This window comes from Mytilus galloprovincialis, chromosome 8, assembly GCF_965363235.1.
Source record: "Mytilus galloprovincialis chromosome 8, xbMytGall1.hap1.1, whole genome shotgun sequence".
Lineage (NCBI taxonomy): Eukaryota > Metazoa > Mollusca > Bivalvia > Mytilida > Mytilidae > Mytilus > Mytilus galloprovincialis.
Window position 1 is genome coordinate 64,661,925 of NC_134845.1, and position 72,089 is coordinate 64,734,013.

Here is a 72,089-nt window from a genome sequence, read left to right on the forward strand (position 1 = left end):
TCTTTGTGATATAACAAATTGTCAGAGTAGTAAAGTCAAATTTAGTGATAGCATTAAGCTTTGCTTCATGATACACCTCTTTCTTTAATGATATGATTATCGTTATCATAATCAGTTTTGGAGTTCCATAAATGTTTTATTCCAAATTGTACTTGTTTATTATGGAGTGATCGATATTATTCTTATGCAGTGCTATCGTAAAAAAAATATGCCAATTGATTCGCAGATGCGGATCGATCGAGGATTTGAAAAGGGACATAAGCAGAGACTTATTAAACGTCTAGTATGCATTAAGCATGTATGTCGGGTATCCACGAGGGGACCCCAGTATCCGTGACCCCCACCCCTCACCCCACCTCTAGTAAACTGAGCAAAACTAACCTCCAATTTCTTGAACTGTGATGAATGTTTCATAATCGAAACTGGAAAACTATCCCGTCTATGTTTAACTTGTCTTTCCTCCTTTTGATGTCCACTGTCTGTCATCTTCGTTGCACGTACATAGAGAGAAATACCAAGTGATCATATTATACAAAATTACAGATCAGTGTCATATAAACTGGTCCGCCGTTCCATCTATACAATGTAATTTCGCACCGTCAGTGTAGCGATAAGTGAACACAACAGGGGTCCAGTTTAAGTGTCCTGCGTCTTGTCATTAATTATCTTGTGTTTCCATTTGAAGACTTCTCGGCATGTGGTAACACTATGGGCCTACAATCAACGTACGCGTGCATTACATAAAATTGATAAGGCTTTTAAGCCGCGTTTGTTGTAATTAGTAATAATTATTTTACAACTTCTGATAGATATGCGGCACTTGTTTGCTAACATACATTAAACAAATCGAAGGTTGTAAATTATTTGAATCTGTGTCATTTCATAGAGGTTTTTAATGTATGGTCATTTTATATCTTTCAAATAAAATAATATGCTAAACAAAAATGGACAACTACAAAATTATAATGGTCTGGATGGATGGTCCATCGATTTTGTATTCTTTTAATTTTTAAAACATTTTTTCTATTCTTTATAATTTTGCTCATTATTCTCTATTTGATCATCCTTTTATTTTCTATTCTTTATATTTTTTTTGTATATGCTATATGTATTGTCCTTTATTCTGCGTTTCCCAGTCGCGTGATTTGATATTCTGTCAACTCTAACAAGACCCTCAAGTATTATTACCGATAAAATAGGCGTTTGAGAATGTGTATCATTTTGTCTTATTCTTTCTTTTATTTGTTTTAAAAGATTGGAAAGTAGGTATATATATATGTATGGGTGTTGCTGAATTTATGGACACTTAAGGGTGACTTGGGAATAGAATTATCTTCATCCGCCAAAATAGAAAAAAATGTAAAACCCGTATAAAAAGTTTACCGAACTTCATCCTGGTCTACCCTTAATTTATTACAGGTATTCCCCATGCATGGTAATACGTATGTATTGTTTTAAAATAGCTTTTCGTTCCGTGCATGCATGCATGAACTATTTGACACTGCACGTTCTCAGTCTGCAACCACCAATCTGTCAATCAATCGATTTTATAGAAAAGATGTATCATATCTTACATCAAAACAATGTATAACGCCACCCGTTCATCTTTTTCTACAAAATGATATATGTGCAGATCACACTGCTGACATTACTAGACCACATATATGACACTTCGTCTATACCTGAGGATGTGGATGGGGGTTTACAGAATAGAGAATAATGAACAAAAAATAGAAATAATAGTATCGGAAGTATTGGAACAGAATATAAACAAACAGGAACATAAATTGTACGGCTTCTAATTATAAATGATTACAGTTCAAACACAGCTGCATCATACATTAAAGTTAACGGTCAGTCAGACAGTCTGCTAAAGTTCCAAAACAATAAATCTACAAATACTTAACACTCTAGGCCAAGGCAAATTAAATACCGATCTTAGATAAGAAATAAATGTGCAAGTTTCACCCTATGACAGTTTTTAGATAAAAAAAAAAAAAAGACGATTTTTAAGTTTGCTGAACACATGTTTAGGCTAAAATTACGTGCATATTCAGGACTTGAACAAAATAACAATAAATCCAGTAGATATAGATTCGTAATGGAATGTCTTCATTGACTTTGTCTTGTGTAAAAAGCTCTTTTGAAATCCCCGCGGGTTTAAGCAACTTTGAAGTAAGTGCTTTGGTACTTTCATAGTTTATATAGTTTTTAAGTTAATTCGCCATTTATTATTTTATTATTTACATGTGAAACAATAACCCGGATAAATCATTCCAAAAACATGATAGTGCTTACATTTTATAAGAGGATAACGAAATTAGAGAATTATATTTATTTAGATAGATATCCATGATGGAGCAAAGTTTCAACCACTTTTTTATGTCCCTTTTTACCATAAGATACTCGCGTCATTATTTATATGAAGAATGATGAGGATGACGATAATAACGATGTATGATGTCCAGTGGTAACTATTACATACATACACCCAGAATGACAACATGCTTTATGTTATTAACACGTTTTGTACTAGACAAACTGAGTCAGATGTTTTGACGCATTTTTCAGCAGATACAAATAACTTTGTAAGAAGACGTGCCAAGACGCATTATTCTAACTTCAATCGTACCAGTATTCAAATGCTTTCATTACTTATAAACGAATGTTTTCTTAACCTTCATTATTTGTTTGATAAGAGCAATGTTACAGTAATATCATGGAAAAACCATTGTTTTTACGGAAAGCTGGAACACTGAGAAGCTAAGTCAACAGTGTAGTATTCCGGACGTCAACACCAAAAAACAGCATGCAAATATATATATGGGGGATAAGTATACCATTATTTACACATCAGACTGTACTAGTGATATCATAACTTTGAATACACCAAACTAAGTACTTCATACCTGAGTAACAGGCAATGTACGTCCTCAATTTTATAGAACTAATTCATAACTTTTTGCTTCATTTGTATTCATCTGTCAAATGTGTGTGTTCTGCAAGGTTCAGCAGTCCTTACCCTTTCATTTGATATATGTATCTATATTACTTACCAAAAATTATTCTGCATATAATATAGTTTGATTTAATCACGTAAGAACTACTAAAATTTTTAAATACGTACTTCTTTCCTTTTTGATCGCACCCGAAATGGTTGGTGTAACATCTTACGAAGTCTATTCATTTTTTTTTGGCAAACTATTTCGCTCTGGCTGTTGCTAGTGGTCGTCTTACACGTGCAGTGCTGTGAGATACTTTTCGTTCCACGTTGAAGGTTTAATGTGACTTACATACCCTCTGCCCCTTCGTATGGTGTTTACATATCACAATTGATACGTTATTCACGTGCTTGTTCACACTATACGGACTTCATATACAGGAGTGTGCTCCTTACGCAGAAACTGCTCCAACAAAGTTATGAGGAGGACAGATTAAAATTGACACTCCGTAAATTTTATGGACACCATCACGATTTGGTGGATCCATACGATGTTTCGTTGACCAAACTAGCTAAGGACATTTTTACCACATGGTAGATTGTGTTTTGTCATAATGTCGTCTAATCTTTTAATTACCAAACGTGACTTATTCCCGATTGTGACTGTTTTGCCGAGTGTGAACTCACATTACTATAAGACGTGGTACGGTACTTATACATCCCAAATTCATGTATTTAGTTTAAATGTTTAATGTTATATTTGTTATTCTCATCGGATTTTGTCAAATGTGTTGACGTCTTTTCTATTATATTTCTGTGTTATGGTAAAGAAAATTAATCACCGCCTTCATTTATCAGATTTGATTTCGTTCAAAGTAATCAGTACGATATTTTACGTTTGAAGTTAGATTCATAACAAACCTGACATAGTTTTATAATATAGTTAATTGCTACCTCAGTTTTATATTAATAAGAATTAAAATGTGCTTTGTTATTAAATGCAATATCAGTATTTAGTTCAAATATATAATCTTAAATTAATCCTAATTCTAATGACGTCATTTTTTCGTCATTTTTCATTTTTTGATGCTCTGTTTTACTAATTCTAATGACGTCATTTTTTCGTCATTTTTCAGTTTCAAATAGGACGTCACTTGGCGTAGAGGTTTAAACGTATTCGGATGTGTCTACTTTTGTGTTTCAAATGTCTGGTTATGTAAATGTATTTCAGTTGTTTCCTGTAATTAGTTAATACTTCAGCTTTATCATGTACATCTTTTGAATATTCATTTTATTAAATTTACTGTTTGCAAAAGTATAAATTACTCTAAATTATAGGGATTTTCTGGTAACTTAACGGAAAACCCTTGCCGTTTTTGGCACAACCTTTTTGATCTTTTGGTCCTCGATGCTGTTCAACTTTGTACTCGTTTCGGCTTTCAAACTTTTGTATCTGTGCGTCACACATAGGTCTTGTGTGGACAAAATACACTTCTGGCGTATTAAAATTTTAAACTTGTTGCCTTTTGTTGGCTGTTGTTCGTGTGATTCTTTGTCAATTGTGTTCTCCAATTTATTTATATTGTAGTCCTGTGTTGTCATTTTGATGTTATATTTCATATGGCCATAAAAGTGCGAGGTTTGGCATGCCACAAAACCAGGTTCAACCCACCATTTTTTCCTTTAAAAATGCCCTGTACCAAGTCAGGAATATGGTCATTGTTATATTATAGTTCGTTTCTGTGTGTATTACATTATAACGTTGTGTCGTTTGTTTTCTCTTATTTTTGAGTGTAAATTCACATTGCGATAAGACGTGTCACGGTACTTGTCTATCCCAAATTCATGTATTTGGTTTTGATGTTATATATATATGTTATATTTGTTATTCTCGTGGGATTTTGTCTATATGTGTTACATTTTAGTGTTATGTCGTTGTTCTCCTCTTATATTTAATGCGTTTCCCTCGGTTTTAGTTTGTTATCCCGATTTTGTTTTTTGTCCATGGATTTATGAGTTTTGAACAGCGGTATACTACTGTTGCCTTTATTTATCACCACCGGACCGGAATCTCTGCTGGTGGACAATCTGTCCCCGAGGATTCTACCAGTCCGGTAGCCTAACAGCATGAAAACTAGTAGAACAAAAAATATTATACTGGATGATACGACGCCCAGGATAAAAAGGTGTCAATCGGCTGTTGTCAAGGACACAACAACACCGATTTTATCAGGTGTCCCAAGGATCATCTTAAATGATGTTATGAAAATGACACACGTGCAGTCTTCTGAATCCTCATTATACTATAAAAATTCAGACAAGTTTGAATATATTCGGCCGTGTACTGTTCAACTTTCAGATATTTTAGATTTCAATGACAACCATCAATATTGCTCTATTTCCAAATGTAACCGTAAAAATTGTAAAACCTGTGATATACTTATAACTGATACCCACTTTCAAAGTAATTTAACCACCAAAAATTACAATACACATAGTCATGAGGATTTGAATTGCACTGCTTCCAATATTGTATACGGTATTGAATGTACTCTTTGTGGATTGATCTACGTCGGGGAAACTCGACAAAGACTCAATTTTAGGATGAATGATCATCGGTCTAATGTAAATGATCCTAATAACAACAAATTTCTCTATAAACATTTCAATCAGCCCGACCATTCTTTTGTTTCAATGAAAGTCCGGATTATAGAGAAAATATATCATCCAACAAATGACCCCATATTGAGTACACCATATCGTTTACAAAGAGAAGACTTTTGGATAAGAGAGTTGGGAACAGCCATTCCCTATGGATGCAATGACAAAATTGATGGTGTAGGTATTTTGTCTAGTCCCAGGTGTAGTACTGTCAATACATTACAATTGTTTAATACTTCTGCTCGACGAAATAGAAGTCATGGTCACAGAAAATATATACCACCTGCTGTACACACCGTGACAATTGATAGTCTATTAACGTCTGTTCAAAAACCTTTAGGAATTCATCTTATTAGAACTAAATTATACTCCATTCCATTGTCAAAACTTTCTTTACTATTTCAAGATGCCCAAAATACTTCCGTTACTGATTCTCGTTCTGTTTTGTATAGATTAGTTGCAATTATCATGGACATTGCTAACCATAGACTATTCAAACCCGTATCGACTACATCCAATAGTGAGGAAAAACGTTATTTTTTTAAGGTAGAATTCGCCAATAAAGGTTTAGATGCTATAAATATTAGCAATATTTTCCATCAAAAATCTGTACAAAAAACTATACCTGATTACTTCAAAAATAAAGCTACACCTGTTATTTCTTATACTTACACCAAGTCTATTGCATCCAAGATTTTCAACCACAAGAGAGTTTTAGAGGCTTTTAACCTCAAAGATACAAAATCCAAGCCTCCGGATTGCTCATGTGCATCGTCACAATACAATTACAGTCCAGCTGGTCATATTATTACTGGAGACCTTGGCATCGTTACCAATGAACAACTAAGAGAGTTGTTAGCCAAGGGACCAAAATATAGAATCCCCCAGCCCATCAACTGGAAAAAGAATTTCAAGTTACTGATGGATGCAGTTGAGGACTATGCAAGAAAATGGGTAAAGCGCGAACCAGACGAACCAGAACTGGATACTTTGTCTGAATGGATCAAAGCTATTCGATCATGCATTCAGAGGCGCATACAAAAACTACGATGTAATATGAGTACTAAAGTTTCTAACCCTTTCAAGAATCCGGAGGTTGTGGATGCTTTATCCTCTTTGCATGACAAATATGTCGTTGTTCCAGCAGATAAAGCCTCCAATAATATTGTCTTCATATGTAAAAAACATTATTTGCAATGTCTCACTACAGAGCTTGGAATTGATAAAACTACTGGTAATCCTACATATTCTTTAACATCATTTACCAAGGACGAAATTTTACAAAATCATAAATCTGTCCTTCTTTCTTTTGGTATCAACATCAAAGAAAACGAAGAAAACTTGCCTTCATTATACTGGATACCCAAATTACACAAAACTCCATATAAAGAACGATACATAGCTGGGTCTTCAAAATGTTCAACCAAACATCTTTCTAAAGTACTGACTACTATTCTTTCGACAGTTAAAGATGGGCTTCAAAAATATTGTGAGGAGATATATTCTACCAGTGGTGTTAACCAGATGTGGATTCTCAAAAATTCGAAAGATCTACTGCTTAACCTTCAATCACAATCTTTGCAATTTTGCAGCAACATAAAAACTTTTGATTTTTCTACGCTATATACTACTATTCCCCATGCTCAGTTGAAAGATCGACTACACCATCTCATAAAACAGAGCTTTTTCTATAAAAATGGAAATCGTAGATACAAATTTCTTGTTTTGGGTTACAATAATTCATATTTTGTGAAAAATCACACTGAATCTCCCAGAAAATATACAGAAGATGATATTATCAAAATGCTGGACTTTTTGATCGACAATATATTTGTTGAGTTTGGAGGATTTATATTTCAACAGACAGTCGGTATTCCAATGGGTACTAATTGTGCACCCCTGCTGGCTGATTTGTTTTTGTACTCGTATGAAGCAGAATTCATTCAGAACCTTCTAAAAGACAAAAAGAAAAAGCACCTTGCGAAATTCTTTAATTTTACTTTCCGATATATTGATGATGTTCTATCATTGAATAACCCATATTTCAGCCAATACTTACATCTCATATATCCAAGTGAACTTGAAATTAAGGATACCACTGATACTAGAAGGACTGCTTCATACCTTGATCTTTTCCTCAATATTGACGTAGATGGACGACTTCACACGAAAATCTATGATAAACGGGACGATTTCAACTTCCCAATTATCAATTTCCCATTTCTTAGCAGTAACATACCCTCTGCCCCTTCGTATGGTGTTTACATATCACAATTGATACGTTATTCACGTGCTTGTTCACACTATACGGACTTCATATACAGGAGTGTGCTCCTTACGCAGAAACTGCTCCAACAAAGTTATGAGGAGGACAGATTAAAATTGACACTCCGTAAATTTTATGGACACCATCACGATTTGGTGGATCCATACGATGTTTCGTTGACCAAACTAGCTAAGGACATTTTTACCACATGGTAGATTGTGTTTTGTCATAATGTCGTCTAATCTTTTAATTACCAAACGTGACTTATTCCCGATTGTGACTGTTTTGCCGAGTGTGAACTCACATTACTATAAGACGTGGTACGGTACTTATACATCCCAAATTCATGTATTTAGTTTAAATGTTTAATGTTATATTTGTTATTCTCATCGGATTTTGTCAAATGTGTTGACGTCTTTTCTATTATATTTCTGTGTTATGGTAAAGAAAATTAATCACCGCCTTCATTTATCAGATTTGATTTCGTTCAAAGTAATCAGTACGATATTTTACGTTTGAAGTTAGATTCATAACAAACCTGACATAGTTTTATAATATAGTTAATTGCTACCTCAGTTTTATATTAATAAGAATTAAAATGTGCTTTGTTATTAAATGCAATATCAGTATTTAGTTCAAATATATAATCTTAAATTAATCCTAATTCTAATGACGTCATTTTTTCGTCATTTTTCATTTTTTGATGCTCTGTTTTACTAATTCTAATGACGTCATTTTTTCGTCATTTTTCAGTTTCAAATAGGACGTCACTTGGCGTAGAGGTTTAAACGTATTCGGATGTGTCTACTTTTGTGTTTCAAATGTCTGGTTATGTAAATGTATTTCAGTTGTTTCCTGTAATTAGTTAATACTTCAGCTTTATCATGTACATCTTTTGAATATTCATTTTATTAAATTTACTGTTTGCAAAAGTATAAATTACTCTAAATTATAGGGATTTTCTGGTAACTTAACGGAAAACCCTTGCCGTTTTTGGCACAACCTTTTTGATCTTTTGGTCCTCGATGCTGTTCAACTTTGTACTCGTTTCGGCTTTCAAACTTTTGTATCTGTGCGTCACACATAGGTCTTGTGTGGACAAAATACACTTCTGGCGTATTAAAATTTTAAACTTGTTGCCTTTTGTTGGCTGTTGTTCGTGTGATTCTTTGTCAATTGTGTTCTCCAATTTATTTATATTGTAGTCCTGTGTTGTCATTTTGATGTTATATTTCATATGGCCATAAAAGTGCGAGGTTTGGCATGCCACAAAACCAGGTTCAACCCACCATTTTTTCCTTTAAAAATGCCCTGTACCAAGTCAGGAATATGGTCATTGTTATATTATAGTTCGTTTCTGTGTGTATTACATTATAACGTTGTGTCGTTTGTTTTCTCTTATTTTTGAGTGTAAATTCACATTGCGATAAGACGTGTCACGGTACTTGTCTATCCCAAATTCATGTATTTGGTTTTGATGTTATATATATATGTTATATTTGTTATTCTCGTGGGATTTTGTCTATATGTGTTACATTTTAGTGTTATGTCGTTGTTCTCCTCTTATATTTAATGCGTTTCCCTCGGTTTTAGTTTGTTATCCCGATTTTGTTTTTTGTCCATGGATTTATGAGTTTTGAACAGCGGTATACTACTGTTGCCTTTATTTACAGCGCTGTTCCTTTGCTTAATTTTTTAATGTGTTTTTTTTAATGTGGTTATATTCATTTTCTGTCACGGATTGATACCCAATATTCTTTCAGTTTGTTTTTCTATGAAAAAAATGTTCCTTTACAAAACATATTGGTATATTCCAAACTTCGATTTTTTTTTAATAACGTAAATGATTTTTAATTTTAGCAAGGAGGTTATTGTGAGATATTCTAACCTAACTAAACGAAAAAGAGAATTGTAATATAAAATCTTACGATTCTAAAGTTTCTTCGAACAAGATTTGTTATCATATGATATGCTAATTACCCATATCATATTTTAATGACCACATACTGTGCCCATCGTGATCATATAAACCCTAATAAATTATAAACATTCGAATGTAAAATTTCGCACGATAGATAATGACAAACAAACGACGGAAATTACATAATAAATCCACAGCGTGTATTTTAATATATTTGTCAGTACATGGATAACCCGAATAATCCAGTCGTTATATTACGATCACTTCGATCACTCCATTAACCATTTCCTCGAGAAAGTAGTGGATAGGGGCGCTGAATTATTCGAGTTAGTACATGGAGGAAAGATATTCAAAGATTAGGAGCGACGATTCAATATCCATTTGTGTATTGTATTTGTCGTGGTTGAAACGGCACCAGGAACATATCAGGATAGACAACAAAAGTCTGTAAGTATCTATTTTATGTATTTATAAATATTAACATAGATCCTATAAGCCTGTCATGCCTTCTGTTGACAAATTTTCTTAACTATGCACTTTTTTAGTAGACCACCGATGTCCTTTTCGAACTAAACGAAACTCTTTGAAAAGACACACCTCAGTCGAATCTCTCTTCTCAAATGAATGCCTGAATGGTCATCAAATTTATACTTGTTATGGGCAAAAAATGTATTAATTCTGACTGCAAGGAATTTTAAATGGTAAATAATATACATTTTATCTCGAGGAAAATGTATACACACTTAGACAACAGTGAATTTTTCATAAATAATATATAATGGTAAAAGTGTAGCATACACATGATATATATCATGTGTATATCATGTGTATTAACTATTAAACTCTGGAAGAAATATAGTCAAGCATGAATACAAATTAATGGGTCCTATTTGGAAAAAGATAATTTTTCTCAGAAAGGTATCTCTTTCTTCAGAGGTTTATATGAAACTTTGATGTCTGTTGTGCAGTGATGGTTTTTTTCTTTCTCCGACGCCTGTATGCGAGACATTATTATAGTAGGTATTGCAACCCGTCTGACAGTTCTCAATTGACTGCGACCTCATTTTTATGGTTCATTGGACAATTTTTAGTTGTGTGGTTGGGTCAATTTTTCGGGCATTATAAGCAATAGGTCAATAATATGTAGTGTATGGAACAACCATGACAACTGTGGTGTCATGTCTATCTGTCGGGGTTAACATGACCTTAACCTAATTGTTTGATGATAAGATGTTGTATTAAGATCTGATTCTCAGGTACTATTAGCAACACCAGAACACACCCACAAAATCGCGGTCATATACAGCTTGTGAACTGGGATGATTTTTTGTATTAAAAAGATATTATGTATGGAGAATTTCATAAAAAGGTATCAAAAGCCCTCTCCCTTTTTTCAAAGTCTGATATTTGTTTCTTTTCTGTTAAATTCAATAGTTTTTGTGTCTCTGGTCTCAGACCACAATTATTCTTCTCCTTTGCTACAATGCATCTTTTGGTAAACTTTGCACCGCTCCAAACATGAAATAAATGTAACTGCTTATATTTAGACCATATTAGTCTAATAAAATATGCTTCTATGACAATTCATCAGTGCTTTTTCTTTTGAGGGCATTATTAACATGCCAATGGTAGGATATGAATCTTGTATATATGACTGACCGACTAAGGCTAATTTGAGGGGTGGTCGGAGGGGTCCTGATCCCGAAATCCCGGGCTTAAAAACATGAAATCCCGAGATGCAGAATTTAAAGAAATTCATATCCCGAAATCGAAAAATATATTCCCGGATCCCGCAAGGGTCAATCCCCAAATCCCGAGGTCCCGAAAAAGTCCTGATTCCCTCTTATCCCTACCCTACTTTCTTTTTTGCCAACTCACTACTTTCAATTTCAACAATAAATTTCATGCCCCATTTTTTGGCATTGTGTTTTCCAGTCTGCGAATCTGTGTGTTCGTTCGTTTGTTCGTCCTTCCGTCTGTCCCGCTGCAGGTTAAGGTTTTTGATAAGTAAGAAAAAGGCGAGACATTTGCACTCATATTTTGGTAATAAAATGTGTAAAGTGTTGACAAAAGTACATGTACCTAAATTTCAATATATTTTTGTATCAGAGTGCCGAAGGCGCATCTTTAACATTTTGAGAGGAAAATGGATATTTTGTTGAAGTGGGGAATGTGTTGGGTACATTACTTATACTTTTACCTGAGGAAGTTGCTATTCTTTTTGAAACATGTCTTACTTGTTTTCTGGTATGTTGAATGCGGTATGTAAAAGTATTGTCAACACCAGTCCTGTGTTTTGTTTAAAACTTAATGAAACCTGTTTTTAATTGTAATTTGTGTCTTCAGTTCGCTGTCTCCTAGGCATGAAACATTCATCTGTTTTAAGACTCTATGATTGATTGATTGATTGATCATGACTGGCTGAATGTGCAATGGCAAATATTACATGCATATTCAGGAAGTTGGGAACGATTCATGCCAATCCTGTTAAAAAATAAAGAAATATGCCTGAAGAAAAACAATAACAGAGTAAGTGTTCCTGCATTTTAACTTCAAATATTTCTTGTAGAGTGAGAAAAATGTTATGAAACACCAGCAAAAAAGATTAGATTGTTATTCAGTCCTGACTTATACAGTGTTTCTGAAGATGGAGATTAGGTATGCAATAATGAGTTTTTAATTTGATAGAGTGTTGACTTTTAAATTGTAAAAGTTTAATGAGTTACTGTACGTTAATCCCTTTATTGTATAAAAATTCAACAATTGCTGTTCAAGTGCATAGCATAGCCATCTTTATCTTGCTGTATCCAGAGGCAATATATATATATATAAGAAGATGTGGTATGGGTGCCAATGAGACAACTCTCTATCCAAGTCACAATTTATAAAAGTAAATCATCATAGGTCAAAGTACGGACTTCAACACGGAGCAAGACTGTTATTAATGACAATTAAGAGAGTGAATAATATTATATAAACAAAATAGACATCATAATTAAAAGAAAGACAGACAGTTTCTTCATCAAATATAATAAATTTTGGTATGATAACTAAAAATGTTTGAAATTGTTTTGAATTTGTCGTTACTTCTTTCAGATCAGGCCTATCCAGAAGCAAGAAAAAGAACAATTCATAGCACGTACATCTACAGAGAGAGACATGTTTTAAAAAACAGATTTATTTTCAATTTTAGAAAAATCTGTTGAACTTTTACTATTTCTTATCTGTTTATTTACATTTATATGTTGATATTTTGTTTTTTAAAATTGCTGCACAGTAATTCTATTCAGTCCCATATAACAAAATCAGCTAAAGAAATTGATATTTTCATATTTCAAGGGAGTGTCCTTTTGCATTGTTGATAGCAGATATAAGTATTGTCTTAAGTTGGGTTTAAAAACAGTCAGATCGCAACTTCAAATAATATACATTTTTATGAATGTTATATGTCATTAAATAGACATGAAAGATGGAAAATTTTATAGGAACACATTTTTTATGACCTAAATGTATTGTCAAGGTAAATTTATTATTTGAACATATTATGAAAAACACTGCTGGTTTAAAATAAAATTATTCTATGTAGCCTAATGTAATCATACAGATCAGTATATTTTTTCCTAAACAAATTTTACATATTTTTATAACCAGAATAAATTTATTCTGTGTCTCAACCTTAACATAATTACTGTACTATCAAAATACATTTATTTTATATATCATAAAAAATCACATTGAACATAGAATAAATTTATTCTGTGTCTCAACCTCACCATACAGATTACATTACTTTCAAAATAAATTTATTTTATATATTATTATAATCATAAATGACATTAAATGTGAAATAAATTTATTCTGTATCACAGCCTCGCCATACAGATTACTGGACTTTCAAAATAAATTTATTTTAAATATTGTTATAATCATAAATGACATTAAATGTAGAATAAATTTATTCTATGATTTTCTCTAACTGATAATAATATCAAGGCTCTTTATAATAAATTTATTTTATAAATGATTAAATACAGAAAGCACCATGCATTTAGAATAAATTTATTCTAAGTTGCATCATTTACGGAGAGTTAAATGAAAATGGACAGTAAAGTGTAGAATTCAGTATAAATTTATTTTGAAATGTATCAAATAAATACTAATATAACAGAATTGTCTTTGTTTTTCATGATTTTTACTCAAATACATTGGTTATAGAATAAATTTATTACGTTCTGGTCCTATTTTTGCCTCTAATTGCACTTGTCAGAAATTAGAGTGAAAAAAGAGGAAAATTGGTTTTTTCCTTTTTTATTCTGCTCTCTGTTCTAACAAATCTATGGACTGCTTCGCTTTCCCCTTATTAAAGGTAATATATGTGCATGTGGTTGTTGAATTAGTATTGGAAATGTGGTATTTTTAGACATTGATTGATATAAAATGGATGTACTTTAAAAGAGTGTGCGTTATACACCCATGCTTTTAAAAAAATTAAAATTCTTGTTGAAAATTAAAACAATTATTATTAATAAATAGAAACGACTCTTGAGGTGTGCCTTTCTGGAGGTGTGCCTAGATTGTCAGAAGTTATAAAATACAGATAATGCATTTTTGTAAACATTGTATAGGAACATTGTTTAACAAGCAAATCGTGCAAATTGCAGAGAAACAAAGCAAATAAACACGTATTAATAATTGATATTTCAATAATAAATTTATCTGTGAAATGTATGCACAATAAAACGAACATGAATTAATGACAGTTGATCGGAACTGAAATACACATAGTTAATTTTCCGGCATTTGATGTCTTATCCTGTACGAGAAAAGTCTGTAATTCTTTATCTCATTTAAGACAATAGCTGTTGCTGTATCTCAGCCGCATCATAATGCGACCAATCAGAATCTACACGTGATAAGTAATTTATTCAAGATGGCGTGTATTTCGACTGAAACTAATAGCTCCGCACCGTGATGCGAAGCAACAAACAAACATACGATTTCCCGCAAATTTCATATATCTGATTACCAAAAAGAATATTGACAACAATACATTGAAAATAAAATTCGCAATGCGGACTGCGTCATCTTTTAAAGGTAACCCCTGCCTCCTATTAAAAAGAACAACCAGATTTCAAATACAATTCTTTGTATCAAAGACATAATTTTGTAAAGGTTTTTAGTATTTTGTGGTAACAAAATCCAGCACTTGATTTCAAAACGTCCAGAGCAATGAAGTTCCCATGGTGGAAAGCAATATCTCAATTTATAAGTACTTTGTACAACAGATTGTTTTAAGGTAGATAGGCACTAAAATAGAAATATAAGCTGCTTATATATTTTGTACTTGCTTTCAGTGGCTATGATACAGTATAATATTGTTTAATATCATGTTTTGTTTAGTTTTGTGGTTGATTGATTGTTGGTTATTCAGGACGATTTTTTGTTTGATTGTTGTGTTTTTTGTTATGTATTATACTTTAAATTTATTAATTATATAACAGTTAAGTGTTTTTCCTATACTAACTTTTGTTATATGTTCTAGTATATACTTTTCTTTTGTCAAATTATTGGGATTGATCTATTGAATGAGATACCAAAAAGATAGTTTAACCCCAAAACATATCCATTTGACTGTCTGAAATCGGGAACTTTGTCAGTGGTTCTGTTATGTTTCTTTTGATATTCTACTAATAAATGTAAAAACAAATCATTTTGGTCTAAAAAATAGTGTGTTAGCCTCTTTAAAAAAAAAAGATCGTCAGTTGTTTCTTTAATTAAAAATGTACTAGAACACACCCGCGAAATCGCGGGAGTTTAGAGCTTGGTTGAAAGTATGTATACTGTTGTAGGGAGAAATTTTGTAAAAGATTTTGTGTCTGGAGAATTTCAGTAAAAGAGTTCATGTTTTGAGAATTTCAGAAAAGGTATCAAAATGCATAGGCACTTGGAAACAGTTTCAGCCCTCTCCCTTGTTTCCAAAGTCCGTTATCCTATAAATAAAGAGTATTTGCGATTAACTATCAATTTCAAGTTTCTTCTCATAGGTGATCACTGCTATATTATAGAGAGAGTCTCTATCGACCCGATAATTATTGTGCTGTCCCCGAGTACTCTTATGAAATTTATGTGCAAGTTTAAAACCGGAAGTCCTGTTTGACTTAAAAGCGAAATCGCGGGCATTTTACGCTTGGTTGAAAGTTTGTTATCTCTTTTAGGAAGAATTTTTGTAAAAATATTTATGTCTGGAGAATTTAAGAAATGATATCAAAAGTCATATAGGATAAATGGAGACATGACAATATTTTTAAGCCCTCTTTCTTTTTTTCAAAGTCTGTGTAAGTTAAAATCGAGGTATGATTGTAGTGGTTCTTACGATCTAAAAACAACGATATGGACAACACTCTGATTGGCTTATTTATTTTTCATTTTTGTTATCTATCATACGATTGGTTGGAGAATTTAAGAAATGATATCAAAAGTCATATAGATACATGGAGACAGGACAATATTGTTAAGCCCTCTCTCTTTTTTTCAAAGTCCGTTATCATTTTGTTTTCTGTTATATTCCATTATTTTCGCGTTTATGTATACTATGAACAGAGACAAATATTACATTCTATGTCTCTGCTATGAACATACGTATGCATATTATAAATATTAAAGTGTATTTTAAAAAAAATTCTATCAACTATTAATTCTAAGTTTCTTCTCCATGGCGACCACTGCTATATTATATAGAGTGTCTATTAGACTATATATATTTTAATAGTATTTTAATCATAGTATACAGTACATGCAGATAAACGCAAAAATAATTGTCCTGTCCCCGTCCGAGTACTTATAAAATGTTTGTGTAAGTTAAAACCAAGGTATAATAGTAGTGGTTATTACGATCTAAAAACAACGATATGGACGACACTCTGATTGGCCGATTTATTTTTCATTTTTGTTATCTATCATACGATTGGTTCTCAATGTTAAAACCGGTAGTCATGTCTGACATAAAAGTCGGTCTGATGACGGAATGAATATCCGGACGCCTTTATTTTCGTTTTTCTTCCAAAATAATCCAAACTTAATTGTCATAAGAATGGATGACAAATGCGACTATGCATGGTAACTATAGGACACAGAGGCATGACGATGAATTTATTGTGGGAGGAAGAGAAGCGACACTCAAAATGAGGTCTTCTCGTTTAATAGTATAGATGTCTAATTTTTGTTTTATAAATAAAGGAATATGGTATTTATTACAGACCTTTGATATTCGTTGCTTGTATTCGTACCCTTTTTTATTAACTTTCAAGGGTGACTTGGGAATAGAAATATGGTCACTTTGCTGTTCTTCCGACCGGCAGTGATACTCTCGCCAACGTGGAGCGTTCGTTTGTCTGTGCGGGATGTACAAGTACGCAGCCACGTCCGGTCAGAATGGGTACGATAAACCGATGCATCATGTAGAGTGCCACGCTCTTTGCACGTTAAGAACCCTGGCAAAAATTCATTGAGGGTCTTGAGGTGACCCTTACCAATAAACCCTCATTTTCCAGTGGCAGTCCAAATATCCCACCCTGGCTTCATCCCGACCGACCCTTATTGCAGAACCTGTCTGTTGTATTTACTGATGATTTGTCCTTGTCCTTAACATGATTGTAATATTTGCAACTTGACGTAAAACCAACAACAATCAATCAATCAATCAGTCATAACATTTTTAGACTCGGTTTACAGTTTAACTTGGGTTGTCTTTTTTTGACACACGGTACAGATTTCTTTTCTGAAAAAAAAAATACATTTCATGGAAAATGGGAAAAACAGTATTACTAATTCAAAGGTGTGTGTATCAAACTTAAAATTGTGATGAAATCAAAGAATTTATTTTTTCTATATAAAAAATTTTGAAATAGTTATGCTATTTCATTCCACAGACTATTTGCCAGTCAATAGTTTCAAAGACAATTACCCCGGTTAATAGTTTAAAATCATATTTACCGTACTTTTTCATACTTATTTTTCATTGGACAATAATGACGTCATTAACTTTTTTGCTTAAATTTGTGTGGTTGGCAACGTCAAACTCTGAAATCGTTAACGGTATAATCTGTTTGTGTCTATCGTAATTTCAAATTAATATATCACTTACCAGAAGCAATTAAAAAAGAAAAAGAAAATCTTTGCGACGCATGTTTATGGGACATTTTTCTTTTCTTTCAAATGATGTGTGTAGACTTTTTAGAAAGTTGGTTTGTTCGTTATAATAAAACACTTAATTTGATACTAACTATAGCCCTCGGCTTCGCCTCGAGCAAAAGTTGGTATCTCAAGGACAACAAACTTGCTATTACCCTCATAACCAGTCAATAGGTGTATATTATTATACTTCAGTATGTTTTTTCTATATAAAAAGAATGAAATATTTGTGCTATTCAATTCCACAGACTATTTGCTAATCATTACTTTCAAAGACTATAACCCCGGTTAAGGTAGCAATACACAGTAAGGAAAAAAACTCAAAATTGACACTCATAATTTTAACCACTCTCTTTCCTTTGCTTTCTAACAACTAAGGCTTTATGATAGTGTTATACATGTGCATATATATAGAAACAGCATCTTCCATAGATTTGATTTCCAATAGTAATAGTGGTAAAATATAATCTCTTTTTGGTGTAACAATGGGAACAATCTGAATTTATTTGATACAAATAACCCTTTTACGATATTTAAGAGATAACTGTATTGTATTTGAAGCTTTGTGGGTGTCCGTCGGTTGTTTTACTGTCACAAATATCCGTTTACCTGTCTCCGCAACGCGTCGCCAGGAGGTAAACTCAATTTGCGACAGTAAAACTACCGATGGACATCCGCAAAGCTTCAAATACAATACAGTTATCTCTTAAATATCGTAAACGGTATAATCTGTATGTGTCTGTCGTCGTAATTTCAAATTTACATGTATATTACTTACCAGAAGCAATTAAAAAAGAAAAAGAAAAACTGTATATATGTTAATATCTAAAACAAAACAAATGTACGGTATGGGACTGACGTCGTCTTCATTATCTGTGATTGCTTTGGTATACGGTAATATATTTTAGCTAGCATATAGTATATGCACGGGAATTATTACTGGTTTTGATTACAGTAAATAAGATATTTACAAATACCACATTGGCAAAAGGAACCAAAAAGTTCATATAGTGCATGTAAAAGTGACTATTTGGGTGTTTGTTTTTTTTGTGGTGTATGCTAACTTTTTAAAAAGATGTTGTGTTCCGTATAATACAACACTTAATGACTGGTTATGAGTGAAATAGCGAGTTTGTTGTCCCTTTGATACTAACTATTGCCCTCGGCTTCGACTCGAACAATAGTTGGTATCTTAGGGACAACACACTAAAAACTCTTCATTGTCTATGGATTCGGGCGTGTATGTAGACATCGTAGAGTAGCGGATTAGACCGAATGAATCATTCGGGTTAGATTAAGATGCGTTGTGTTGGAATAAGAACATGACTGTGTGTAAGAAGTGAAATAAAAGCGTCATATTGAGTTATATCTATATAGTATTAAAAAGAGCATCTGGCCTTTGTTAATCTTGTATGTTTTTTTAAATTTTAATTCATTTATATGTTTCGGAGTTTAGTATGAGGTCCATCTTCATTGAACTAGTACACATTTTTGTTTAGGGGCCAGCTGAAGCCCGCCTCTGTGTGTGGGATTTTCTCGCTGTGTTGAAGACCCATTGGTGACCTTGAGCTGTTTTCTGCTCTTTGTTCGAGTTGTTGTCTCTTTGACACATTCTCCATTTTCATTCTCAATTTTATCATGTGGTAACTTAACAAAAAATTTGTCAGTTTAGGGACTGATCACCCTTCCGATACACCCGAATAAGTGGGGTTCGAGCAATCTTTAATTTTCTGTATCAATTTTAGTATTGGCAATGTTTTGCATTGCCTCTTTTTCCAATTAACTACAGTGTTTCTTAGCCTTGACAGGGTTTGATTAAATGGTTAACTAAATGACAAGGCTGGTAAAAGCACTGAAGGTTTATCACACTCTTTAATATTTTTAAAAACTTGGCCACAGTTATAATTTGAAAAATGATACAATTATATTTACACATTAAAAGCACATGAGAAAAAAAGGGAGGGGAAACTAAATAAAGCCTCTAATGACGTCAAAACGACTTGGTAAATGCATTGATTAGATTAGACTTTTTATGGAATATCGTATACAAAAGAATATAGTAATGTTGATAGGGATGCTGTGTGTGACATTTGTGATATACCCTCGAGATCAGAGGTTCCTTATTCGCCTCCTTGATATGGTACTACATAGAAGACACCCCGCAGGTCTGGTAGTATTGCCAAATAAGACAACGATTTATGAGAAAATGACAAAATGTTGCGTGGATGTTAACCACTGTATGTCATCATACGGCCTTCATCAATGAGCAAAGTCCATACTGTATAGTAAAAGACCCTCTCTTGCCCTTCATAGATGTTTTGCATGTTTGTGTCTTTGAGTTGCTGTCTCGTTCATGTGTACTTCACATAGTTATTTATTCGGGTTTACGAGGTTAGCTAGGTTCTAACATTGAAGCTTATGTTGTGTGGCGATTTCATGCAGTTTGGTATTCAATCTGATTAAAATTTAAATCTATCGTAATTCGCGTCGAAGGTCATATGATGATAACAAAATCAGAGATCTATATTTTAATTAGATTATTAAGTATCATTGTTCTACGTTTAATCACAATTATAGAAGCTAAATATTGCATTCAACCTTATAACAGTTGTTCAATGAATAAATGCATGTCGAATTTGATAAAACAGCCGACTTGAAAATGGTTTTGTTCAATGGTGAGATACATGTATTCTATATATTGATTCCGAATTAAGACTTCTTTATCAGTGTTAAATTAATGTGTATTCTTTTTCTCAAACGCAAGGAATGTTTGAGTTACAGGTATCTATTCCAATGCTATTTACTTTGCTATTCAGGAAATATCCGCGTTATACCTGCAAATACTCCTATGTTACAATATTCCGATAGTTATTAACTTACTGTAATTGTTAAAATTATTTTTAAAAAAACAACAATATAAGTTTTTAAAAAGGAACTCTTAATTGGTCGTCTTAATTCAATTCGAAAATAACTGCAATTCTTATGTAAAAAGGTTATCAGCCGTTCTTTAAGCGGTTGTGTGGTCTGAAGGCTACATAATTTGACGATTTTAAAACGTTTGGCACACATACAATTAATATGATTAATATGCATGTCATTTAGACAAATCATATCACAACAACATAATGGACAGAAAAAATTGAAAAGTTTTAAATTTTAATGCTCAATGTCATATTTGCACTATCCTTATTGCATCTGTATATCAAATAAACATGAATGTTGCCACGGATATGGAAAAAATCAATTTCATTCATATTACCTTCAGGAATGAAAATTGAATTTATGAAATTCATGTTTATTGTTTCCATATACGTAGAAACATAGCACATACGATCAATTTGTTAGAGGGTAAGGAGAGGAGTCAGTGTAAACATGTTGATGGCCAATTTGCATTTTATTTAGGACTGTATAACACCTCATACCTTAGTAAGGAGTTCAGAAGCAAGGGACATTTATCTTCAATGTAAGATATTTGTCTTTTTGATATATTTATAAATTTATATTTTAAATACGTTTCCAAGTCTATCTTTTTTCAAATGAAACTTCTGTGCTGTTCTCCGTACCACACGTTAAAACCTGGATCACATGCTTTCAAAGATGCGCGAAACACATTTTCTATATGTTCCTTGTTACATAAAAATACAAGCAAGGGGATTATGAGACTTTCAAAGTTTGAATTTAAACAAATGTAGAGCACTGCGAATTCAATGTTGGTAGTTTTTTGTCGACCTAGGCGTTTATAATATCGATAATGACTAACCTTTACTAATTTTTCAAGGTTACCCGACTGAGTAGATTGTAAGCGGTCTTCTGAAATTTTATGTGAAATATAACAATCTAATTTCAGCTTATTCGTGTATGCCTTGTACATAATACCCAGTTGCAAACACAATATTGACAGGTCAAATAATATATATTTCAAGAAAAAAAATACAAAAAAGGTTTATTGTTTTTGAAATTCACATCCTTTGACACCTTTGAAATTAAAAATATTGAGTACTCCGTCATTTTAGCAAAATAAATGTTTCCATCATAAAATTAACCTCACAGCAATCTATTTGTATCGGTGATTTTTAGAGAGTAACGGCGGCATATACATGTAATTACCTTGTTCAGTTTTTACATTTTACTGAGTGCTATCTTATTAAGAAAGGAAAAGATATGCTGAAAGCATTTTTTTTTGGCCCTTGAATTAGAAAATGAAAAAGTTTTATTATAAGTCTACCTAGGAACATCTTTGTGATTTTATTTCGGTGTTTATTTATTAATCATTACAAAGTTCGTGCGAAAAAAAGTGGGGAAAACATAAGGTAGCAATACACAGTTAGTTTAGTTTCGCATTCTTGCCATGGTGAATTTTTTAAATATGAAAGTTTGTGTGCAATAAAATTATTTTTAGATAGCTGAGGAATAAGATAGCCTTCAAAGTGGGTTTATATAAACATCAAAATTGTTTTTTGCATGTTTTATAGGCCATATTTCTGTTTGACAGTCCGTATTTTCACATCCGTACCGCCCATAGGTCCAGCAATTATTGTTGTGTTTTACAACAAAGATTTAACCCTCGAACTTTACAATTCAATTTTACGGGAAAATGAGGTGCATATGATATTTCTTTAACCTCTTAATAGATAAATATCTATGGTTTCAGGAAAGATATCACTCTAATGGATTGAAATTCTTGTTTGGACCAAATTTTGGGGACTTTTGTGACATTTTCGACCCCCCCCCCTTTTTGCAATAATTTGTATTAAATAAATGCAGATTGTTGCCATGGTTACACCAAAAAGAGATTATATTTCACCATTTTTACTATTGGAAATCACATTAGTTCTATGGAAGATGCTGTTTTCATACATATACACATATATAACACAAACATTAAACCGTATTTGTTAAAAAGCAAGGGAAAGAGGGTGTTAAAAATTATGAGTGTCAAATTTAAGTTTTTTCCCTAACTGTGTATTGCTACCTAACAATGATTGCTGGACCTATGTCTGGTAAGGATGTGAAAATGCTGACTGTCAAAATTAATACAACATTTAAAACACAGATTACTCAATCTTGTGGTTAAATGTTTATAATTAAACCCATTTCAAAGGCTATTTACTTTTGGAGTATCAAAAATTCGTTGGAAGTACTTGATAAATTGCATGCTTTTATTGGTGATTTTGAATCTGTTCAAAGTTTTGATTTTTCTACCCTATATACCACTTTGCCTCATATTCTTATTAAGAAAAACTTCACACACCTAATTAAATGGGCATTTAAAAAGTCAGAATGCGAATATATATGTTCAAACTCTAAAAGGTCATTTTTTAGTAATAATAAACAAAAGAACTATGTCAATTGGACCTGCTTTGGTCTGCTTGCGGACCTGTTTCTGTATTGTTATGAGTTACAATTTATGACTTAAATCAGCAAAGACCCATCGAAAAAAAATCTGATAGTTTCTTTTGTTATCTTTTCTGACATCGGACTCGGACTTCTTTCAAATTGAGTTTTACTGTGCGTATTGCTGTGTATTTGTTTTTCCTACATTGGCTAGAGGTATAGAGGAGGGTTGAGATCTAAAAAAACATGGTTAACCCTGCCGCATTTTTGCGCCTGTCCAAAGTCAGGAGCCTCTGGCCTTTGTTAGTCTTGTATGATTTTTAATTTTAATTCATTTATATATTTCAAAGTTTAGTATGACGTCCATTTTAACTGTACTACCACACATGTGTTGAAGACCTATTGGTGACCTTCGGCTGTTTTCTGCTCTTTGGTCGGTTTGTTGTCTCTTTGACACATTCCCCATTTCCAATCTCAATTTTATATTAATCTACCGCTATCAAAAATGTATGTTTATTACGCAGTAACTTTTTTATGTGACCGGGGTAAAAATGCAAAACCACCTCACCTTAATACCCCAGTCCCACTAGGCCACGATCGCACTACGATCTGGGAAAAAAATGCAAATTTTGATGATCGTAGTGCGATCGTGTAGATCGCAGTAAGGTCGTATCACGGTCGTGGTGAGGTCTTCAAGATCGTGAAGAGCGTGGCCAACTTTGAACATGTTCAAAACAATCGTGGTGCGGTCGTGGCGAAATCAGGTCGTAGTAGAAGCGTAGTGAGAGCGCACTAAAATCGTAGTAAGATCACAAAGGTCGCTGTATAATCGTAGCGAGAGCGTGATTCTAATCGGAGAGACTGCGATACGATCGCACAGCGACGTTATCACGACTTCACTACGACCATCACGTTCTCACTGCGACCCAACTACGCTTCCACTACGACTATACCACGCTGTTCACGACCATAGTACGATTCTAGCACGCCCTTGCCGTCCTCATCACGCTCTTCTTACGACCTGACTACGTCCACACTACGACCATCATTCTCATTGTCATTTTCACATAAAATTTATAAAAAAGCTCCCTAGATTTTGTTTGTTTGAATGTAATTATCCATTTGCTCTAACGGCTCAACCATGGTTCTCGTTTTTATATAGATTAGACCGTTGGTTTTCCCGTTTAAATGGTTTAACACTAGTAATATTTTGGGTTCCTTATAGTGTGCTGATTTACGCTCTCGCTACGATTGAACAGCGACCTTTGCGATCTTACTACGATCTTAGTGCGCTCTCACTACGCTTCTACTACGACCTGATTTCGCCACGACCGCACCACGATTGTTTTGAACATGTTCAAAGTTGGCCAAGCTCTTCACGATCTTGAAGACCTCACCACGACCGTGATACGACCTTACTGCGATCTACACGATCGCACTACGATCATCAAAATTTGCATTTTTTTCACAGATCGTAGTGCGATCGTGGCCTAGTGGGACTGGGGTATAACTGAGGAGTGCTACCGTAACTATGTTCTCATAAAATTAACACATGCAAAAAACACCGATTTCATGATCCTCTAAATTGAAACTGAACAATCCCTTAATGCGTATGATGCTTACGTTTGTAGTCTAAACATTTTCAGATATTACATATGTCAGAGTATATCCAATTACATGTACAACTTGCGTTATTTGGCTCATTTTAACAGCTGTCCATAAATTAGATTCCTAATATGATAACTTATAAGTACTGCAATTTTTAATATCACACCGTGTTAGCGAATACAAGAAATGTTTACTTATTACCACATTTCGTTTGAAATATGTCCACTTTTTATTTTTTATTATTGTGAAAATTAGTTTGTACGTAAAATGTAGGAATAATTTTAAATATCTATAACATTTAAAAAATTAATGAAATTAAATGTCTTACTCATAAAAAAAAAAGGTAAATGGAGCTTATTAATAATGTATGCTTTGTCATTTAAATCAGCATTGTCCTGTTATTTCAATTGCGTCAATTTCATAATCCTCGTTGGTATTTGTTGTATCTATTTCAATATGAACTTCATTTGCGGGAAAGGCCACAGTCTGAAATAAACATTATTACTCAATGAATACAGTATTGTTCATTTCCCAAAATCCCAAATGGCGATTATGAGCTTGACATACTTGTTTAGGGAGCTACCATTTGATTTTTATGGGGGGCTAGGATGAAATTTGAAAAAAATAGGCAGGACAGGAGTTTTGAGTAAAAAAAAAGGCAGGATGAGACACTTTGCAAAAAAAAAGGCAGGATGACAATTTAGGTAAAAAAAAGTCAGGATAAACTAATAAAAAAAAAGGCAGGACCGAATAGAGTGAAAAATAAAAAGGCAGGACAGAGATTACAACTAAAAAAAATGCAGGACAATTCATCCTAGCGTCCCCCCCCCCCCCCCATAAAAATCAAATGGTAGCTCCCTTATTGTATGTTGGCATTTTAATGTCTTTTCGCTATTTGTTTCGTTGGATTGCTCTCTCATTGACGTATTTTAAAGTTTGAATTTTGAAGGTACATCTCTATGCAATAAGTATTCCTCATGTACATTCTTTGCTATATATTTCATACCAAACCATGTATTTATTTTCAAAAATATATTGTGAGGTAATTTCTAATTGAATTTTAATCAATTTAGTACCAATAAAAGCAGAAATGTGAGTTTGTTTATTTGGTTACATACTTTTTGTAATTTAAACAAAAGTATTATTTCATATATAGCTTGTATGGAAATTTGCTATATATTTGACCAAATTAAATTGTAAAAAAAATTATACATGTTCACATCAGTAGAAAACAACAACTGATGACAAAATTATGACAAAATAAAAAAAATTATTTCGACAATTCTGTGTATTTCAACTTATTGAATGTTAAAATTCAATCATTAATGCTATAAAAAAGAAACAGAACCAAAGATGCACAAAACTCATTAGCATTTTGATATTTACCTGAATTGGCGGAGAGAAAATTCTGCTACTTGGAACAGTGGAAAGAGTAGCCCTGTCAACTTCCCATACAGTGAGCCAACTGCTATTTGGGGACTTAAAACTTATTCTCCATGCTGATCCTCCTTTGTACGTCTCATAAATATTGATACTCTGAATGTAAATTTTCTTCGGATATTCAATCTGAAATAACCAAAAACTGTGATATTGTAAATACAGTACACTTAAGAACAAACATCAAAATCTTAACAGCAATTATGAGCAAGACCCGAGGACTCCACGTCAACACTTTAAAGAAGTCTGCACGTGCAACATTCTATTTAAACTCGAACCTGTTCAGTTTTCCTTTTTTAAATGTAAGAGCAATAGTGAAGTGAAACTTCTGGTTTTTGAACACCGCAAAACTTCAAAAGCTGCCAAATTAATCTCATTTTGAGATTATGTCATTAACATACATACATTTAGGCGCAATCTGTGTTTAAAACTGCCACTCCACAAGCTTTTGAGAGCTTTTTTTTCTCCTTTTTCCTCGTTTTCCTTTCGTTTCATTTCCAACTTTGTCTTCAAAGCTACACTTGCACATGTATTTTTGTAATGTACAGAAATTGTTAAAGTAACTAAATAACATAGTTCTGATCTAGTACTTTCAGACTATTATACTATTTAAGTACTATAATTTTACAGTGCTGGATTTGCACTACATATATGAATTACTAGTACCCGTTTTGTACCTCCTTATTGTAGTACATACTATTTTTTTTTTTTTTTATGATTTGATAGGAAATTCTATAGACAGTGTAATAATTTAAATCAACTGAAAAAGTACACACATTAATTGTTATACCTTAAAGTCATATAAAACCTCAAATTAAAAAAAAACGATGCATATGTTTTTTTTATAACAAAATGAATAGTTTTCATTATAAAACTTATGTACATATACTTTTTTCTGAAGAAAATTCTTTAATTTGTCCACATTAAGAAGAAGTTTACTTTTTTTAAATCGCTTGCTTCCGACATATTTTCCGTATGCAAGTGACCTTATCGTGACCATTCTCGTAAAAATCCGATGATCGCAATACGCATGGATCTGTCATTAGAATAAACTATTATCTGATATATCCCTGCTTCTTTGTTTATTGTTAACTATAAGGTGACAATCGGTAAACTACGGCTTCAAAACACGACAATTAATTAGCTGCCATATTTTCACAACATAACAGATAGAGAGAAAAAAAATTGATGATTATACGATATGTTTGCGTAAAAAATGATAAAATCATGCACAGAAGACTAAGTTTATGACATATACATGCATTGGTTCAAGAATATGATAAACATTATGTTTCACCAGTCACTCGTTTCATATGACTTACATGTACTATATACTTTAAAAGTATACAAGATTTACCTACAAATTGAAGTACATATCCAGCACAACGAAAGTATGGTATTGAAATAGTTTAATAATTTCGAATTATTGTAAAAGAACTAAACTATTAGGTCCTAATGTAATTTTATTACTTGGAAATAAGGTACTACAATACTTCAATCGCAAAACACAAATTCATCAAAAGTATACTCTTATTATTATTATAATACCATTATATAGTGATCATCTGCTACTCCCTTCAAGGCCCATGCTCCTTTTTTATCTCCATATTGTGGATAGACGTTTGGTGGTCCTTTAACTTGGGCTGCTGAATATCTTAAAATAAAAATGTTACTGTAGTCCTCTATATGTACTGTGATATTGGACTAAATGTTTGTCTGATCTTACAAAAGAAATGAGGACGACACCACAATCAGCAATCCTTGGGTGACTCCGCTTCTCTCCTTCTTGAGGTACGGAATCGTCCGATATGTGACGATTGGAAGACACCAAAGAGATATTCGAATATTCATAAGTCGATGGCTGGGGTGTCTTAATTATAATCCATAGAATCTTTTAATAATTTGCCAAAATGTAGTTCATATCCTGGTTGTTTAAAAACATTAATAAAAAGAATGGGTCACCGGGCTTATTTTCACACTACAGGTTGTGCACAATTGTCAAGATTTTCTATAGATTATGCATGGAAAACCCATTTTTCCGCCATAAAACGCAAACCACACCATAGAATTTTGAGATAAAATATGAGAAGATAGCTCCAATATTATGCTTTCAGATAAGAAAAAGAAAAAATAAGGTCACCGGACTCGTTTTCTTGCTACGTGTTAAAATAGGTAAATTCCTAACACATTCTATTGTAAAGGTAACACTATCTGAATTATCTGCCCTTGCATTTGAGTTGCCTCCCCTTATTTGACAAACTTGGAAAAAAATGAATCAAACAAAAGAATGCTTATTTTTGTAAAATACAATCATAAATATGACCAAACATGGTATTTTCTATATTATAATGAAAATTCTTACACATGAATTACCTACTACTATAAAAATTTGCACATTTCATCAAAAATCTAGACCTTGTTTTCTAGTATTTCAAAATCAAAAATGGAGGAAGACACCCTATCTACCTTTGGTAGAAGAAAATCTTTAAGTTTCCAATAAATCAAAATGCAGACAAGTATTTTATAGGCATTTCAATTTAATATTTTAAATTGCAAACGTAAAAGCAAAATAGTGTTAATTAAGGTAGTTCGGGTGTCTCTTTCTGGGCATATTGAACCTGCAAAATTACCTTTTGATTTAAAAATACTTTACCAAGTATCATTCAATATACAACAAAAACATTAGATTGAAATTTCAAGAACTATGAAAAACTAAGCGCCATTGAGTGTACTAAAATTTTCAGAAAAATAATTTTAGAATTAAAGGCAGATAATTATACTTAATTTGATAGGACGATTTGTGTTTAGAGGGGTTTATCAAGAAAATTTGTAACCCCCTATTTTTATATATATATTTCGAAAGTATTTTTTAACAGTAATTCTCCTTTTGAATTTTTACCAATTCAATCGTTTTATATTTATTAAATGACGAAAAATTAAGTTTCCTCTATATAACCCATATAAAATAACTTTTGGAGGTACAAGAAGTAAAACATATGATGATTATTAAAACATAACCCTTCATCTCCGTTACACAGATTTGAATATTATGAAGGTATCGAATATTTGTTTAATTTTTTTGTTTATTGGATTTCATGTTACAAAGAGTACAATCCTAGTAATAAACACATTGCTTGTAAAAGAGCTGTCTTCATATGCCATTGAACTGCAGCTGTTAATTTCTCTGTCATTTTGAGTGGTCATGTGTGGAGAGTTGTCTTATTGGCAATCATACTACGCCTTCTTAATTTTATACATACTAATATAGATCTCAGTTATGCCGCTTTGTCACACAAATATCATTTACATCATCCAAATTTATATTAACACAATTTATTAATTTTCGAGGCCCCTCATGGGGGGGTCCTAGTAATCACATAATCACCATTTTTTTGCCAATATAATCACATAATCATTAAATATTTGCTTATCTTTAGTAATCAAATAATCATAAACTAAAAATACAGTCCTAGGTAATCAAATAATCATGAAATATTTGGCTTAATAATCAAATAATCATTAAAAAAACGGCCAAGTAATCACATAATCAAAAACCCCATGAGGGCCCTCATTTTCGTTGTCTCAATCTCCGCCTCAGCATTTTAACTTAACTTTTAGGACTGTGAGAACACGACACACTTTACACCCTGAGATAATCTCGCTTCTCTTTGTGAGCAGCGGAGGAAGTGTTAGACTCCAAAACGTACACCAAACACACGCGCATCGATCGACCAAAAATTAGAAGTTAGAAAGTTTTTCATCGGAATGCGTATGTCCTTACAGTATTTTTATAACATGTCCTCAAATATCAGGATAAAAATCTAGTTACTATATAGAACAGAAGTTTTTATTGATCTAGATTCTCTTGTATTAAACTAGATAAATGAGATAAAAGTACAAAATTACTTTATATGAAAAAGAAATATTTTTTTTCAAAAAACTACCACGAGATGAACAAAGGACATGCTGTTTAAGTGCCAAAGTTTTTGTAGAATCAGCCAATTCAAAAAACCTCATTCTGAGCTCGATATGGTAGGTCTTTCATTTCTGATCTCGTAGATAACGTTTGATTAGAATGATAGCAAATTATGGAGTTAGCTCCCCTTAATTGTTAATTTCTAGTACATTTCAACCAAATAAATTACCAGAAAATGAATAGGAAACGAATGTTATATTCGTTCACCATTTTACGTTTTGAATTTAAAGTAATGGAAATTCGAGCGGGTTCTGGTTTGTCATGTTTTCACCACTGTCTGGTTGTTAGTCATATTGGCACTTAAAAGAGGGTTTCCAAGTAATCATCTAATCACTTTTTTGCCAATATAATCAAATAATCATTAATTATTTTTAAACCAAGATAATCAAATAATCATTAATACAGTTCTAGATTATCAAATAATTTAAAAATAACCATGAAATATTTGGTATGGTAATCATATATAGTCACTATAAAAACGGCCAAGACTTAGTAACCACATAGTTAAAAAAACATATATTATAATAATAGCTTATTATGCGGTGTGGGCTTTGCTCATTGTTGAAGGACGTGCGGTGACCTATAGTTGTTAATTTGTATGTAATTTGGTTTCTTGTAGAGAGTTGTCTCATTGGCAATCATACCACATCTTCTTTTTATATATACATGTAGGAAAGCTCTAGATTGGCACTTAAAAGTATAATCTTACTCATCGTTATCCCATTGTGTTTTGTAGCCAATGACGTTCGACACCCATTGCTGGTCTGAAAAAAGAATCTCATTTTATTCAACTCTGTTTAAAATACAGGGGTTCTTTTCATAGAACATCTTACTACTAAAGTTGATAGTAAATTATATCGAAAAGTTAATGACTAACATTGAGCGAGTATTTCTACCCTTAAGATTGTTTTGGTGAAATTAGTCGCTGATCCTGTTGACTCCGATGGAAAAATACTTTAACTTTAACCACCAAAAGGCGGTACCTATCGAGAGGAGGTTTTTAGACGTGCCGATTGTAATTTTGCTGTCAACATTTGAAGTTTTTCAGAGCGACCGTATCCATTGATAAAAATATCTGTCAACGACACTCCATTCTATTTTCCGTCTAAATAGTCGTGGCTTTCGGGATGCTCTGGTTTTTTTTATTGATATATACTTCTACTAATTTAAAGGAAGACATTTCATTGGTTACACGATTAGAAAATAGAACGAATGGTTGTTGTATCTTCATAACCAAATCATGGAAATATATCTGTATTTCAAAAATAAACATGACTATCTGTCATAATAAAGCACAAACTATATAACTATATCAGTTTTACAAAGTATGTTAAACAATTTTGCCATTTTTGTAACAAATGGCAACTTAAGGTAAATGTTGATAAAACAAAAATTCTTGTTTTTGCAAATGGCAGACTTCCACAAAATTTGAATTTTTTTATTAATGATAATGAAATTGAAATTGTTAAAAATTATAAATATTTAGGAATATTTTTTTCTAAAAGTGGTTCTTTTTTACAAACTAGAAAATACTTACGAGATCAAGGAATAAAGGCTATGTATTCTATCTTGAAGAAGAGTAAAATTAATAACTTATCTATTGAATGTCAACTAGATCTCTTTGATAAGGCTGTTGTACCTATTTTGTTATATGGATCAGAGATTTGGGGTTTTGAAAACTTTGACTTGTTAGAGCGAGTACACCTAAAATTTTGTAAACTCATTTTACATTTGAAGCAATCAACCCCAGACTGTATAGTTTATGCAGAACTAGGCAGATTCCCATTATTTCGTTCGTATGATAAATTTTTGGGGCAGAATTATAAACGGTAAAGAGTGTAAAATTGCTCATGTTCTTTATAAATTATTACTTATAAATTTAAATAACTATGGTTTTGAAAGTAAATGGTTGATTTATATTAAAAATGTTTTTAATAATTGTGGAATGTCTAATATTTCGAACCTTCATTTTGCTGACAAATGGGTATCAAAAAGTGTGGAACAAAAGCTTAATAATAATAATCTTTTATTCGTAAGCAATACAGCTTATAGAATATAAATATTACAAATATTCAATTACATCAGTGAAATATATTTACATTTAAATTTAAACAATTAGACAAAAAATCATATAAGTAGGTATACCCATATAACAGTACAGCAGAGTATGATAAAACATAACACATATTAAGCATTTATAATGATTAAATTAAATACGTGCCTTCTCGGCCAGTCTTCAAAAAATGAGTTCATTTCACTATGAAATCTACCCTTTACTCTATCTTTGAATTCACTTAAAAACAAATTCACATTTTTTACACCCTGATATAACCAAATATCCTGGAACCCATACATGTATAATATGTCTCTAATTCGACAGGCCCAGTTATATTTGTCGTTTGGTTTTTTATTACATCTCTCGAGCATTTCTTCATAACAACATTTAAGAATACAGTTATCAGTACATAATAGCTTTAACCAATATTTTAACATTCGACAATATCTTTCTATAAACATAGGGTATCGTCCCAACTCACAATAAACCATATAATTAACAGTAGATGCTTTCACCTTTAATATACGTTTTAAGAATTTCATTTGAACTTGTTCGATATCATCACATTTGTGATTTCCCCAAACTTCACAGCTATAATTCAAAATACTTGCTACATACGTGTCAAACAATGACAGCATAGTTTCAAAATTAAAACAGTCATCCTGCAATTTACTATACAGGCTAAATAATGCTTTACGACCTTGGTTTGCTAATGATTTTTGAGTGTATGTAAAATAACCATTACATCTAAATAAAATACCCAGATATACAAATTCATCACACATATCTATTGAATTTCCATTTAAATACCATCTCTCATTTGCTTTAACTTGTCCTCTGTTTCTGAATACAACAATTTTTGTTTTTAAACAATTAATAGAATAGACATTTAAACAATTAATCATCTTTTGTAAATCTTCAATATTTTCACTAAACAATACTGTGTCATCTGCATACATAAGTAAATACAGGTTCAACATTTTTAACTCATAAGGTTGACATCCTTGACTAATAAGCTCTATTTCCATGTCATTTACGTACAATGAATATAAAAATGGGGATAATGATTCCCCCTGCATTAAACCAACATTACTATTAAAAAAATTTGAGAAGCTACCATCAAATTTTACACAACATTTATAAGTTTTGAATAGATAGATTTTAATACATTTAATAGTTTACCAGTAACACCTAATCTGATAAGTCGTAACCATAACTTCATATGTGTGACACTGTCAAACGCCGTTTTATAGTCAACAAAACAACAATAAAATCTTTTACCAGATCTCAGAGATTTTGAAATTAAAGAATTGAGAGCGAAGATGGCGTCAGTAGTACCATAACCGGGTCGGAAGCCAAACTGGGCATCTGTTAGTACATCATGGTTTCTACTCCATTTAGTAAGTCGAGCGTTGATGAGAGTTGTAAACAGCTTTCCAATATGGGACACAAGAGATATTCCACGAAAGTTTCCAGGCTGATTAAAGTCACCTTTTTTGAATACAGGGATAATAATACTTTTTACCCACAATTCAGGGAAGTCACCATTTGTAAGAATACAGTTAAATATTTTACACAACACAGGTTTAATGAAATTTTTACTCATAATAATGTACTCGTTCATCATATTATCGTATCCTGTAGATTTGTCTCGTTTTAACTTTTTAATACCATCATCAAGTTCTTTTTCCGTAAATGGAGAATCAAGCTCATCGAACACAGTACCTGTATTTTCGCCTGGTAAATCTTGCGGATGTATATCTGGGTTTGATGTTAATTTCTTAAAATGTTCTTCAAACTGCTCTAAAGTTATATTCGGATGTACAACTTTTTTACGTTTCTTAAATTTCCTATAGAATTGCTTCGGATTAGTCCTTTTTAACGAAGCCATCATGTTACCTCTTTGATTCTTATATTGTCTTTTCAGTTTATTTTCAAGCCACTTATATTTCTGTTTTGCTAAATTAAGACTGAGTCTATTTTCATTGGACCTGTACTTATTAAAAGTTCCTAGTGCCTGTTGGTAAGCATTATATAAGTTTTTACATTCATCTGTAAACCAGGGTTTATCCGTTGTAGTTTTAAATTGTTTATAATCATCAGTACATATATCACAGTATTTTTTATGTCTAATTTCTGACTTTGTAAACTGTTCAAAAATATCAGACAAAAGTTTATTTAATTCATCCACGCAGATATTGGTGTCACTATTTTCATCTATATTGGTCAACATATCCTCAAACTGCTGGGCGTTAGCCAACAAACTCTCTCTGACGTCATCTTCGCACTCGTTTCTCCATTTAAAAGTATTATAAACATGTTTACTACATGAGCATTGATCTTTGATCAAGTTTACAGTATTGTCCCTAAGGTAAAATTGAACTGACAATGGAGCGTGACATGAAAAACTAGTAAACATTCCTACGTGAAAACTCTTTACCATCTTAAACATATTCTCATATAATAATAAATAGTCAATTACACTACAACCATTTTTATTATTAAAAGTTATTTTACCACTATCTTCGCCAAAACGTCCGTTACAGATGCGTAACCCGGAGGATTTACATAATTGTAAAATTCTTTGTCCGAAACTGTTGGGCGCTTTTGTATCCTCGGAATGTCTCTGTACAAAATCTTGCCTATCATTTTCATAATCAATAAATGAGATATTGTCTAGTAATAATGGATCTAAGAAATCGTTCAATAAATAGTCCGGTTTCAAACCAACACGACCATTTAGGTCTCCTAAAACAGCTACTGTACCAATATTATAAAGAGATTCTATTTGTTCTTGCAAAATGTCAAATACATCACAGTTATATTTACGATAAAACACATTTTTAACAGGAGGCATATATATAGAGCATATGTATAAATCTAAATTATCAAGTGTTATACTTTTATCAATTTTAAACCAAATCATACAATCCACACAACATTTCACAATTTCAATAAATGGGCTAATCCATTTTTTATAAAACACTACTATTCCACCCCCGTTACATTTCTCTCTGTATAAACATTTTTTGTCGTAACCTTTTAGATCAAATTCTCCAGGGAATTTGACCCAGCACTCATTGAAACACAGAATATCGTATTTCTTTATAATTTTCAAAAAATTTCCATCTTTTAGCTTTCGTATTATTCCTTTCGAAATATTCCAAGAACACACATTTAAACACTCATGATTTCCCGTTTTAATATTACATTTGTTTTGTTTGACATCACACTCCGCTGGTCCCCACTCCTTCCACAATTGACCGTTAACAAATAACTTATCGCCGAAAATATATGCCTTCTTATGATTTTTCCGCTGTTGTTTCATTATTGGAATAAGCTTTTTACGTTTTTCAAGTACAACCTTTGGATAATGGGGGCTTATACCAAAATGTGTGTCCTTTTGGCGATTCGATACACTGCGGACATACTCCCTGTCGGACATATCGCAGAATTTAGCCACGATTGGTCTAGGCTTTGACGCGTTAGTGTTGGGTTTTCCTAATCGGTATGCCTTTTCAATTTTAATTTTGTGCCTAGCATTTTCAATGTTGAGAAATTGTTCACCAAAATTAAGCACTGTGTCGATACAGTTTTCACTCTCTTGTACCGCGTCACTCTTCTTATCCACTGTTCCCGTTGTACCCCCCCTTATTTTCATCATTTGTTTCAACATTGTCATATTTTTCTTCCAGCGCAAAGAACAGAAGGTTTTGTTTCAGATTATCTGTTTCTATGTCTATCAGTTTGTCTCGGACAAATATTGTGTCTGTTTTTGTCGTCTCAATACCATTGTTGATACAATCAACCCTCTTTTTAAGGGCTATGTGTTCATCTTTTATATCTGATAAAAATTGTGCACTTTCTTCCAACTTGCTTATTCTGTCTTTGCATTGGATCATTTCGTTATCAAGTTTATTGTGTTTTGTGTCCATCTTTTCTAAACGTTCTTCAATTTTATCTAGAGTGCTTAGTTTTTTCTCGACTCTTGTCATACGATGGCAGAGCTCTTTGAAATAATTTTCAATTGCGGGTGGTATGGGGGATGGCGGCATTGGTGTTGTCATCATCGGCGGAGGGTACGACATGTATTGGGGCATACTTTGAAATCCCATAGGTGTACTTGTCATTTGTGTGTAACTTCCTTGATTTAGTGAGTTATTCATTGCCATGCTTGTATATTGATCGGAACTTGAGTTGTCTTCACTAAGTGTGTCTGAACGTACCTTGTTTTTGTTGTTGTTTTCTTTGTTTACGTCCGTACACTGTCTTTTGTTCACTAAACCAGATAGGTCCGATGAGGAAGAATTTTCAGATTTGTGTTTTTGAGCTGTTGATCGCCGTGGACGATTTCGCTTTCTCCCGGGCATCACTTACACTGTTTTTGTCACAAATTGAGTTAAAGATCAGTTCACACAATTATGTTTGTCACAGATAGAAACCTTACCTAAATGTCTATGTTATAGAATTTTTAAAAATAATCTGAAATTTGAGAATTATCTCAACATATTTGCCTAACAATTTATTATTTGTATACTGCAAATTTAGATACGGTAGTCACCGTTTACCAATTGAGACGGGAAGATGGCGAGGCTTGTCACGAAACGACAGATTTGTCATCTATGCAATTCAAGTGAAATCGGTGACGAATATCATTATATAATGACTTGTAAATCTTTAGATTTAGAGAGAAAGAAATTTTTAACTGAATATTGCTGTAAAAATCCAAATACATACAAATTTGATAGTTTATTTAATTCATCCAATATTATCATTTTAGAAAAATTATGTAAGTTTATAAAAACAGTACAGGTGAAAGTCAGTCCTCCAAGTTAAGTTACGTTTTGTTTTGTTCACACATGTGCATGCTTATATAATCATATATGTAATTGTAAATATATGTTTTCTCTGTAACTATGACATGTAGTTTTGTGAGAATAAAGTTCATTCATATGTATTGCTATGAACTAGAAAAAAGTAAAATCACAAAAATACTGAACTCAGAGGAAAATCTAATCGGAAAGTCCTTAATCACATGGCAAAATCAAACGACAAAATACATCAAAAACGAATGGACAAGAACTGTTTTGTTTCGGTCCTCATATAGATGTTCGGTGACCTGTATACATATGAATTTGACATTTATGGTTCAATACAACCTTAAGGTCTACTAGAGATAAAAAAAAACCAAAAAAAAACAGAAAAAGCTAGTTAATTGGAATCTAGTTTAAATGTTTTATGATATTTTTTTATTGTCCTTATTTTCGTCAAATGTAATGTAATTCAGTTTAAGGAGGTTCGTTTTCTATTAAATGAAAGAAGATTGGAGCTTTTGAAAAAAATCAATAAAGTAAATTATCTCAAAATCATGAGGCAAGTGAAAAATAATTTAAAAAAAAGGATAATTGAATAATGAATACTGATCAATCTGATAGACTAATGCTTTGGAATTTATATTTTATGTTTGCAGGAATATGGGATTAACACTTACTAGTATCGGCACTCAGGAGTTACAAGATACATTTACGAGAAAATTTTACAGCCATTGTTTGTCAGTTTTCATTGTGTATTGTTACCTAAACAATGTTTACCAACGTAAAACTGTGTTAATTTAGATTGATGGGGAGTTGTTTACTTTGGTTTGGTGAGAGTTGACCTTTTAATTCTAAAATGTATAATTAGGACGGGAAACGATATATAAAAAGTCATTTAATAATTCACCATTTCAAAATTCAATATATTCAGGATAGTAGTTCTTAAAATATACACCAATAACCATCACCAAACATGGGAAGGTCAATTAATGATATATTAGTTTTAGACTTGCACTTAGGTACGTACAATGTACTATATATATTAATAAGTACTCATCGACCTCTAGATCTTGATTCTGAGACGTCTAATTTCCGAAAGGAATATTCAACAGGTGGCTAATAGGTTTATACTGTTACTTGCCCATGTGGAATTATGAGTAGGGTATAACAGGTTTGGTAGGAACCTTATTAATTAGTACTTTCCTCATTTATTGGTATTATGCTCCAAAACTGGTATCAAATTTCAGTGATAAAATTTTAATTAAGATTTACAGATATTTTCTGGGATAGCGCAAACATAAAGGATCAGGGCGACGTTTTTCCTTAATAAAAGTTATATCCTAAAAGGAGGATTTTTGGATGCCATTATATCTGTATTCAGTACTCATTGAAACTATTGTTTTAAAGGGAAAATGTTGCAATTTATTTAAATACTTGCGCCCTGACAACTGTCATGATGAAAAACAATTTTTTTTTATCACTACACTTGTTGACCCGAATTTTGGTATGTACCCATTAATGAGGATAATCCCAACCATGTCTAAAGGTGTTTTTTTTTTTTTTTGCATTTGTAGGTCGTTTACCAATAATGTGTTGCATAGATTAAAAGTTTTGGGTAGGAAGTAACTCGTAAATAAGTGCATTAAATTCTGAACAGACTGTACATTCAGTAATAAAAGATTGTTTCATCTTTTTTTACTTCAAATTTCTGTCTAATTTTTTGTTACGATTTCCAGTTCGTTATATTTTTAGCCACATTGTGTTCTTTTCTATGTTTTAGGTTCTTAACTTCTATTTTATTAACCTGATACATTTCATTATTAATCAGTTAGTTTCTATAAAGTAAAAGGTATATTGGTATTATATTCTTTTGATACCTTATATTTCCATTCAATATTTTATATGTATGTAAATAAAATCATCAAAGATACCAGGATTGACATTTTGTATTTACGCTGGACGCGCGTTTCGTCTACAAAAGACTTACAAGTAACGCTCGAATCAAAAAAGTTAAAAAGGCCCATAAAGTAAAACGTTGAAGAGCTGATACACTTTCGTACTTTTTATTTTTTTCTATCGTATTATATATCTTCACGATAAAGATAAACCCAGAAATACCCTCCGAATGTAAAGGAAAATATAAAAGTACTTTTCCTATTTACAAGCACTGAATCGTCATTGACATGATTGATCATGTAAAAGAGGGACTAAATATACCAGAGGGAAAGTCAAACTAAACTGACAACGCCATGGCTAAAAATAAAAGGACAAACATACACATATTAGTACGGAAGACAAAACATAGAAAACTAAAGACTAAGCAACACGAACCTTTCCAATAACTGGGGTGATCTCATGTTTTCCGAAAGGATAAGCAGATCCTGCTCCACCTTTGGCACCCGTCGTGTTGCTTATCTTATTACAATCGTTTTTTTCCTAGATATGTTTTGAAAATTACTGGTAAGAAAATAAGTATCAGGTAAAAAAAAAACAGATTTATTTTTGTCCTAAAAAAAATCTAAATTTCCAAACAATATACTAAAAATTATACGTACAATGCTGTCCTTCAAATTGCGTCAGTTTTAAAACGCCGTTTGACGGCGTTGTTGGTAGGTTGCAACATCCGGTTATATCTACATGACACTCTAACTTCGCTGCATCATAGAAAGAAGCACACAGACCGCTCTCAACAAGTAATCGAGCACATCGGAAAGCAGACGACGTTTTAGTTTTATTAAACACAGATGAATTTTTAATAAAGCCTGTATTTTTTGCAACAGAATATTTTCCGAACTTAATTTCTGTCAGTCCACATCGAATTTGCATGCCAAAAGCACATATTAATAAGTGCACATGTAAACGGATCTTGCTACTGAAATATTGAATCTGCATCTTATTGTCAGCGATCATGGAATGAGTTTGAGACATGAATTGAAATGTATTGATTTTCTTTAAAAGGCGTATCTTTCAAATTTGTTTACAAATTAAATTTAATCATATTCTCAAAAATTCCTGTAATTATCAAAACCAATTATAGTATTACATATATCACGTAATGAATGAACAGACAGATCGAAGATGAAGCATTAAAGTTTATTGCTACAGCATTCGCATATAAAGACAATATGGATAGCCGATCTTTTCTTACATAATAATCAATTTTTGAAATGGAAATTATCAAAGGTAATACTCCAAATAACCATTTAAAACATTGGCAAATTGTATAAAAGTAGATGTAAATACTACTCACTATAAAGTACAAACTTGCCAACGGGATGGTCAATGTCGATAAAGACAGACTTTTCCCTAACACAAACATCAAAGGCTTCAAAATACCATCGTCAGTGGCGGATCCAGGGAAAAAAGAAGGTAGGGGTGGCTCCAGGGGTTGTAACCACCCTTTTTGACATTGAAGGCTATCGAATGGGGACACGTGGCTTGAAACCCCTGTATCCTGGGTAAGAACCCATCCCTTTTATAAATTGGCTGTATCTGCCTCTTCATCGTGCATAGGTGAGGAGTGAGGAGAGAATCATTCTACCCAAGAACAATTAGAGACTAAAATGCACTACCACTTACCGCCACCAGTGCTGGTTGGCTTGAATGCTTTAATGAGTTGCATCTGCTGAAGACATAATCACTCAATCAGTTTAATTGAGATCTGGATCTGTCATATCAGTAACTGCTAGTAGTCCTTTGTTAGTTTGTGTATCATTACCATTTTGTTTAGTTTCTTTTGTTATCCATCCTAATATCGGACACAGACTTCCTTAAACTGACTCAGGAGTCTTAGGCCTTTGTATAAATTTTTGTTTTTCCAGTCTCAATTTTATTCAAGACCCACCTGTATGAGACGATTTAGACCACCGTTAAGTAAGCTTTTGACTTCACTTTATATAGAATGAATATCACAGATCTGGTTCTTTTCTTTTAGATATTCACATGCGCATACACAAGTGGCAACAGAATCAGTTTATTTATGATGTAATGGTAGAAATTCTTAATATAAGACTGTGTTTTATTGCAGAATTGAAAATACACAGATGCCAAGAAAATAATTAACTACGATTTATAAAAATTGATTTAAATTTTAAATATTTAGGAGGTGGGAAATAAATTAAAAACATTAAAAAGTGTTCAAAAATCACTCAGACCAGAAACATATAGTAAGATATACTGTTCCCAGCTCTAACACATGTCACAGGCAGCATTGACAAAAGTTTTGATTCAGTCAATGATCAACAATTACAGAATAAGAAAATTATTCATTAGTGGTGCACCGACAATATTGAAAAATTCAATAACAGCAAATAAGGAACGTTTATTTACAGTGCAACGCCACATTGACAACAAGCAACATTTCATTGACACCCTATAACGAAAATTCGTTCACACGCAATATAAATAAATTGAAGGTGTTTGGAAATGAAAAATGGCACAAATAAAATAGGGACACAAGCAGAACATAACAGTGAAGAACTGAGATATCTTTATATGAAGCAGACTTAACTGTATCTGTTGTATCTTTTATCTCAAGTTCAATGATAGATGCGTTGAATAGAGTCATCAAATTATGCATTAAGGTAGATTCATGGTATACCGCCATCATGGATTGTACAATCGCAGTACAAAATCGGTCTAGTTATTTGAGAAAATCTGCAAAATTGGAGACAGATTTGCCATGTCACGGTAAGAATGTTTATTTATATAAAGAAACCTTGGTGATTTATTGTATTATTCAAAATATTTAAACAAATATTATTTTTTGTTTTTGTTTTTAGAAATCATTTTTTCAAATGAGCACTTTGAGGGAAGATAAGTCTTTAAATAAAAAAAATATACTGGACTAATAGGGAAATTTTTGATTTTCACTTGTAGCATGAAAACAAGTTCGGTGACACCATTTTTTTCTTTTTGTTTTCTTAAAACATATAATAAAACCTATCTTCTCAGAATTTATTTCAAAATTCTATCTCATAGAAAATTTTTTATGCACACAAATGTGTTTTTTCATGAACAATCTAACCAAATTTAGGCAATTTTCGACGACCCATAGCTTGAAAAATAGCACGTTGACCCATACTTTGTATTATGTTTAAAAAAAAAAAAGCATAGTTAAATCTTCATTTTGGCAGAATATAAGAAATTTCTGTCTCAAAAACTATATACTTATGATCTACCTAAACATTTCTGGTAAATCACTGCGAATTGATCAGTAGACCAAGGTTACTGTACCGGTAGGAAGATGATAAAGATCATTTGTAAACTTCAAGATCGTCAAAAGGTGAAAAACGTGGGTTTGGGATTTTTGTTCCTTACGCTGTAAATTGTTTTTTTGTAATCTCTCTGCATGCCTTTTCCATAGATTAATTAATCAAAAGTACGACTCAGCTTTCCCTCTATTTCTTGGTGTATTATAAAAACTCAACTTAATCTTAGGTAAAGAAATCTTTTAATATTCTTTTTTCAAGTTTTATAATTGTCATTTAGTTTATAATGAATTACTATCAATCAATTTAATGCATATGAGAATATGTCAGCTTTCTCTATCAAAAAATATTTCTTATTAATTGTTCATCTCAAAAAAGAATTACAATAAACAGACAATTATTTTACAATTTTCTATAAAAAAAAATTTAAACATTCAATTTGTATTCCTAATTAAGAAATGTTTCGTCGTCGTGACAATTTTAAATTTTAAATAAAGCCATCACAGACATATTCCTCTCCAATTATTGGTAATAACTAATTATATTTACTTATCTGCAAATTTTTATGGCCGTTATTGGTACAAGTCATCGGAAATCAAAATTCTGAAAACTCCTAAGAACGTTAAGCAATTTAATCAATTCTACACTAATTGGTTGGTTCTCTGCTAGTTTAAAATTTAACAACGCAAGAAATGTTTTGGCAGGTATTGATGCAATTGGAAAGTGTAAATATGCTTGAATTATTTAAAATCGCTTTCGTATACGAGAAATTGATGCATTTTACGTTGAAATAAATACCTGTGCCAGTTTTGGCAAAATGCACTCTCTGTAAATTAATTCGGACAAAAACAGCAGATAGACATTTTATTTTTCGATGATCCTGTTTGTAGGACAGCAAGTTTCAATAAATTATTTTAATATCATAATAGTAAAACATTAAAGTTGAAAGATTCTCCAAAGACCAAAGAGTCCAAAATAAATCAGTTCATCTTAACAAATCATATCATCCTATATATGAGGTTTGTAAAACAATTAATTACAGATAATACGCATGTCATTAATCAACCGCTGTTGAGGTAATCATAATCCATTACACATGTGACATCGTTAAGTCTAGGCTAGCGGCCTATTCATAAGCCTTTTTACAACTACATACACAAACAATACACATCTTGTCGACACTTTATCAAAATATAACTTCAAAATGGTTCCGAGGAGCTCAATTACTGTTGATGGTAATGCTTTACATTCACTTTTAGTATTTCTTGTGAAGAGATTGATTGTTGCTTATCGTCCATGATTTTGAACAATTTAGTATAAATGCAAATTTTATCGAACAAAATATCTTACTGGTAAATCAATGTTTACTATAGTTGTAAATGAGGAATTATTTTTAAAGAAATACAGGCTTAAGCTTTATATCAGAAAAAATATTTATTGGAAATCAGAATATTTTTATTTGCAATCTCAGATCATCCTTGTGAGATGTAATACCACTATTGGTTTTAAAAAAAACTGTGCAGAATTTATCTTTGTTTCAAATTGAGAAATACTTGGAATTTTAAACTGATCAGTATAATTGAAAAAAATTCACATAATGCTTCATTGCATACCAGAAAATAACAACTACTGGAAGTTAACAAATCAAATATTCACTTTTTTTCTCTTCAGACGCGTGTTTCGTCTACATAAGACTCGTCAATGACGCTCTGATCAATAGTTAGAAAGCCTAACAAGTATAAGGTTGAAGAGCATTTAGGACCCAAAAGTTATGCCAAATCCGGTTATGGTAATGTACGCATGGGATAAGAAAGTGACACAGATTGTTTTTACTGCAATGAAACGTAGGATAAATTTCCTATAACTTTCAAAATTTCAAATTCAAGGGATTATATTTTTCGGTCTTTTTTCGTATGCAACCAGATGTGACGTACTGTTAGTTGGTGGTATTACACCTTCACTTTCACAACTATGAGGTTTCGGTCTGTTTTTCCATTAGAAAGTGAAGACACTGTTTTGCTTCCTGCGTAGGATCGAGGTATACATGTTCAGTGCCTAATATGGTCAGAAAACACAGTTAATATTATTGAATTTCTTTTATGATTCATTACTTTCAATCAATTACATGCATTTGAAAATATTTGAGATATGTCAATTTTATCTATTTAAAAAAATTAATTGTTCATATCTAAAAAAAAAAAAAACAAAAAAAAAAAAACAATCATAGACAGTTAATTATTTTATAATTTTCTTTATTTCTATTTATTACATATTGTGTTATATTTTAAGAAATACGTCGTTAATAGAAATGTATGATTCATCATCGAGACTCATTTAAATAAACCAATCACAGCCATAATTCTCTTCCATTGTTGGTTATAACTAATTATGTTTACTTATTTGCATGTTTTCATTGATGTAGTTGGTAAAAGTGATCGGAAATCAGAGTTCTGAAAAATCGTTATAACGTTCATCAATTTTCAAAAGTAATTTTACACTAATTGGTTCTTTTTTGTTAGTTAGAAATTTGTACAACGTAAGGAAAGTACTGGAAACTAGTAATGTACTTGAACAATGTAAATATGCTTGGGCTATTCAGTATACTGGTAATTGATGCTTCTGACGTTGGAACTGATATCCGGTACCAGTATTTTTTAGTTTCTGTAAATTTACTTTAAAAAAAGTAAAATAAAAAAAAATTATTCATTTTTGTACATAAGTTAGGCCGTTAGTTTTTTCGAATGAATTGATTTACATGTGTCATTCGGGACTCTTTATAACTGAATATGTGCTATGGGCTTTGATCATTGTTGAATGCCGGAAGGTGGCCTATAGTTGTTTTTTTCTGTGTCATTTTGGTCTCTTGTGGAGAGTTGTCTCATTGGCAATCATACCACTTTTTCATAATTTATTTTACCTGCCCTGCCCAATAATTCATACATGAAATATAATGAAATTAATATGGAAATTGTATGCAAAAAAGTTTCTTGATTTGTAATGTCAACACTAGGGACTATATTTGACCAAAAATATCAGAGGACCACAACTGTGTCCTCTTATATGGTTAAGAGGGTGTCCATGGAAAAACCAGGCAGTGGATGGCACATGACATATTTTCTCCAAGTTAAATTTTGTTTTTTTATTAACTGCAACAAATAAAGAGAAAAAAAAAGAAAAAGAAGCACTGAAAATTCATTGAAAAGGGGAGATAACTCTTCATTTTGTACAAAATTTTGTTGCATTGTTAGTGAACTTTGAAATCAATTTCTGAGCCATCCACTGTTGATTCAAAAATATCTTTGACATATATATCCTTTGTATGATATAAACATTGCATTGGAACCAAAAATTCAGTGGGAAAAAAATTATCTTGTGCCACCCATATCATAGGATTTGCCTGATATTTACTTGGACAGCCTCTTAATTAAAGAATTCCATGTGTCGATTAACTCACGACAGTTAACAGATCTGCTTACTCTTTCAGGTCACTAAGATTTTCATGGTGTTCGTGTTCGTCTTTAATTTTTCTGTGTTGTGTTTTGTGTACTTCTGATTGTATATTGGTCTTAATCTTATTTTTAAGCCATGCATGGCTTTATCGGTTTAATTTCGACTTATGAGTTTGAAGATCCCTCTTTCGTCAATCGGAAGTAGTGTACAGATCTAATAATTCCTTGCACACAGATATGTTTCATTCAACAGCTTCCCCAACAGAAAGATCGGTGCCAATCAACTGAGAAAATATTGATAATTATGCAAAAAAGAATGTGTAATATGTTTTAAGGATTGATTTGTTAATCTTTTTATGATTGGGTGTACAATTTAATTTCACTCATAAAAGTGTGAAATTGTTTTAGAATTTGTATCTTCGTAATGCAAGCTGATTTTGTTTCCAAAGCCAATACTTTAATCTGAAACACTCAGACACATAAACATGTGTAACAAAAAGTAAAATGCACAATCATATTTATGATATATCAAAGAGCCAACTTCAATAAAGAAATGCATAGCAGATAGTAAATCTGTTTACGATGCAGTCTGATAAATGGTCGCATTTTCTTCGTTCTTTCAAATTTTACAAAGTACTTAAAAGTGGTTCAATGGATTCAAATGAGAAATTTTGTAATTTAAGGGGTATCTCATGCTTGGTGATTTTAAAAACAGCTACTAATAATTGTCTGAAAACGTAGCAAAATTGTATTGGCCTTATAGAAAAGATTTAGATACAAAAGTTAATAATATATTATAACATTTTGTCGTTTCAATCAGCATTGTCCTGTTATTTCTACTGCATCCATTTCATAATCTTCGTGAGTATTTGTTGTATCAATCTCAATGTGGACTTCATTTGTAGGAAAGGCAACAGTCTGAAATCAAAAATATTTGAAGAATCAATACAGCATTATTCAATTTTCAAAACATGTAAACGGTACACTGATTAAAAGATTCTCATATGCGAAATGCATTTTATGTAGGCGGTAATGGTAGAATTTCTGCAATTTCTCTGCCAATTTTGTAAACTTGGATGTGTTTGATGAGTCTTTCCAAAGCTGAGACATTTTCACATATGTTGTTATTTGTTCACGAAAAAAAAAATCATATTTTAAATCAAAAGGAAATGCAGTTCTTTGGATAACGGAGGTATAATATACTAAAGAAACATTTAAACTCATTCAGTCGCAGTTAAACTGACAACACCATGGGTAATTAAGAACAAGAACAATACAAACAGACAAACAGACAAACATCAGTACAGAAAACATAACATAGAAAACCAAAGACTGAACAACTCAAACCCAACTAATATATTGTGATCTCCGATGATCTGGAAGGATTGGCAGATCCTGCTCCACATGTGGCACTCGTACAATATTAAATTACTACTTAATTTTACACATTTATTAATAGATTTTCTGCTCGTATCAGCAGAAATGGTTATTCTTTATCTCTTATTTTTCAACATCTAAATTTGGAAATTACAACATGTCCAATATCAGTGCACGGAGATTTTTTGTTTACATTTTGTATGTGAGTACAATATAAAAAAGAAGATATGGTATGATTGCCAATGAGACAACTATCCACAAAAGACCAAAATGACACAGACATTAACAACTATAGGTCACCATACGGCCTTCAACAATGAGCAAAGCCCATACCGCATAGTCAGCTATCAAATATGTAACTCATAAACAAACAACAATCACTGAATTACAGGCTCCTGACTTGGGACAGGCACATACATAAATAATGTGGCGGGGTTAAACATGTTAGCGGGATCCCAACCCTCCCCTAACCTGGGACAGTGGTATAACAATACAACATAAGAATGAACTTAAGGCTCGTTAGGCAAATATGGTCGTTGGCCTATATAAAATAGACCAACAATAAATATTGAAGACTACATGTTGAAATTAAGATATGTATCATAAATTTGTGTGTCGCTGAATAATTGACAAATACACAATAGTATCATGTTTTGTTATTTTAATAATTTAAACTATGAAGTAATTAATGTAAATTTTATTGTCTAATTTCTGGCAAATGATAAAATTTAATACTCAGTCGATACATGCAAATCACGATCAATTAATGAAAGAAAAGAGATAACAATGAACCAATTGAAATCATATATACCTGAATGGGTGGAGAGAAAATTCTGCTACTTGTTACAGTGGATAGAGTAGCTCTGTTAACTTCCAATACAGTATGCCAAGTCCCATTTGGGGCTTTAAAACTTATTCTCCAAACCGACCCGCCATTATATGTCTCATAGATATTAATACTCTGAATGTATGTTTTCTTCGAATATTCAATCTGTGAACAAAAGTTATATCGTTAAATCAGTACACATGCAATTTGTATATTAAAATCGGACTAACAACGCAAAAACAACTACGGTTAAGAGGTTCAATTCTCTAATAAATAAAGGACATCTGAAGATCAATATTTAAAATTTGTATGCATGCATGCATAACAATCAGTTTGAAAATCGTACCTCTTCATCGTTGTTTTTTCTGTTCTTTTAAAAAAAATTGAATATGCAACAGTGCAGTCAAATGACTCAGTGTTTTATGCTAATATGCTGTCTATAAGCCCTTGTGCTTTCTTTCTTACATATGACGTGGCTGTGTACTTTTACCATGGTTAATGTTTGTTAACATATTTGATTGTCTCTAGAGTGATTAAGAGGACTACACAATGTTTACTGCTGTATCCCTATTTTTGAAATATTTACCTATTGTGTTTGTTTGTTCCTGTTTAAAACACATTGTTGTCAATATAATTGAATTTTATGCAACTGTCATAGAAGATAGAGGTTTAGCTAGCTACAAAACCAGGTTTAATCCACCGTTTTCTAATGTCTCTACCATGCTAGGAATATGACAGTATTTTTGTCATTTTACTTATTTTCCAGGCTAAATAAAAATCATAATCCATGAACACCATTCAAATTGCTAAGATATGTACATTCTAAATATTGATGTCTTCTTTACATTATCCAGTTAAAGTAGAAGATAGGATATGGCCAAATAGTTTACCTTTTTTTAATTTGAAAATCCGAAAAGAATTATGAAGCTATAAAAAGGTCCTTTCAAACATCCTATTTTCATGTTACACTGCAAAACTGCCTGAATAGCATTATTTGAGTTCTTGTTATGTACATATGAAATGAGCGAGCTATAGATTTATTCAAAAATATGTTTTCCAATACTAGTAACACAGTTTATACCGTGTAAAAAATATTCTAAGGTTAAACTCGGACACAGTTGTAATTTCGCCACATGCTATATCTTTAACTTCTTTTTAAGGTGAAATATATTAATTTCGACATGTTGACTTTGATTGTATTTTAACAATGACATCTGAAGGTGAAACAAAGCTTAATTTACTAACGACTTTCTTAATTCAGACTAAACGATACGATGGTTAAAAAAATAAGTGAAATTCATTTATTGAACAATATAGTCTTTTATCATTTATTCTTTAAAACTTTTTTGTACTTCCTCAATATAAACGTACTAAGAAATTGATTAGAAACTCTGGCGAGGATATTGTATTCTCATACAAATGCGATAAATATAAAAAAAAAACAGGCGAAAGTTAACAGAGGGACATTCAAACTCATAAGTCGATAATTAACTGACAATGCCTTGGCTAAAAATGAAAAGGACAAATAGGCAAACAAAATTACACAAAACTAATGACTGAGCAACGCAAACCCCATCAAAATCTGGGGGTGATCTCAGTTGCTCTGGAAGGGTAAACAGATCCTGATCCATATGTGGTACCCGTCGTGTTGCTCATGTTAGTTCAAACCATGTATCTACGAAACAGTACAATACCGTTATATAATGATCAGATGATTCTCCTTTCGGACACCAAGCTCCTTCGATGTCACCATATTGTGGATACACATTAGGTGGTCCTTTGACTTGAGCTGCTGCCCATCTGAAATTACAAGAAGTCTGTTTTTACAAAAAGTCAGTATATTCAAGCTGTATTAGTAGATGTAAAATAAAATGTTAAATTCAATTCATCATGGTACAACACGAAAGCTTTGTTTAGATTCGTTAACGTTTCAAGCTACAGACAAATGCTCTATAGAGATTTTAAAAATTAAATTACATAAATAACGAACGCAAGAGTAAATTTAAACAAGTATGTGTCCCAAGTACACGGATGCCCCATCTGCACTATCATTTTCTATGTTCAGTGGACCGTGTAAATGGGATAAAATCTCTAATTTGGCATTATAATTAGCAAAATCATATAATAGAGAACATGTTTACTAAGTTTCAAGTTGATTGGACTTCAACTTCATCAAAAACTACCTCGACCAAAAACTTTAACCTGAAGCGGGACAGACGGACGGACGGACGAACTGACGGACAAACGAACGAACATACGGACGCACACACCAGAAAACAAAATGTCCCAAATGGGGCATACAAAGCCTTTATCGAATACATACAAAAATAAAAACAATTAGATACCACCATAAAGAGAAGCACACATACAAGCAATGATGGTATGATACTAAACCCCTAACGGGAAGGATTGTGCCTGATGTTCATATGATGAAATCATAATCTTTCAGTCAGTTTAATTGAAGTCTGGAGCTGGCATGTCAGTTAACTGCTAGTAGTCTGTTGTTATTTATGTATTATTGTCATTTTGTTTATTTTCTTTGGTTACATCTTCTGACATCAGACTCGGACTTCTCTTGAACTGAATTTTAATGTGCGTATTGTTATGCGTTTACTTTTCTACATTGGTTAGAGGTAAAGAGGGAGGGTTGAGATCTCACAAACATGTTAAACCCCGCCGCATTTTTGCGCCTGTCCCAAGTCAGGAGCCTCTGGCCTTTGTTAGTCTTGTATTTTTTTAATTTTAGTTTCTTGTGTACAATTTGGAAATTAGTATGGCGTTCATTATCACTGGACTAGTATATATTTGTTTAGGGGCCAGCTGAAGGACGCCTCCGGGTGCAGAAATTTCTCGCTACATTGAAGACCTGTTGGTGACCCTCTGCTGTTGTTTTTTATTTGGTCGGGTTGTTGTCTCTTTGACACATTCCCCATTTCCATTCTCAATTTTATTAAGTACAAAACAAGTTTTGCAAACCAATGTATAAATGCTAGCATAACAATAAAAGATATAATGTAATATAGGCAGAGTGAAATAAATGAACAGCGACATTCCCAGAATACTTGTTGAGATTATCGCGGGAACATAACGTTCCAACTATTGTACATGTCTATTGTCGACGTCGTATTGTCAGTGACGTGGCCTTGGGCGGAAATACGTACTTGTATATTAAATGTAATGGCTGAACAGTTGTTGTAATATCGTTGCCTGAACTATCATCTATATTTATGGTGCCTTGACCAATGGATCTCGTAAAATTGAAATCAGTCCGATCGGGGAACAGAAGCGCTGTTACCAGATTATTCTGAAGATTAGATGAAGCGAAGGAAAATTCGAATTTCGACGAAGAAGAAGTTATTGCAACACTCGGAAAACTAGTGCAAAAACAAACATTGTTTGAGGACTTAGGTAGCAATAAACAGTTAGAAAAAAATACTAAAATTTGCCCTTATGAGTTTTACCATCCCCTTTTCATTGCTTTTTTTCAATATCAAGCTTACTGTTTGTGTCATATATGGTCATATGTATTTAAACAGAATCTTCCATATATTTTATATCCAGTATATAAAATGGTAAAATATAATTTCTTTTTGGTGTATCCATGGCAACAATCTGCATTTATTCATTATAAAATATTGCAAAAAAAGGGGGGGGGGGGAAAGATGTCACATATTTTCCCAAAATTTGGCTAAAAGTAGAATTTCAATCGCTTGAAGTAATACCTTTTCTGAAACTGTGTACATATATCATTCAGCAAATCCAATGAAAATCATATGTCTTTCATCTCATTTTTTTTGTAAAATTGCGTCAAAAACTTCGTGTAGAAAAAGAATGTTTGTAAACAGTACATTAATTTCTGGACCGATGGCCGGTCTAGCTATGAAAATACGGATTGTCAAACAGAAAACAGCCCATAAAACATGTAAAAAATTCGTAAGGGTTCCACGGAACCCAGTGTCTCGCCTACTTTTGCTGTTAATCGCAGACTCAACAAAAATGATGAAAAACATCAATAAAAATTTCCCTCTCGATACTGTCTTTTGATTGAAAGAAGCTTCCAAGTTTGGTAAAAAATCCAGAATAGTTTATGAATCTAATAAATGTTTTATAAACTTTAACTGCAGACTGTATGTAATGTTAACTGGAAGAAAAACTAAGTTCATTTATAAGTAAAATACGGAAAAAGTTAAATTTTTTTTTACAAAATTTACTTCTGAATAATATCTTATGATCAGAAACAAGCTTTTGTCTAAGTTTGGTAGAAATCCAGGATAGTTTAAGAACATTATAAAAATTTTAAAAACTTAAACCACAGAGTGAATGTTTTGTTTCTGGCAAAAAAAACGAAGTCCATTTATAAGTAAAATACGGAAAAGTGGAAATTTATTTTTACAAAATTTTCTTCTTGATACTATCTTATGATCATAAACAAGCTTCTGTCCAAGTTTGGTACAAATCAAGGATAGTTTATGAAAGTTATTAAAATTTTGAAAACTTTAACCACAGAGTGAATGTAATGTTTCCTCGCAGAAAAACTAAGTCCATTTATAAGTAAAATACGGAAAAAATGGAATTTTATTTTTACAAAATTTACTTCTGGATACTTTCTTGTGATCATAAACAAGATTCTGTCCAAGTTTGGTAGAAATTCAGTATAGTTTAAGAAAGTTATTAAAATTTCAAAAACTTTAACCACAGAGTGAATATTTGTGGACGCCGCCGACGACGACGACGCCGACGACGACGGAATGTAGGATCGCTTAGTCTCGCTTTTTCGACTAAAGTCGAAGGCTCGACAAAAATAATCTTGATGCTCTTATAGACCATCTTTGAAGGCTAAATTAGCACTCATCTGTCTAAAAATGAATTTTATTACACAATAACTTTCCTATTTGAAAAATCCACAGGGGCCAAAATGCGAAAATAACCTCCTAACTGTGTATTGCTACCTTAATAGTAAATATTTTTTTTCAAATTCTCCCTTTTAACTTATTTTCTGAGTTCTGCTAGCTAATACGAGTAAAATGGCCTTTTATTTTTGAAAATTGGTTGAGTAATGAATATTTTATGAAGGTTAGCAGTTGACACTGAAACGCGACAAAAACTGATTTTAAAGAAAGGTGCCAAGTCGCAGTGTAAAATCTTGTCTCTACCTCAATTTTTAGCCAAATCTTAAAAACTGTACCTCTTTTGTCAGTTTTTTAATGTTGAATATCTTAATAAGATCTCTGATGATGCAACATTGTATAAAATTTAGCAATTTCAAGCATAGAAATGTTAATCTTTATGCTTATTGCATACCAAAGACTTGATTAAAAAACTTGGTGATAGGGAATCAATTTCTTACATCTGATTTAACTATACATTTAATATATGCCAAAATGTAACATGAAATCTTGATAAAAACAATAATTTGGTATATTCGCAAGAAAAAAACCAACGCGTTCAATACTCAGGCTACTACATGCAGCCCAATCCATCAGAAGCAAGATTTAAGCCGATAGAGTACAAATATAAGCCTTGTGTCAAAATGTCTAATTTTGGTTGCTAAGGACTGTAAACAATAAAATTGACATATATTGTCATTCTTAAACACTTAATTTACTCAGAAGTTGATGTAGAATCTAAATATCAATAGATTTGTGGCATAAAAAGTCTTAAATTATACAATTCTGAGCTTGGTAAGTATGCCATAAGGTAGCAATAAACAGTTAGAAAAAAATAATAAATTTGCCCTTATGAATTTTACCATCCCCTTTTCATTGCTTTTTTTCAATATCAAGCTTACTGTTTGTGTCATATATGGTCATATGTATGTAATCAGAATCTTCCATATATTTTATATCCAGTATATAAAATGGTAAAATATAATTTCTTTTTGGTGTATCCATGGCAACAATCTGCATTTATTCATTATAAAATATTGCAAAAAGAGGGGGGGGGGGGAAAGATGTCACATATTTTCCCAAAATTTGGCTAAAAGTAGAATTTCAATCGCTTGAAGTAATACCTTTTCTGAAACTGTGTACATATATCATTCAGCAAATCCAATGAAAATCATATGTCTTTCATCTCATTTTTTTGTAAAATTGCGTCAAAAACTTCGTGTAGAAAAAGAATGTTTGTAAACAGTACATTAATTTCTGGACCGATGGCCGGTCTAGCTATGAAAATACGGATTGTCAAACAGAAAACAGCCCATAAAACATGTAAAAAATAATCTTGATTCTCTTATAAACCATCTTTGAAGGCTAAATTAGCACTCATCTGTCTAAAAATGAATTTTATTACACAATAACTTTCCTATTTGAAAAATCCACAGGGGCCAAAATGCGAAACTAAACTCCTAACTGTGTATTGCTACCTTAAGGTAGATGGGGTGTCTAAATTATAATCCATAGAATCTTTTAATAATTTGCCAAAATGGAGTTCATATCCTGCTTGTTTAAAAACATTAATAAAAAGAATGGGTCACCAGACTTATTTTCACGCTACAGGTTGTTCAAAATTGTCAAGATTTTGTATAGATTATGCATGGAAAACCCATTTTTCCGCCATGAAACGCAAACCACACCATAGAATTTTGAGATAAAATATGAGAAGATAGCTTCAATATTATGCTTTCAGATAAGAAAAAGAAAAAATGGGGTCACCGGACTCGTTTTCTTGCTGCATGTAAAAATGGGTAAATTCCTAACACATTCTATTGTAAAAGTAACACTATCTGAATTATCTGCCCTTGCATTTGAGTTGCCTCCCCTTATTTGTCAAAGTTTGAAAAAAATGAATCAAACAAAAGAATTCTTATTTTTGTAAAATACAATAATAAATATGATCAAACAAGGCATTTTCTATATTATAATGAAAATTCTTACACATGAATTACCCACTACTATAAAAATTTGCACATTTCATCAAAGATCTAGACCTTGTTTTCTAGTATTTCAAAATCCAAGATGGAGGAAGACACCCTATCTACCTTAAACGAACAAATTCTAAAGTTAACAGAACCGGAAAATGTGGAAAATGAGATAATAGATTCAGATGAATATTCAGTGGATATGGAAACAAAGATTCGCCACATACGTAAGTTCATACAAAATGTCCAAACACCACAGTCCCGTCATATTGATTCACATACAACAACCCACACATTAAATCCAGAAACTATACCGTTTGTTCCAACGCACAACATAGCCAACCCACACAACGCACAGTCGTTTGAGAACCCATCTGTACAAGCCAGTCATACGTTCAACACACAGCAAAGTACATTTTCGTCAGCTAGTAGTCACCGCCTACCAAAACTTTCGCTTCCAATATTCTCAGGCAACATCTTAGAATGGCAAACTTTCTGGGACTCATATGAGTCGGCCGTACACCTTAACTTGTCACTTACAAATGTACAAAAATTCAATTACTTGAAAGCACAGCTAGAACATGAAGCACTAGATTCTATAACAGGGTTCGCACTAACAAATGTTAACTACGATGAAGCCGTAAATTTGCTAAAAGAGAGGTTCGGTCAACAAGACAAAATCATAAATGCATACATGCAGGCATTATTAGAAATCCCTTCGCCTAGAAATCAACTTACAAGCTTACGAAGATTTTACGATAAAATGGAAAGTTACGTCAGGGGATTAGAAGCTTTAGGTCAGACATAAGAAACATACGGTACTCTGCTTGTTCCAATTATTATGAAGAAATTACCCGGGGAAGTCAGACAACATCTCGCGCGAGAACATAGAATACAAACTTGGGTATTACGGGACCTCCGTAAAAGCATTTTAGATGAAATTAATATAATAGACGCAGGACAAGAGATAGAGTCGACAAACCATTTGCCCACAACATCGTCTTTTTTTGCCGGAGCGAAATCGGCAAAGTCCAAATCTTTCAAGAATATTGAGACAAGACCTTGTGTGTTTTGTCATGAAATACACGCACCTACCCAGTGCAGTAAAATAACAGACACAGAATCCCGTATGATCATAGTAAAACGAGATAAGTTATGCTTTAACTGCCTTGGTAACCACAGACTCAACGAATGTAAATCTGAGAATACATGTAGATATTGTAACAGAAAACACCATACAAGCTTATGTAATGCCCACAAAACAAACGACATAAGACCAGGTAATGAAGAAAGCTATAGAAATGGAGGTAATACTTCAACGCATACGAATTTCCGCGCAAATGATAACCAGAGCAGCAACCCGCTAAACCCGCCATCTTTGAATTCGACAAACGTTCACCTTGTAAATGATAGTCATACAACGGAACAAGATACTACCATTTTGTATTCAAAATCGAAAGAATCACGATCAAATGTACTGTTGAAAACCGCCGTAGCACAAGTTGGATCGAACCAGCACTTTATGGATACGAATATTCTCCTTGACGAAGGAGCGCAAAGATCGTTTTTAACGCAGGAAGTAGCGAATAAACTTCACTTACAGATAGAGGGAACAGAAATTACAGTTATCGGCATTTGAAGGTAAAGAGAAAACCGCTAGACACTTACAAAAGACAACAGTCTACCTGAAAACCGATGCAGGACACGTAATGCCAATCAAAGTACTGATAGTACCTTTCATTGCTATGCCTCTACAGAATCAAATGAGTAACATTGATACGAAATATGAATATTTACGTGGTTTGAAGTTAGCGCACACGATGACACAGCAAGATTCATTCGAGATATCGTTGCTAGTAGGCGCAGATCACTACTGGGACATTGTAGAAGACCATATAGTACGGGGAAACGGTCCGACAGCCGTGAAATCTAAGATAGGATATTTGCTTTCAGGACCTACATACGGTAAAGAGATCGTCACGTCGAACAATAACACGCTTAATATTTCACACATTGCTGTAGATTACAATCTAGAGAGACATCGAAAATTGGAGTCAATAGGTTATAGTAAGGAGATAGACAAAGACGATGATGCATGTATTAAAGCCTATCAGGACAGATCAATTGAGTTATGTGCGCGTGGAAATAAAGATTACGCTATGCTACCAGGGAAACAAGACGTTGATGATTTATCTACAAATTTAACCGTTACGAGGAGAAGGACAGAAAACGTCACTACAAGACTCGCCCAAATTCCAGATATGTTGAAGGGAGACATTATACAAAAACAGAAAGGACGGGGATTCAGAAAGAAGGTGACTAAAATCACAGAAACTTCAAGAAAGGACAATCCTTATCATCCAGTACATAGGAAATCGAGCATCACTCGTATCAGAATTGTTAACAACTGCAGAAAAAGGAAAAGATGGAAATCCGAATACCATGTCGTTACGTAAATTTTATGGGACAACCGGTAATAATGAACAATTCAGTACAAAACTTCCAGAAAATTCCGTGAAGAAATAGTCCGTGAGACCATACCGAATTGGATACATCAGTGATGTCACGTTTAGCGCAAAGTTGAATTTTATTTTATTTCATGAGAGACTTTAATTGAATTTAATCGCTAAATGTAATTTCCGTTTTATATGATTTGCTCAGTATTACAAAGAAAAACACAACGCGAGAGACAATTTCAAAGTGATATTATTTTTAATGGACAATTGAGATTTTTATACAATTGTGATAATTTTTACTTTTTCGCGGCCCCAGTATGTTGAGATTATCGCGGGAACATAACGTTCCAACTATTGTACATGTCTATTGTCGACGTCGTATTGTCAGTGACGTGGCCTTGGGCGGAAATACGTACTTGTATATTAAATGTAATGGCTGAACAGTTGTTGTAATATCGTTGCCTGAACTATCATCTATAATACTGTTGGCCTGCTTTTAGTGTTAGTTAATCGAAGAATATGGAGGATTGTGTGTGTAAAGCTAGACCTACTTATTCTGTTACAAGTTTACTCTTTAAAAGCTAGAGTGCTTCACAGTATAAAGTCAGATTTTTTTTCGTGTTTTTGTGACTTATCAACTTTGTACTTGTTTGTCTTTATAAATATTTTGATATGAGCGTCACTGATGAGTCTTATGTAGACGAAACGCGCGTCTGGCGTACTAAAATATAATCCTGGTACCTTTGAAAACTATTATAGAGTTTTGATATTGATCACCAGAAGATGTTTATTACATTTTTTTATTTACTTGTTTCAGTTTCATTATAAGTAGTATTAGTTATAATGAAAAATGCAACCTAACATTGAGTATCTCTTTGGTGAGACAAACACACGATATCGTTTGTTCTGACTGTATATTTTTACCCTATTTTCTGCTAATACAAATCATCTTAGTACTATAATCTATTCTTATTTCGATTTTGGAATTGTGAGTTTTTCTCCCCATAGCAGCAATATTTAAACTTTGCCAGTATATGGAATATACATTATTTAAGTCATACGATATTCAAAAGTTGCAGTTGCTACCTATACTTGTAAAACGTCATCGGTGCCATGGCAAAATATTTCTTACAAAGTTCACCGGCAAGTAATCAGACCAAATAGCTACATAATTACTACATAATGGTCTTGAATTATAGATTATAGGAGCTGACGTTGTGTATCCGTTTGTTTACTTTACAGTTTTTCCTATACCTGTCTTTGTACGATTAAATCTTTTTGTGTTGTATGATTCTTGAGTGACTCGGTATTTGTCCATCCAGCTCTCGTTTATTTTTGGCTATGGGCGTTCCTGATTCAATTGGTCCAGTGTAGCGATTCAGTTGCATGAGGTTTTGAAAGTGTTGTTTTCATTTGTTTAGCGTTGTATTTATATTTAGCTCAAATTGTACTTTCCGGGTACGTGTATTTATTTTACGATACTGTATTTATTATCAACTATTTTGTCATTGTGTGTCTGTGGCGGATGTGAACACAGTTCTGGAAGATATATCCCAATTATTGGGAAAGTTTGTATGCTATAAAATACTGATTGTACTATCAACTATAAAAACCTTCATTTTTGTTTGCATCTTGTTAGATTTGTTTCTTTAAGCAGACGTTGTATGATTGCCAATTAGACAACAATTCATCGTAGTTCAAATAGAGTGTATATTTGTTTGAATTTCCAAATCAGTAACTATTGTGGTTGTATGTCTATGATGGCTCATGATTTCTAATTATTGGTACGTTTTCTATTTATGTCTACTTGGAATGCAATTTTGTAGATATAAAGGAAGTAAAAACAACTGCCATACAAGTGGCAGGTTCAGCTAGCTATCGATCTTTTTTTTAGGGAAAACGAAAGTTGTTTACCTATTGTCATCCCACTGAGATGAGTTACGTTCACCGCGTGTCATTGTATTACTATGATAGTCCCCTACAGTTACATTGAAAATAATAATCAGCTTACCCATTGTCATCCCACTGCGATTTGAAGCCTGTTACTTTTGACACCCATTGGCGATCTGTAAAACAAAATTAGTACATACTTAATAGGTCTATCCTAGGAAGAGCAGCACGACGGGTACCAACTGTGGATCAGGATCTGCTTACCCTTCCGTCACACCTCAGATCAACACGGTTTATAGTAGAGTTTGCGTTGCTCAGTCTTTTTTTCTTAAAATGTCCTGTACCAAGTTAGAAAAATGGCCATTAATTGTTATATTATAGTTCGTTTATGTGTGTGTTACATTGTAATGTTGTGTTTCTGTTATGTCGGAGTTCTCCTCTTATATTTGATGTGTTTCCCTCAGTTTTAGTTTGTAACCCGTTTGTTTTCTTCTCAATCGATTTATGAATTTCGAACAGCGGTATACCACTGTTGCCTTTATTTAGTTTTTATGTTGTTTTGTGTATACTGTTTGCCTTTTGGTATTTTTTTGGCAGCATTGTCAGGTTATTTCCGACTTTATCCTCGACGTTGAGGTTGGTTTTTTTTTATCATACACCTTTTTCCGCTCTAACCGGGTGCTAGGGATGGTCTAGAAACTGTCATTGAGACGATAGATTTAGTTTGGTTTTAAATGCCTTTGTGTTTATTTGAGATGAAGATCAGCAATTAGATACTGTTCATTCACTTGTATTTATTGATGTTGTGTCATTGATTTATATCATTTCTTTTATTATTTTGTCTTATTGGGTCCTTTGACATGTTTGAGAGTTTATGGACTGTTTGTTCATATCCCAAAGCACAATATAGATATAGGCTTCGCTTCTTTCTAGAATGAAATTCAAAACAGTGTGGCTGTGGCCATTGATTGACACATTAAATTCATCCATTGACTGGAACAATTTACGTGAACGTTTGTCTGTAACGACCACTGTTAACGACGTACCTACGATAGACATTTAAACTGTGGGGTCACCAAAGGTTTCTTAACGCCTTTAATTATAAAATAATTCGAAAAATTAATCAGGAATAACCTTTATGTTTTGATTTATATAATTGGTATAAATCAAACATCGTGTTATTTCTGATTATTTTTTCGAATTACTTTATTAAGGTGTTGAGAACATTTGGTGACCCCATAGTTTAAGTGTCTTTGAAAAGTACATAGTGAGCAGTGGTCGTTACATACAAACGTTCACCTAAATTGTCCCAGTCAATGGATGAATTTAATGTGTCAATCAATGGCCACAGCCACACTGTTTTGAATTTCATTTTATATACTTTTTATTAAATGACTGACTGGTATTTAGACAGCTTTATAGCTATCAGCATCATAACAGTAGATTTTGTTGCTGCAACTAGTCCATGACATATGTTTGATAGGGTTTTTAATTGACCTTTGCATTTAGTGATCTTTGAACCCTTTAGATTTGTTGCATGAAGATAATAGATAACGCCCTCTTAAAATATCGAACTTGAAATTTGCATAATAAGAGAATATATGATGGTCGCGTTTGTGTGATTTTACGTTGTTGCCATTAATATTTTTCATTAATCGCAAATTCGAAAAGGTGATACAGATCTTGCTTCGCGTTTCCAACTTTCAAATTCATTGATAAAAAAAATAATACCAGTTTAAAAAAAAAAACACACCTTTGTCAGAAGCCTAAATTCTAATTCTAATTTTTAAAAAAAGATATTTTTTAATAGAAATTAAATTCGATTTAATTCATTACAATAAAGCACATAAAAATGTACAAACAGATGCTGAAAATAAATGATTAAACTGTTGTTTATTTGAATTTTTCAACATTGATATATACACTGGTATTAAAGAGATAATAGTAACTGCAATTACGATTATCCCAATATGGCGACGGTAGATATAGGTAAAATCTTTACACTCATTTTTCTTAAATGTAGCATGTTTTTGTCAATAGTTACTCAGCTGCAAGGTTTATCTATACCATTTCATCATATTTGAATCGTAACGGTGCACTGGAATTGTCTAAGCGCTTTGAAAATAGCCGTTGAAAAATTCGGGATGATAATCGTAACTCGGAAAAAAGATAATCGTAATTATGGTATTTAAAAATAAAAAAGATAATCGTAACTGGAAACTGTTTTATTGATATTGACACTAAAAACGTATATCTGATAGCATATTATGAAATTATGGCGATGAATTATTTACGAAACGTCCCAACATCTTATGACATTTCTTTTTATGCATATATAATTAATTGTTCTTATGAAAACAGCTACATACTAGTATATTATAAAATTGGAAGGGTGAACAAGCTTTAAGAAATTTGGAAATCATAATGGGAAAACACGAACTTTGTTAATATACAGAAATTTATTGAACTAGGTATGCCACAAAATATGTGAATGAGCGATGGAAATTATGATACATGACAATAATTGTCAGGCGACACGCATGTGTCACCTTACATCAGATTTCTGATTAAGACAGTAAACAAAAAATAATTTATCCTGAAGTAAATAGTAAATATAGTTAATATTGTTTAAATTATTTTATTGTAGGTGGTTATATGTGCTATTTCTGCCCCCGGGAAGCCACTGCTGATTTAATTCTAGAACATACCCTATTATGCCATAACGAAGTAGGAAAGACATTTAGTATTCGTCAAAAACCGTTTGACGAGAAATTAGTGGCTACAGTTTTCATGTCACTTCGATCATTTTTCATGGATGATATCACAACTTAAAAGTTATGATGAACAAGGGATAACTTTGAAAAGTGTTTTACAGTGTCATTTCTTTTATAGCTGACTATGCGGTATGGGCTTTGTTCATTGTTGAAGACCGTACGGTGACCTATATTTGTTAATTTCTGAGTCATGTTGGTTTCTTGTGGAAAGTTGTCTCATTGGCAAACATACCACATCTTCTTATTCATATTAGCTACTTCATGACTGTCACTGAAATTTCAGTATCTCAGATATAAACTATAAACAACACAAATTCAATTTTGAATTATGATAATACTAGTATGACATCCTCAAAACATTTAATGCTATATAAGACTAGAGAATGTTTGGCCCTAAATGGGATTCTTTGTGTATTATGAAATTAAGTAACGTGGAGTTCATTGTCAAACATGGATTTGTGTTCTTTTATAGTTTGGCCAAAAGCCCGAAAATCAAAAAATAAAATTGATGTAGCTTTAAATTTTCTTACAAGAAATACTTATTCAAAGAATGACTGCAAAGATGAGAATAAAATAACGCATATTCCGCAAAATTAGAAACAAACTTATTAAAAATTCATAAATACTCGGTATATGAAAAGTATGCTGCATACATATGCATGGAAGATATTGTAGAGAAAAATATTGAAGGTACTAAACAAGGAACATTTTTGTATTTGCATACTTGCCATATAATTAGTACTTTTCTATTAAATGAAAACATAAATTAGCCTTTCCTAATTTTCATGCATTTTTCTGAAGCACAAAATATTTGTTTTAAAATCTATAAAAATCTTTGTAATTAAACCAGTTCCGACTGTGATAATCTACATGTTTGGCCCTTTGATGTAATTTATCAATATACATATTTGTGTTTTTTTTCGTCTGTCAAATGCTTCGTAAGACTATAGGTAAGGCTAATAAAAACAAAAAATAAAAGTAACAATAAACAAAAGTAACAATAAACAAAAGTAACAAAAAACAAAAGTGACAATAAACAATAGTAACAATAAACTGGTAACTATTCTAGATCCTTTACCATCCACACTGTTTAAAGAAACGTCCTAAAATACATGGGAATTTGATCAAAACATTTGAATTTAATTTTTAAAATCATATATCAGTATAAAATAGAAAAAAGTGAATCCAAAGGAAACATATGGACGGCTGAATTTATAGATAAGAACTAAATCATCAGCGTATAACAGATATGATATATCATTATCATTTAACTTGGGTGGTTCACATGTTGAGTCAAAAATAGATGGTAAATCATTAATATATAAAGAAAATAATGTAGGGCTTAAAATACACCCTTGTTTTACCCCAACTGAGGAATTAAAAAAATCAGTGATACCTTCCGAGATCTTTACCAAGTACAAAACCTCTTTATACATATCTTTCATTATACTAAAAAAAAGGGACCATCTATGTTGTAATAAGACAATTTGTAAAAGAGGGCATCTATATTAATAGTATCAAATGCCTTCCTGAAATCAATGAAACAGGCATATATCTTTTTTGACATATGAAAATGTGGTATACGTGACTTTCATTTTGAGCAATGAATTGAAAGGATTGCACTTTTGGAATATGGGATATAGCTAATCCATCCTTTTTCTCATCAATTAGAGATATATAGGTAAATTTATCCTAGATATTAACCTGTAAGTTTCTTCATTTATTTTTATATGCGTTAATGTCATCGTTTAACTGGGCATTTACATTTTTAACACACAAAATACCATTGAAATGCTGAAAGACACATTTATTATGTTTCAGTTACTATTATCATATAAAGAAAATTACGATTATCAAAGAAGAAAAATACCATAGAGTTACGATTATCATCCCGAATTTTTCAACGGCTATTTTCACAGCTCTTAGACAATTCCAGTGCACCGTTACGATTCAAATATGATGTAATGGTATAGATAAACCTTGCAGCTGAGTAACTATTGACAAAAACATGCTACATTTAAGAAAAACGAGTGTAAAGATTTTACCTATATCTACCGTCGCCATATTGGGATAATCGTAATTGCAGTTACTATTATCTCTTTAATACCAGTGTATATATTTGATATTCATTCTCAAATCAACATTTAGAAAAAACAATCATTATAGCCTACACATGCATATGAAAGTGTTTGGGTTAAAATTTCAAAAAACCTACAAAACATGCATAGGTTTGAGGTTTTCCCTAGACATTTTAAAAAAATGTGACCGAAACCACAACGTAAGGACTGGTAGTTAAGTTTGCAAACACCTTTGATAAAAATTCTGTAGCAAAGTTGAAGATAGAAGAATTCCATCTATCAAAAACTGACTATAATTCCCTTATTTTAGTCCAGGCTTATCAAAGAAAATAAATTAGGTCAATATTAAATAGCTAAATCTGTGAAATTTAAACTATATCATTACAAATAAAACGTTATTTATTGTTTGCAGGGAAACTCATACCATCTGCATTTAAAAAAAATTATATACTACTAACGGTTAACGAGGCCGGGATAAGGTACCGGTATTTGATGTATCCATTAACAAATGTCAAAACTATCAATAAAATATGATTTACTTAAAAAAAAAAAAAAAAAAAAAAATATGCTAAAAATTATACGTACAAAAAAGTCCTGAATATTGCCTCAGTCTAACAGATCCAATCGAGTGCTTTCCCGGCGAGTCACAACAGCCAGAGGTATCCAGATAACACTCCAACTTCGTTGAATCATAGAAAGACGCACAAAGACCGCTTTCCACAAGTAAGCGAGCACATCGTAACGCAGATAACTTTTTTGATAAAGTGAACACGGGTGAATTTTCAATAAAACCAATATTTTTGTCAACTGAAAATTTTCCGCTTTTAATCTCTGTTAGCCCACATGTTATTTTTGTGAAAGTAGTTAATACTAAAAGGTGTTCGTAAAAACGGATCATGCTGTTAAAAGTTTTTATCTGGAACTGTTTGTTAATGATCATGAGTAGATTTTGAAAAAGTACGAAATAGATTTTCTAAGACGAATGATGGTCTTTTAAATTTGATTACAAAGTCAACAAAAATTAAACTCTCTTAAGGTCGTATGATTATCGTAATCAATAACACAATCTTAAGTAAATCATTCTTATTCAACCAAAAACAAAAACAGACCTAAGGCGATGTTCTTAACGCCTAAGTAAACAAAAAAATAGAAAATCATTTGTTCATAAATTCCAAGGTAACACTTTGATTGAACAGAATAAAAAGGCTATTGAGATCTGATCAACATGTTTAACCCCGCCGCATTTTTGTGTCTGTCCCAAGTCAGGAGCCTCTGGCCTTTGTTAGTCTTGTATTATTTTTATTTCTAGTTTCTTGTGTACAATTTGGACTTTGGTATGGCGTTCATTAACACTGAACATGCTGAACTAGTATATGTATTTGTTTAGGGGCCAGCTGAAGGACGCCTCCGGGTGCGGGAGTTTCTCGGTGCATTGAAGACCTGTTGGTGACCTTCTGCTGTTGTCTGTTCTATGGTCGGGTTGTTGTCTCTTTGACACATTCCCAATTTCCATTCCCAATTTTATGAAATATATTTTGAAGAAAAAAAACTTGTTAATCGAAAATTATCATAAAAGGATGTTTATTGGTAAAATGAGAAAGAAAAATTGAGAAAATGTCAAGAAAATATAGAAAAGCTACTAAGCAAAGATTAATAATAAACAGTGTTTGTTGAGGGAAAAGGCAGAAATTAAGAACGTGTGAATAAAAAGGAATGCAACACTTTTGGAGACAGCAAAGTAAGCATGAGTTAAACTCGATTCAGTCTTCACCAATTCGGAGTCAATAAAGAAGATTCATTTACATTATACTGAACTAACAAGGAACGTTCCTAAGCAGTAAACTGCAACATTCATTAACAGTACATCGACCAACAAGGAATTGAATTAATAGTGCAATGTAAACAAGGAAAATTCTGTAACAGTACCTTGCAATGAAGGAACATTCATTAACAGCATACTGACCAACAAGGAACATTGATTACCAGTACCCTGTAATCAATGAACATTCATTAACAGTATACTGACCAACAAGGAACATTAATTACCAGTACCCTTCAATCAATAAACATGAATCAACAGTTTAACTTTTGGATGCTTATTTGATTTGCAGTATCAAACAAGAATGTGTCCCCAGTACACGGATGTCCCATCCGCATTATCATTTTCTGTGTTCAGTGGACCGTGAAAATGGGATAAAATCTCTAATATGGCATTAAAATTAGAAAGATCATATCATATGGAATATGTGTACCAAGTTTCGAGTTGATTGGACTTCGACTTCATCAAAAACTACCTCGACCAAAAACTTTAACCTGAAACTTGCACTATTATTTTCTATGTTCAGTAGACCATTACATTGGGGTCAAAACTCTAATTTGGCATTAAAATTAGAAAGATTAAATCATAAGGAACATGCGTAGTAAGTTTAAAGTTGATTGGACTTCAACTTCATCAAAAACTACCTCGACCAAAAATTTTAACCCGAAGCGGGGCGAACGGACGGACGGACGAACGGACGAACAAACAGACGGGCGAACGGACCCACAGACCAGAAAACATAATGCCCATAAATGGGACATAAAAAGGAACATTTATTATCGGTACCCTACAATCAATGAACATTCATTAACAGTATACTGACCAACAAGGAACATTAATTACCAGTACCCTACAATCAATGAACATTCATTAACAGTATACTGACCAACAAGGAACATTAATTATCAGTACCCTACAATCAAGGAACATTCATTAACAGTATACTGACAACAAGGAACATTAATTACCAGTACCCTACAATCAAGGAACATTCATTAACAGTATACTGACCAACAAGGAACATTAATTAACAGTATACTGACCAACAAGGAACATTAATTACCAGTACCCTACAATCAAGGAACATTCATTAACAGTATACTGACCAACAAGGAACATTAATTATCAATACCCTACAATCAAGGAACATTCATTAACAGTATACTGACCAACAAGGAACATTTATTATCAGTACCCTACAATCAATGAACATTCATTAACAGTATACTGACCAACAAGGAACATTAATTATCAGTACCCTACAATCAAGGAACATTCATTAACAGTATACTGACCAACAAGGAACATTAATTATCAGTACCCTACAATCAAGGAACATTCATTAACAGTATACTGACAACAAGGAACATTAATTAACAGTATACTGACCAACAAGGAACATTAATTATCAGTACCCTACAATCAAGGAACATTCATTAACAGTATACTGACAACAAGGAACATTAATTACCAGTACCTTACAATCAATGAACATTCATTAACAGTATACTGACAACAAGGAACATTAATTATCAGTACCCTACAATCAATGAACATTCATTAACAGTATACTGACCAACAAGGAACATTAATTATCAGTACCCTACAATCAAGGAACATTCATTAACAGTATACTGACCAACAAGGAACATTAATTAACAGTATACTGACCAACAAGGAACATTAATTACCAGTACCCTACAATCAAGGAACATTCATTAACAGTATACTGACCAACAAGGAACATTAATTATCAATACCCTACAATCAAGGAACATTCATTAACAGTATACTGACCAACAAGGAACATTTATTATCAGTACCCTACAATCAATGAACATTCATTAACAGTATACTGACAACAAGGAACATTAATTATCAGTACCTTACAATCAAGGAACATTCATTAACAGTATACTGACCAACAAGGAACATTTATTATCAGTACTCTACAATCAAGGAACATTCATTAACAGTATACTGACCAACAAGGAACATTAATTATCAGTACCCTACAATCAAGGAACATTCATTAACAGTATACTGACCAACAAGGAACATCAATTATCAGTACCCTATAATCCACGAACATTCATAAACAGCATGCTGAACAACAAGAAACATAAATTAACAGTGCAATGCAGACAAGGAAATTATTTTAACAGTTTACGTTAACTAGGTGGATATCATATATAAATATATATCATTGTGGTATGTCCAATATATAGAATGCACAGTTTGCTGATATATGGATGTCCAAATATATAGAGCAAAAAAAAACCCTAAAAAATCAGTTCCAAGAATGCTATTTTTGTTGTTGCAGAATCGCTTAAACTTTATGTTATCGTTTACGTATGTTTTAAAATGATTTGCAATTCGAAAGATATTTTTCATTTTTACCTCATAAGTTTATTTATACATTATGCAAATACAGATGTGGTAGTCACCATCTGTCGATTGAGTCTTGAAGGTGACAGGGTTTACCGAGAGAATTTGCAGTCTCTAAGACTCAAATTACATTGGTGGCGAGTACCATTACGTTATAAATTGTAGAAAATTTGAAATAGAAAGAAAATAAATTTTATCAACTGTTCAACTCATCAAATATTGTAATATTAGAAAGAAAAATTGTGTTAATTTATCAAAGTTATAAATGTGAAAGTCAGTCCTCCTAGATAATTTTATTGTATTGCTCACACAAACATGTAATAATTGTATTTTATAGATACTGTATGTTTATATATGTTCTCTATAACTATGTGATTGAAGTTAAATGAGAAATAACGTATTCGTACCAACCAACAAGAAATATACACAAACAGTGCAATCCAAAATAAAAATAATTAAAAAAGTACATGACTGTTCTTTCATAGTTTTTCTTACATCTGACATATTTTGCCTACCAAATTATCTTCGAATCTTAATTATTTCGTACATATGCGCATTCCTCATCTTTTTCTTTTTCAAAATGTCTAATTTATAAACTGATAATTTCTATAAAAAAAGTTACGTGACGATTTATTTATAAATAATTTGCTTATCCCATTTTTGATTATAACTTACTTTTATATTTTTTTTTAACAAAACAGAGATCCTTTGTTGTCAAAAATACTGTAAGTATAAAAAAAAGAAGATTTGGTATAATTGCCAATGAGACAACTCTCGACAAGAAACCAAATGACACAGAAATTTTAACAACTATAGGTCACTGTATGGCCTTCAACAGTGAGCATAGCCCAAACCGCTTAGTCAGCTAGAAAAGAATGAATTGCGGAAATAATCTTTCTTAAAAGTACAGACAGACCTCTCATCAACTATTGGTTAAAACTAATGATGTTTACTTTTCTGTTTGTTTTCATGGCCGTTCTTTGTATAAGTTATCGGAAATCAAAATTATAGAACTACCCTTGTTTGTGCTATGTAATTAATTCTACGTCATATTTGTTTGTTTTCGGAATAAACAATTGCAACGTTTGATATGTAAATACCTCGCACGAGAATTAGTTACGTTCAAATCATATGTACATGCACTTAACTTGAACTAAGATAATCTTCGTCACAAGTTGTAGAAACCTGTATAAACATAAATAATGTTATCATATATATAAGGATAATAGTATTGAAAAATTAATATTGAGTGCAATCGACATTATTGACTTTTAACGTTTACTCCTTATTCAAGTTGAATATACAGGTTATTTTGACTTGTATATGATATTTTTCTGTATATTGTGAAACACTTTTTAGAAACCTCTGTTGAAAATCCGTCAAGCACTTTTCATGTGTTTGAATTAAAGAGGATTTTGCTATTCTTTTATGTCCCTTTTCGTCATAGAGCTGTTCATGAAATTTGAGATTTTGAACGTTTCTGATGAAGGTTTATCAAGTAATTTGGGTGTTCCAAATCTATATAATACCAATTTTAATATAAGACATTTGCGATGTACTTGTAATTGGAAGCAGGCTTTTAATTTAAACGACTTCTGTTCAAAAATACTTCTATTGAAATGTGTCGATAATATTAACAATTCGTTTACCGTCTGAAAGTCACTAACAATATCTAGATACCGTTTTAGTCGTCTGATTTTAATTCCATCAGTTGTGCATTTTGGCTTAGTCATGATAGTCTGAATTAGCATAGGTGTCAACGTGTAACTGCAAAGCAGTAGCCTCCTCCCTTACTTACCCCGTCGACCATCGATCTCACCCTTTTTTGAGTTTATGCAATTCCTTCAATATGACCTTGATTAATCTCTTCATACTCGATTCAAACGATTTGAATATCGGTGAACTACAAAACTGTTGCCTTTGATGTATTGTGTAGTCACGAAAAGTATATATGTTAGCGGCGATAATTATAGATTATCGTTGATCATCTCAACGAGATTGATTTTCTCGCTTGAGCCGGGACGGCGAAAGCGAGAAAGGCAATCGAGTTGAGATGACTAATGATAATCTGTTTATCGCTATTTTACCTATGAAGACGTTGTCAATTTCATGTCAATTTCGTTAGCAACGCCACGTGCCTGCTTAGTTTCTAGCAATAATTTTTCCATCTCAAGCGAGTAGCATGATATGAAAATTATCACAAAAAAAGATCAAACGAAAAATGCACAAAATAGCGATAAAAGAAATTAGACATTAACCTTAAATCATAGGCAATAAGCTAACGGCGCCTGTAAGTCTATTGTCTAAATGATATTAGGGATTAGTTTTAAATCCTTGTATATACATGTGTAAAGGTACCCTAGTAAAATCGACTGTATATAGTAAAATGTACCCACCGGACTGTTTCCTCAGGAAGTACTTGTCCAGAATTGAGTAGGACGATCAAGTTTCAATACTTATTTTCCAAGAACCCAGATGTAGTGAAAGATGTCTGGTTTCAGGACTTTTTAGATTGAAAAGATTTTAACATTTTTTTTTTCATTTTTTTTGTTTACTATTCACAAACGTTTACTTGGAAAATAAATATAAATGCAATTCAATAATAAAGATCGGAGATTCACAGTTAATACCACCTACTAAGCTAATGTATACCATATATAACAAGGACTTAAAAATTGAAAGCCAGTTATCATATATCTATGATATAAAAAAAAAGTAAAATCGCAAAAATACTGAACTCCGAGGAAATTCAAAACGGAAAGTCCCTAATCAAATGGCAAAATCAAAGCTCAAACATATCAAACGAAGGGATACCAACGGTCACGTTTCAGACTTGGTACAGGCATTTTCTAATGCAGAAAATTGTGGATTAGACATGGTTTTATAGCTAGCTAAACCCCTCATTTGTATGACAGCCGTATAAAATTCCATTATATGGACAACGACGTGTAAATAAAACAAACGAACATAATACATGTAATAGGTATAAATGTAAAAAATACGGGTACAGCAACATTGTGTAATAATCTTTTACTCTGTAATATATCCATGAACTTACGGATTTGAACTGGAATACATACAGTTTTCTATTGCAGTTTCAATATAATGTGGAATTTATGATCATATTTATTTTTTAAAGATTTATTATAGAATGCAACTTTTTAGTAATTCATATTACAAAAAAAGAGTTTGGTAAAATATTCATGAATTTCAAAATAACATTATATTTACACTATAGAACTATCGCGTATTATCCAGTTAAAGTATGCGTTGCGTCAATTCTGACAAAAGGATAGATTTGATGTCAATTTTCTTAAGATCATTAACTGGAATGATTATAGAAAAGTTATAAGACGTATCTACATTGATTTGTAGTAAAATCAATATTGCAAACGTCATCACGGTATATTTGTCGAAAAATTAGGAAACCAATTTACAATTCAAATACAGATGTGGAACAATAAGGATATTCCATTTGATTACAAGCGAGTCAACCACCCAACGTAGTCACTGGACATTAGCAAGCAAAAAAATACAAATCAACAAAACAAGAGAACAACTGCCATAATCATATTAACACAACAATTAACAAATATGACAAAGCAACAATCGCTGAGAATTTTGAATTCTTGACGTAACATTTTAATCAGTTTACATTGAGGTCTGGAGCTGGCATTTCAGTTACTACTAGAAGTCGTTTGTTAATTTATGCATCATTGTCATTTTGTTTAGTTTCTTTTGTTACATATTCTGACATCG

General features: G+C 32.3%; 1 protein-coding gene and 2 long non-coding RNA genes across 3 annotated transcripts in view; 1 reads left to right on the plus strand and 2 right to left on the minus strand.

The window, feature by feature from the left end:
• The window catches only part of LOC143043449 (uncharacterized), a 3,193-nt gene extending 2,618 nt beyond the window's left edge, over positions 1–575 (minus strand). Inside the window, exon 1 of the long non-coding RNA XR_012968398.1 lies at positions 382–575. This is a non-coding gene — a long non-coding RNA (uncharacterized LOC143043449). The remainder of the gene's footprint in view (positions 1–381) is intronic.
• A 9,213-nt stretch (positions 576–9,788) lies between these two features.
• Positions 9,789–13,485, plus strand: LOC143042380 (uncharacterized). Its single transcript, XR_012967960.1, has 3 exons — positions 9,789–10,236; positions 12,359–12,447; positions 12,886–13,485. It is a non-coding gene; the product is annotated as an uncharacterized LOC143042380 (long non-coding RNA).
• Positions 13,486–46,678: 33,193 nt separating this feature from the next.
• LOC143043450 (F-box/LRR-repeat protein 4-like) lies at positions 46,679–65,119 on the minus strand. Its single transcript, XM_076215744.1, has 5 exons — positions 64,709–65,119; positions 59,393–59,447; positions 49,761–49,866; positions 48,052–48,231; positions 46,679–46,781 (listed from the first exon to the last, which is right to left on the minus strand). The coding sequence occupies exons 1-5, from the start codon at positions 65,061–65,063 to the stop codon at positions 46,680–46,682; spliced, it is 798 nt and encodes a 265-aa protein (XP_076071859.1). The 5' UTR covers positions 65,064–65,119; the 3' UTR covers position 46,679.
• Positions 65,120–72,089: the final 6,970 nt, after the last annotated feature.

Excerpts from the sequence above, each read along its gene's own strand:
- LOC143043450 (XM_076215744.1), bottom strand. The coding sequence starts at position 65,063 with ATGATCATTAACAAACAGTTCCAGATAAAAACTTTTAACAGCATGATC. Across the intron at positions 49,867-59,392 it reads TCGCAGTGGGATGACAATGG|ATGGGCAGCAGCTCAAGTCA; the intron begins GTAAGCTGATTA and ends TTGTAATTTCAG. Across the intron at positions 48,232-49,760 it reads CATCTGATCATTATATAACG|ATTGAATATTCGAAGAAAAC; the intron begins GTATTGTACTGT and ends TTTTGTTCACAG.